General features: G+C 42.4%; 2 protein-coding genes across 2 annotated transcripts in view; one reads left to right on the top strand and one right to left on the bottom strand.

The window, feature by feature from the left end:
- The first annotated feature begins 10,287 nt into the window (after positions 1-10,287).
- LOC311144917 (mothers against decapentaplegic homolog 4-like) lies at positions 10,288-21,624 on the top strand. Its single transcript, XM_084181096.1, has 11 exons — positions 10,288-10,480; positions 14,111-14,603; positions 14,960-15,134; positions 15,229-15,258; positions 15,363-15,584; positions 16,035-16,142; positions 16,301-16,351; positions 16,463-16,646; positions 16,791-16,959; positions 20,469-20,607; positions 20,961-21,624. Exons 2-11 carry the CDS (start codon positions 14,364-14,366, stop codon positions 21,170-21,172), a joined length of 1,530 nt encoding a protein of 509 aa, XP_084037222.1. The 5' UTR covers positions 10,288-10,480; positions 14,111-14,363; the 3' UTR covers positions 21,173-21,624.
- Positions 21,625-60,097: 38,473 nt separating this feature from the next.
- LOC311144531 (RNA-binding protein MEX3B-like) overlaps positions 60,098-63,434 on the bottom strand; it is a 5,430-nt gene continuing 2,093 nt past the window's right edge. The window contains exon 2 of the mRNA XM_084180557.1: positions 60,098-63,434. This exon is cut by the window's right edge and continues 362 nt beyond it. Coding sequence (XP_084036683.1) covers positions 62,517-63,434 — 918 coding nt within the window. The 3' untranslated portion in view covers positions 60,098-62,516.

Below are 63,434 nucleotides of genomic sequence, written 5' to 3'. Positions count from 1 at the left end.
ATGGACTGTCGTTTCTCTTTGCTTATTTGAGCTCTTCTTGCCATAAAATGGACTAGGTCTTTTACCAAATAGTGCTATATTTTGTATACCCCCCATACCTTGTCACAACACAACTAACGCATTAAGAAAGAAATAAATTCCACAACTTAACTTTTAAGTTAATTGAAATGCATTCCAGGTGACTACCTCATGAAGCTGGTTGTGAGAATGCCAAGAGTCTGCAAAGCTGTCATCAAGGCAAGTTATGAATCTCAAATATAAAATACATTTTGATTTGTTTAACACTTTTTTGGTTACTACATGACTCCATATGTGTTATTTCATAGTTTTGATGTAGTTAGAATGTAGAAAATCATAGAAATAAAGAACAATCCTTGAATGAGTAGGTGTTCTAAAACTTTTGACCGGTAGTGTATATTTCTTTACATCAATTTTAGAATAAGGCTATGACGTAACAAATTGTGGAAAAAGTGAATGGGTCTGAATAGTTTCCGAATGCACTTTATAGAGCCTAGTAGTCTAAGTGTCAGGTAGCTAAACCCCCTAGGGGCTCCAACCCCTAGGTCTACGACCAGTCGTATACACAGTGGTCCTACTTAATAAATCTAGGCATTCAATGTCCGTTTCCCATTATTTATATTCAGCCTCCGACCCTCATCTACCCAAGATGTCAGAATGAGTGGAAACGGGTATAGGAATTTTGCCTACCTCGTTTTGTGTGCCGGCTTCATGGTGAATCCTACCAACAACGCCAATTGTTAGGTTCTAAGTTCTTTTACAATGATCAGAGAAAACTCAAGCTAGATTTATTCACCACACTGGTTGTTGCAGCTGCCAAGACAACAATACAAAGTCACAAGCACATATAATTACAACTTTTCAGTCTCCTGAGGGGGAAAAGGTGTTGTCGTGCCCTCTTCACGACTGTCTCGGTGTGTTTGGACCATGATAGTTTGTTGGTGATGTGGACACCAAGGAACTTGAAACTCTCGACCCGCTACACTACAGCCCCGTCGATGTTAATGGGGGCCTGTTTGGCCCTCCTTTTCCTGTAGTCCGCGATCATCTCCTTTGTCTTTCTCACATTGAGGGAGAGGTTCCTGTCCTGGCACCACACTGCCAGGTCTGACCTCCTCCGTATAGGCTGTCTCATCGTTGTCAGTGATCAGGCCTACCTCTGTTGTGTCGTCAGCAAACTTAATGATGGTGTTGGAGTCGTGCTTGGCCACACAGTCGTGGGTGAACAGGGAGTACAGGAGGGGACTAAGCTTGCATCCCTGAGGGGCCCCAGTGTTGAGGATCAGCGTTGCAGATGTGTTGTTGCCTACCCTTACCACCTGGGGGTGGCCTGTCAGGAAGTCCAAGATCCAGTTGCAGAGTGAGGTTTTTAGTCCCAGAGTCCTTAGCTTAGTGATGAGCTTTGTGGGCACTATGGTGTTGAACGCTGAGCTGTAGTCAATGAAAAGCATTCTCACATACAGTTGAAGTCGGAAGTTTACATACACCTTTGCCAAATACATTTAAACTCAGTTTTTCACAATTCCTGACATTTAATCCTAGTAAAAATTCCCTGTCTTATGTCAGTTAGGATCACCACTTTATTTTAAGAATGTGAAATGTCAGAATAATAGTAGAGAGAATGATTTATTTCAGCTTTTATTTATTTCATCATATTCCCAGTTGGTCAGAAGTTTACATACACTAAATTAGTATTTCGTAGCATTGCCTTTAAATTGTTTAACTTGGGTCAAACGTTTCGGGTAGCCTTCCACAAGCTTCCCACAATAAGTTGGGTGAATTTTGGCCCATTCTTCCTGACAGAGCTGGTGTAACTGAGTCAGGTTTGTAGGCCTCCTTGCTCGCACACGCTTTTTCAGTTCTGCCCATAAATGTTCTATAGGATTGAGGTCAGGGCTTTGTGATGGCCACTCCAATACCTTGACTTTGTTGTCCTTAAGCAATTTTGCCACAACTTTGGAAGTATGCTTGGGTTCATTGGATAAAAGCGTCTGCTAAATTGCTTATTATTATTATTATTATTATTATTATTATTATTATTATTATTATTATTATTATTATTTGGAAGACCCATTTGCGACCAAACTTTAACTTCCTTTCTGATGTCTTGAGATGTTGCTTCAATATATCCACATATATATATAGCACCAGTCCCTCCGGCAGCAAAACACCTCCACAGCATGATGCTGCCACCCCCGTGCTTCACGGTTGGGATAGTGTTCTTCGGCTTGCAAGCCTTCCCCTTTTTCCTCCAAACATAACGATGGTCATTATGGCCAAACAGTTCTATTTCTGTTTCATCAGACCAGAGGACATTTCTCCAAAAAGTACGATTTTTATCCCCATGTGCAGTTGCAAACCGTAGTCTGGCTTTTTTATGGCGGTTTTGGAGCACTGGCTTCTTCCTTGCTGAGCGGCCTTTCAAGTTATGTCGATATAGGACTCGTTTTACTGTAGATACTTTTGTACCTGTTTCTCCAGCATCTTCACAAGGTCATTTGCTGTTGTTCTGGGATAGATTTGCACTTTTCGCACCAAAGTACGTTAATCTCTAGGAGACAGAACACGTCTCCTTCCTGAGCGATATGACGGCTGCGTAGTCCCATGGTGTTTATACTTGCGTACTATTGTCTGCACGGATGAACGTGGTACCTTCAGGCATTTGGAAATTGCTCCCAAGGATGAACCAGACTTGTGGAGGTCTACAATTTTTTTCTGAGGTCTTGGCTGATTTATTTTGATTTTCCCATGATGTCAAGCAAAGAGGCACTGGGTTTGAAGGTAGGCCTTGAAATACATCCACAGGTACACCTTCAATTGACCCAAATTATGTCAATTAGCCTATTAGAAGCTTCTAAAGCCATGATATCATATTCTGGAATTTTCCAAGCTGTTTAAAGGCACAGTCAACTTCATTTATGTAAACTTCTGACTCTTGTGGTACAGTGTATTATAAGTGAAACAATCTGTCTGTAAACAATTGTTGGAAATATTAATTGTGTCATGCACAAAGTAGATGTACTAACCGACTTGCCAAAACTATAGTTTGTTAACAAGAAATTTGTGGAGTGGTTGAAAAACGAGTTTCAATGACTCCATCCTAAGTGTATGTAAACTTCCGACTTCAACTGTAGGTGTTCCTTTTGTCCAAGTGGGAAAGGGCAGTGTGGAGTGCGATTTAGATTGCGTCATCTGTGGATCTGTTGGGGCCGTATGCGAATTGGAGTGGGTCTATGGTTTCCGGGATGATGGTGTTGATGGTGTTGATGTCAGCCACGAGCAGCCTTTCAAAGCACCTCATGGCGGTTGTCATTTAGGCAGGTTACCTTCGCATTCTTGGGCACAGAGACTATGGTGGTCTGCTTGAAACGTGGGTATTACAGACTCGGTCAGGGAGAGGTTGAAAATGTCAGTGAAGACACTTGCCAGTTAGTCCGCGCATGCTCGGAGTACACACCCTGGTAATCCATCTGGCCCCTCTGCCTTTTTAAAGGTCTTGCTCACATCGGCTACGGAGAGCGTGATCACACAGTTGTCCGGAACAGCTGGTGCTCTCATGCATGCTTCAGTGTTGCTTGCCTCGAAGCGAGCATAAAAGGCATTTAGCTCGTCTGGTAGGCTCGCGTCATTGGGCAGCTCCCAGCTGGGTTTCCCCTTTTTGGTGCTATAGTGGATCCTTTTTGGTGCTATATAGCACATTTTTTTGAAGATTCTATAAAGAACCATGCTGATAAGGTTATAAATGGAACATGTATGGGCTGTAAAGAACCCTTTCCTAAGGTTCGATGAAGAACCATTTAAAAAAATGATATAGCACCAAAAAACAGTTCCGATATGGTTATAACTAGGGTTGCAAATGGAGGGTATATTACTGTAAACGTTCTAAGTTTACCTGTAAACCACCAGAATTTTGGCATCGTTCAAGGACTTCTCTCTTTATTTTACCCACAAACAAAATCATGTATAGTCTAGTATAGTCCAACGTAGCTCAGTTGGTAGAGCATGGTGCTTGCAAGGCCAGGGTTGTGGGTTCGATTCCCATGGGGGACAAGTATAAAAATAAAAGTGTGAAAATGTGTAATTGAGCAGTTTTGACATGCATCATCCAAACAGCGGCTGAAGGGCAAATGCGATCTAATGCCGACTTCTCGGCGACATCTTGCCAATATGTGAACGCTCTCCATACTACATCGGCCCGATGTATCATGTATACATCGGGCTGACGTCAGCGAGATGTGTGTTTGCTGTCTGGTGTGATGACATGCATGAGTGATTGATTGATATATATTGAAGTAGGCCTTTAGGCCAATATGTAAGTTATGTTAAGACAGCTACAGTAAACAGGACTCTTAGTCCTACAGCTCCATGTCATTTCAATAAAAACCTTGAACCCGCCTGTCCCTGAATTTAACTAAATATGTGTATTTTACACTCTAGCAGTAGGCCTACATTAAGATAAATATCATAAAAGACCAAAACTTACTGAGCATTTTATCCTCAAAGCACCATGAAGGTCTGCTGCATGGTAAACAAAATATTAATATATTTCTTTGTGATCGTGTATATTAAATTGATTTATTAAACTGACTGCTATTGGTAGGCTACTCGTTGTGTCCCGGCTATTCTACTGTAGAATAGCCGTGACTCAACGAGTAGCCTACCAATAGCAGCCAGTTTAATAAATCAATTTAATATACACAATCACAAAGAAATCCATTAATATTTTGTTTAGAAAGGTCATAAAAAAAACATGATACTATATTTCAATAGAACAGAATAGCATGTTTTAAGATGTATTTCTCTGTGCTATAGTAGCTGATGCTATGGTTGCTTCATGTCAACAAAATTAATGAACTTGTTATGCTCTTTCAGATAGGGTATAGCAATCAAAACGTCTGGCCTGCATGGATAGCTGTAGGATTATTTGGAAAGGTAAGCAGGCACCAACAAGCTTCATAAACATGCCCTCAAAGATGCCCTCTGGTGGTTTCAATGAGCATTAACAGCAACAATGGCTGACAGTAAAATACTATGACATCATGCACTGTAACATGCTATACCATACCGCAGCATCCTGCAAGCTGTGCTGCAGTATGATGCAACTTTTAAATGAGGACCCACTGTATACCTTGGCCACTGAGGAACATTCATCGTCTTCTTGGTAAGCAACTTGGCCTTGTATTGTATGTTATCGTCCTGCTCAAAGGTGAATTCCTCTCCCAGTCTCTGGTGTAAAGCATACTGAAGCAGGTTTTCCTCTAGGATTTTGTCTGTGTTTAGCTCCATCCCATTTCTTTTTATCCTGAAAAAATCCCCAGTATTTGCTGATGTCAAGCATACCCATTATGGGTGTGAACATTAAAACATTTAAACGAAGTTGGGATCCTTAACGTTGAGAAAAATCCTTAACCGAAAAACGTTTTATTTTGTGTGTTTTTTCTCTCACTTAATTAAAATCACAGTTCAGTTATCACAAAACATATTATTTTCCGTGCTATAGCCGATAGGCTATAAAACCAGAGGAAGAGGCTAACTTTAGGCTACTTGGTGAATTTATAAGGCACTCAAGACAAGACATTGCGAGATGCAGATTACCAAAACATATGAGCATGCTTCTGCCTTCTTCTGCCTCTCTCTCCCTCAAGCTGGCCTGCCTGCTCTGTCTCTTTGCTAATGATGCAGGTGTGTGTTCGGTCTTCGGTCTGTTGGGTGTAGAATATTCTAGCCTATTCATGGTACCAATGTTTTGCGAGCACAGGGTAGCCTACTCTTCGTTTTAGCCTCATAAGAAATTACAGTAGGCTACCAGTAGCCTGTATCGATTATGCTTTTCAGGCACAATGGAATGTGGCCCCTTGAAAGCGCCTCAGCTACATCATGTTTGTCTGTCTGTTAGGGTAGGCTATACTATGGCCAACACGAAACCTTCTCTGGTGATATGAATGGACATTTTACTTGTTTGTAAAGGAATGCCGCTTCTGAATTGGGACTAAAATCCATCACTAGACAACCAGAACTGTCAATCAAATAGTCGTGAGCTGCTGTGTGCAGCCTGCTGCCGTGAGTGCAGACCACTCTCTCCTAAAAAACGTGGTTATAACGGGATTTACCAAGACATTTAGTAGAAATAAAACATCTAGTTACCATACCATAAAAAATTGCATAAAAAAACAACACAGCAGCACATCACGTTTATTGTTGTCAGAGAAAAAATACAGAACATTTTACGCCGGAGCAGAATTCTACTGTCTGAAAAGGTACAGACCTGATGCAGCACTTTTTCAATTGTCTGAAAAGTTATCGATTAAGGCTAGCGACATGTTTCAGTAGCTGCGTTCTATGTTTGTAAAGGATTGAGGTAGATATAACTTAATTGCCCAGCAGCGGTCATACATACAGTGGGGAGAACAAATATTTGATTCACTGCCGATTTTGCAGGTTTTCCTATTTGACGCGTTCTGTCTCCTAGAGATGAACGTACTTTCGTGCGAAAAGTGCAAATCAATCCCAGAACAACAGCAAAGGACCTTGTGAAGATGCTGGAGGAAACAGGTACAAAAGTATCTACAGTGGGGAGAACAAGTATTTGATACTCTGCCGATTTTGCAGGTTTTCCTACTTACAAAAATCCAGAAAATCACATTGTATGATTTTTAAGTAATTAATTTGCATTTTATTGCATGACATAAGTATTTGATACATCAGAAAAGCAGAACTTAATATTTGGTACAGAAACCTTTGTTTGCAATTACAGAGATCATACGTTTCCTGTAGGTCTTGACCAGGTTTGCACACACTGCAGCAGGGATTTTGGCCCACTCCTCCATACAGACCTTCTCCAGATCCTTCAGGTTTCGGGGCTGTCGCTGGGCAATACGGACTTTCAGCTCCCTCCAAAGATGTTCTATTGGGTTCAGGTCTGGAGACTGGCAAGGCCACTCCAGGACCTTGAGATGCTTCTTACGGAGCCACTCCTTAGTTGCCCTGGCTGTGTGTTTCGGGTCGTTGTCATGCCGGAAGACCCAGCCACGAACCATCTTCAATGCTCTTACTGAGGGAAGGAGGTTGTTGGCCAAGATCTCGCGATACATGGCCCCATCCATCCTCCCCTCAATATGGTGCAGTCGTCCTGTCCCCTTTGCAGAAAAGCATCCCCAAAGAATGATGTTTCCACCTCCATGCTTCACGGTTGGGATGGTGTTCTTGGGGTTGTACTCATCCTTCTTCTTCCTCCAAACACGGCGAGTGGAGTTTAGACAAAAAAGCTATATTTTTGTCTCATCAGACCACATGACCTTCTCCCATTCCTCCTCTGGATCATCCAGATGGTCATTGGCAAACTTCAGACGGGCCTGGACATGCGCTGGCTTGAGCAGGGGGACCTTGCGTGCACTACAGGATTTTAATCCATGACGGCGTAGTGTGTTACTAATGGTTTTCTTTGAGACTGTGGTCCCAGCTCTCTTCAGGTCATTGACCAGGTCCTGCCGTGTAGTTCTGGGCTGATCCCTCACCTTCCTCATGATCATTGATGCCCCACGAGGTGAGATCTTGCATGGAGCCCCAGACCGAGGGTGATTGACCATCATCTTGAACTTCTTCCATGTTCTAAAAATTGCGCCAACAGTTGTTGCCTTCTCACCAAGCTGCTTGCCTATTGTCCTGTAGCCCATCCCAGCCTTGTGCAGGTCTACAATTTTATCCCTGATGTCCTTACACAGCTCTCTGGTCTTGGCCATTGTGGAGAGGTTGGAGTCTGTTTGATTGAGTGTGTGGACAGGTGTCTTTTATACAGGTAACGAGTTCAAACAGATGCAGTTAATGCAGGTAATGAATGGAGAACAGGAGGGCTTCTTAAAGAAAAACTAACAGGTTTGTGAGAGCCGGAATTCTTACTGGTTGGTAGGTGATCAAATACTTATGTCATGCAATAAAATGCAAATGAATTACTTAAAAATCCTACAATGTGATTTTCTGGATTTTTGTTTTAGATTCCATCTCTCACAGTTGAAGTGTACCTATGATAAAAATTACAGACCTCTAGATGCTTTGTAAGTAGGAAAACCTGCAAAATCGGCAGTGTATCAAATACTTGTTCTCCCCACTGTACATAATAGGACCTTATTTTCTGCATTGTAAATTGGATGTTTTTTTTCTTATAGTTTTAATGGAAAAAAACTGACCATTTAAACATTCAGCAAAATTGTCCATTTGTCACGTCCCCTACACCCATACCATGATGCCGCCGCCACCACCATGCTTGAAAATAAAGAGGCAGTTACTCCATGATGTGTTGTGTTGGATTTGCATTGTGTATTCCTTTGCTGTTTTTTTTGTTGTTGCAGTTTTACTTTAGTGCTTTGTTGCATACAAGATGCATGTTTTGGAATATTTTCTATTCTGTATATTTGCATTATTTTTTTCACTCTGTCATTATTGTGGAGTCACTACATTTACAATGTTGATCCATCCTCAGTTTTCTACCATCACCGTCATTGAACTCTGTAGCTGTTTTAAAATCACCAATGGCCTCATGGTAACATCCCTGACCAGTTTCATTCCTGTCCTGCAGCTCAGTTCAGAAGGACGACTATCTTTTATGTGTCTGGATGGTTTAATTTATAATCCACAGCATAATTATTAACTTGACCATGCTTAAAGAGAAATTCAAAGTGTGATTTGTTATTGTTACCCATCTACCAATCACTGCCCTTCTTTATGAGGCTTTCGAAAAGTTCCCTGGTCTTTGTAGTAGTATCTGTTCTTGAAATTCAATACTTGACTGAGGGACCAGATGTTGTATGTATGGGGGTTAAAGGAAATGTTAGTCATTCAAAAATCATGTCAACCCCTATTATTGACACAGAGTCCATATAACTTATTATGTGATTTGTTGAGCCAAATTTTACTCCTGCACTAATTTAGGCTTGCCTAAAGAAATGGGCGGATTACTTACGCAACGACTATATTTTAGTTATAAAAATTTTATTTATCTTTGTGTAGATTGTTGACAAAAAATGCTAATTTAGGAAAGGGCCAATTTTAGCTACCTGGCTAACTAGCCACCGTAGGACAACAACACAACGAGATGCAACAATTCAAAATGTTCTGTCAATGATGTATGCTCTCAATATGATTTGATAGGAGTGACGCCAAATCCAAACTGGCTTCCGTTTACACTTTTTTTTGGTGCGCCAGGACCATTCACAGTTGAACTCACTCAGTTTAGCTCAACGCTGATTGGCAATTTTTTTATACTTTTTTTGTCAAGGGAGGCCAGACGCTTTCTTGCTTCCCTTGCCTTCAATGCTACGGGCGGCAAAAATGTCATACTCGTTTGCACCAGACAGCATCAGATAGATGGCCTACACATAGAGAGACAGAGGGGGGCTGTTTCGCTCGCTCAGATGATTTCTCCTGTGAGATACATTCAGCCTCTTGCAAATTGAAGGACAATTATGAAACACAGAGAGACAAAATTATTATTATTATTTTTATTATTTTTTATTATTGGTCAATTTATTGGGGAAGCCTGGCTTCCCTTGGCATCCATAAATACACACCACTGCATGCTAGTGCATAAAATCTCTAGTTGTGTTTTTTTTGTATAGGAAAGGGGACTTACCCAACATCAAGCTTGTGAAGGGGGATACACATTTATGATAGCTAGTGACCGAGGATGATAAACCCGGTGACCACTAGATTTCCTCGTATACCCATATTAAGATCAAATGTACTTGAATTTTCATCAGTATTGTGTGAATGACAAGCCATTCAATTTATTTTGGGGTATCTATAGTAATCTTCAAATCATTTGTCTTCATTATTGGTTTCAAGTGAGCTTGGTTGCATCCCCCATCTTAAAGTGTAAGATGGCATTTGATATCACAAAGTATGCTGTATTTCCATTTCTCCTGGATTGCCATTTCTCATTTAGTTAGCCCCACCCCAGAAATGCAAATCAGTTGTCAAATCAGTTTACAGAGAAAATACATGTATGTATATGTCTAACAGATCCCATAAGTGTTCTCCAAAATGTCCCAGATATGTTCATATGCAAATCATATACAATAGTGACATTTTTCATCAGTGCAGCAAGCTAGAGGACTATCTATCAAGTACTGTTGAAAATCAATTTGATCTGTGGGTATACGACGACACTTAGTGGTCGTATGGTTGATTTCTCCCTAATCATCATTTCTATCTCCCTCTCGCTGTTCACTGTTTGTTGTGAGTACTATACTACATAATTTTGCCCATGCGCAAAGTGCCATTTTGGAGGAAATTGCTGGGAACGAGAAGCGCTGATACAAATCAGTGATTTGTTATCCAATTTACCTGATGTTTATCTACGTTTATTTTGAAATTATTTCCTTATGTTATTTTAAATGATTGAAAAAGAAGCACGGACGATCAGCACAATTCCAGCGCAAATGCAAGAGCAGAATACTGCGTTTTCAGGGTATGTGAATGAGGCCGGGACGGGAGGTTAGCGTAGTTTGGGAGGCTAGTACAGCCCGCTAGCTAGCCAGCGAAATAGCCTAATCGATGGGCTCAAGCTGCTTTTGATTAATATCCGGCATAATAACAGTGGATAGTTAGCTAGCTATGTTATCAAGACCATATCAACATTTGGACTGAGAATGACAGCTCATTTCTGTTGACATCTTCGTTTTGAGAAGCTAAAGCTAGTACGTTAGCTAACTGGTTGTAGCAACACTCTTGTGACCGACTACCAGATAATGTTTTGTGGAAAGCAGTGAGTTTTATTATTGTGCATTGGGTTATTTTAGTTACCGTAACTAGCTACTGTTAAAATAGCTGACTAAACTCCACTCCATGGTGAATGAAGTTTCCATCCGTTGCAGTTAATCAGAAACTTCCTTCACCGTGGAGTTTAGTCCGCTAATTTAGCTAATCTTAGACGTGTTTTGACCTATGTGATGCTAGCCACAATAAGGATTAGTCATTGAATTTGTGGTTCGCCTTCAAAATAAAAGTCCCCCATTTGAAATGGATACAAATAGTGGAACCGTTACTTATTTGATCTAGGAAATGTTAAACAAGTTTGGAATGTTGCCATATAAATTTAACAAAAGAGAATTACCTAATTTGACCAAAATAAATATATATTCAGTTGAAATCACACTGTGGCTGTATTAGACATCATAATTCCCTTACAAAAAAAGATTGCACTTGGAGTGCAGTATAACTGCAGTGTGTTGCAAATACTGCATCTTACATATCAACAAAAAAATACTGCCATCATTTTGACATGTAACTGCAGTTACAGTGCAGTATAACTGCAGTTATTCTGCAATTACTGTGTCCAAAATACCTGTAAGGGTTGAATTGAATATTTCACAGTACAGCCTTACCTATGGATTGTTGCTCCATGAAATGGGGAATGTCTACTCAATGACACCCACAGAACACAACTGTGAAGAGTTTACACAAATATTAGCATTGCAGTTCTTATTGCGGGACATTGACTACCCCATTTCATTGACACAATCCATAGGTGAGGCTGTACAGTGCAATATGAATGTCCAATACACATAGTAGGTTGACTGGCAATGATGTGGCTCATTTCACAGTGGTTTCAGAGTTTCGCAATATGAGTTACGATGCTAATATTTGTGTAAACTCTTCACAGTTGTGTTCTGTGGGTGTCACTGAGTAGACTTATACCCCATTTCATTGATCCACAATCGATAGGTAAGGCTGTACAGTGAAGTGATAATTCCAGAGAAGCCGATGTTTGGAGGATATATTGCCATGGGTGTTGTTTCGTCTCGGGTCGGCAAACTGTGCCAATATATCCGCCAAACACCGACTTCGAGGGCATTATCACTTTTATACAACGGGTTACCAACATTTTCAAATAATGATTTGCATATTTTCATTACATTTTCTATTTTGATGAATTTATTCATACTATTTCATCCTTCCACAAGATATAGTCCCGACACAAATCTAGGGTTGCTACCTAAGCTGGCTGGTCGTTTGTTCTATCGGTTCGGTTGCCAGAGACACGATCCAGTCGTTAAGTATTTTTGTTCTGTATCTATGGACGTGACCTAGTCGTTCGTTCTAAATGTTCTATTGCCATACTGGCTGGCAACGTTCTTATCCCTTGCTTGCTAGCTAGCCAACTACGGCTAATTTACAGTCACGTCAAACAGTGCAGCTAGAATAACAACAAAGTAGCTGCATTTGCATTTAGTTAAACTGTTTTCTAGTCACATTTATTTGGATATATTCAGAACAATGAGCTAATGAGGCGCGAGTTCACCTGGCTCTCTTGTCAGGACACTGTCGTTCAGAGGAGCTAGTCAACAACACAGGCTAACACAATCACTTAAAACTGAAGCTGGAAAGACTGCAAACTAGCTGCACTTCATTTTGTTTTAACTGTTTTCTATTGAAATTTCTATGTAAATATTCATAAAATTATGCAGACTCATGATTTCGACTGGCTGAGAAAAGCTGCCTGCCTGTGTCTCTTCCTGACTCCCGACCCCTACACGTTCATTATTATGGGACAGCTGGAGATCGAATTTCAATATTGAAACGGTGTTGCAAATGTCAGAGCCAGACTGCAAGTTTTTTATAAATTGTCTGGCTGGGCTGGATTGCGAAGTGAGATGGAACAGAGTAATTAGGCATTTCAATGTCATAGCTTTAGCCGGTGGTAACTTGTGGAATAGACACCAGCTGGAATGTGGTTTTAACCAGTCAGCGTCCAGGATTAGACCCAGCCGTTGTATAATTAAGTATAAGAATGCCCCCAATGCAATTCTGAAGTCTAAAACATCCACAGTGCGATTTCAAATTATTTGTAAAATTATAAATTTTTTCAATTTAACTAATTATTGTATTTTGTTGAATTGATTTAACAATATTCCAAACTTGTTTAGCATTATCTCGTCAAAATATGGCATGATTCAACTATTTGTATTCAACACACACACATCTAATGGCGCCGGAGAAGATGGCTGCCGTTTTACAGCCCTCTGACCAATTGTACTATTATGTGTGTTTTTCCGCGTTATTTGTAATTTATTCTGTACATAGTGTTTCTGCCATCGTCTCTTATGACCAAAAATAGCTTCTGGATATCAGGACAGCGATTACGCACCTCGTATTGGAGAAATATTTTTTCTTCAACAAGTCTGACGCAAAGGATATTCTACAGACACCCGACAAGGTCCAAATCCCGATCATTCGCATGAGAAAGAGATATCGTGGACGTAGGTCAGGGTGCCTTGTAAGGATCCGACGGCGAGCGAGTAAGCTGCCTCTTCCATCAATCCTATTTGCCAATGTTCAATCATTTGAAAATAAATTGGATGACCTAAGATCAAGGTTATCCTACCAACGGGACATTAAAAACTGTAATATCTTATGTTTCACCGAGTCGTGGCTGAACGACGACATGGATAACATACAGCTGGCGGGATATACGCTACATCGGCAGGATAGAACAGCTGACTCCAGTAAGACAAGGGGTGGTGGTCTGTGTATGTTTATAAACAACAGCTGGTGCATAAAATCTAATACTAAGGAAGTCTCAAAGTTTTGCTCGCCTGAGTTAGAGTATCTCATGATAAGTTGTAGACCACACTATTTACCAAGAGAGTTTTCATCTATATTTTTCGTAGCTGTCTATTTACCAGACGAGCTAAATTAATTCCTGAAGTCAGCATGCCAATTGCACGCTCCCTCAACTGGAGACATCTGTGGCATTGTGTTGTGTCACAAAACTGCACATTCTAGTGGCCTTTTATTGTCCCCAGCACAAGGTCCACCTGTGTAATGATCATTCTGTTTAATCTGCTTCTTGATATGCCACACCTATCAGGTGGATGGATTATCTTGGCAAAAGAGAAAAGCTCACTAACAGGGATGTAAGCAAATTTGTGCACAACATTTGAGAGAAATAAGCATTTTGTGCGTATGGAAAATTTCTGGGATCTTTTATTTCAGCTCATGGAACATGGGACCAACACTTTACATGTTGCGTTCATACTTTTGTTCAGTGTACGTACAGTGCCATAATAACCCACTCTTGTCATGTCCTCTCTTTCAGATCCCTTAATCCTTTGAAGTGGTCGGTTTTGTGGGCACAGCAAGTGTGACAATCCATTTAATTTTGTACTGGGATGCCTTGGACTTCAACTTGGACAACCTGAGTGACAGTGACTGGAGGGGAAACACCCTCTCATATCGATATCTTTCTTATGTGTTGCTCCATACTATAAACACGACAAAACAGCAACATTTATAGTTGGGACAAAGTATTTATTTCATATACGGAGTAGTATACTCTTGTGGTCCTCAGGATGTCTATCACCAACATGCCTACGAGTAACGACGCTTGCCTGAGCATTGTACACAGCTTGATGTGTCATAGGCAAGGGGCAGAGAGCGAGACCTTTGCCAAGCGAGCAATAGAAAGTCTGGTGAAAAAGCTAAAGGAGAAGAAGGATGAACTGGACTCCCTTATCACAGCCATCACCACCAATGGAGCTCACCCCAGCAAGTGCGTCACCATCCAGCGGACTCTGGATGGCCGCCTGCAGGTAGGGAGTACACCACTGTCTGGGGATCAGGGGTGTATTCACTAGTGCACACCGTAGCAAAACATGTAGTAACAGAAAATGTTTTGCAACAAAAACAAACCTTTGTCGTTGGACAATTTCAATTTAGTTCCTCCCCGTTTCGGCCCGTTTGCTTCTTTGGTTCCTAGTGAAAACACCCCTGAGATAAGCGGCCAGAGGTAAAAAGGGCGAGATGAGATGGCATTATGAGTGGGGATCTTGTAAAGGTGAAAAGTATAGGGTATGAGAACTATTAGCACTTTTGGGTGAAGAAAAAAGTATTTATTTAGTTAAATCAATGAGTTTAATCTTGTGTTCTCCAACCCTGTTCTTCTCAGGTAGCAGGGCGCAAAGGGTTCCCCCACGTGATCTACACTCGGTTGTGGAGATGGCCCGATCTGCATAAAAATGAACTGAAGCACGTCAAATACTGCCAGTTTGCGTTTGACCTGAAGTGTGACAACGTCTGCGTGAACCCCTACCACTATGACCGGGTGGTGTCTACGGGTATTGGTGAGTGCATTGATGCCTCTGGTGTAAGTTTATTTTTTTGTGTTTAACGCCTCTGAGTGATCGTTTTCAGCTTCTTTCCCGTTTTATTTCACAGACCTATCAAGCTTGACTCTTACCAGCACAGGTAAGTGACCTCCATTTTGATAGTTGTATACCTTATAACGGAATTATTTTCTGTTAATGTATGTTTTGTTTGTTGTTGACTTGTATCCTGACTGCTGCTCTCAGCTCCCAGCCTGGGACTGATGGTTAAAGATGAGTACGACTTTGACGGCCAGCCCCAGCTGCCCACCATGGATGGGAGTCACTCCCTCCAGACCATCCAGCATCCTCCCTCCAGCCGAGTTGGGCCCCCCCCGGAGCCCTTCAGCACTGCTGGCCTGCTGCCCCTCGCTGACGCCCGCACCGCCTCCACCTCCGCCTTCCCCAGCATCTCTGTTGGATCAGGAAGTGAGGGCCTACTCCTCCACTCTATCTCCCCTTATTTTATGGCTCTTTGTATCCTCCTCACCCAACTCATTAGAGGTCCTGAGTTATTCTTCTTTGGAATAATCCTGGAATGTTGTTTGTCATAGGCAAGGTTTGGGTGGTTTATTTGGCTACAGCTACTTGTGGCTTGTTGACCGAAGAGGACATAACCCCTAAATTGCATGCAAGAATCACCTCACAGTAATTTTCAAACTCATTCTGCGATGTAATGGCTTAGAAAAAGGAGCCTATTATGTTGCCCACCGGTGGTCACTTTCTCTTTTCCCGCTCATTGGCTATTATTAGCACCCCCCGACTCTCCCCTACCCTCTTTGAAATGTATAATAGCTCATTTACTGGCTGTATGGACAGTGACGAAGTGTGGCTCTCCCTACAATTCTCATCTGTAAGTATCCACCTATGCCCTTACAGATGCCACCTCCACCTGGATGAGAAATAGCAGCTTCACGCCCAACATGCCTCACCATCAGAATGGGCACCTGCAACACCACCCACCCATGCCTCATCCAGGGCACTACTGTGAGTCCATGCCACTCTCAGGATTACTGTATGTAGTAGTAGAACATGCATTTCACTTTTAGAACACTTAATACCCGCAACTCAGAACTCACTGATGTGGTAATTGAAGCAATTACGTTCCAACATTTAACATTGCTGCTTTCATGTCACCCTCGAAGGGCCTGTGCACAATGAGCATGACTTCCAGCCCCCCATATCCAACCATCCAGGTAAGTGAAGCACAATGCCTATATTCACCCGACAAGGTGTTCAGAGTGCCGTGAGTGGGTCTGGAGAGGAGAGGACTGAGTTTGGGGTGTTGTCGCTGCGGTCTGTTGCAGCGCCCGATTACTGGTGCTCCACCGCTTACTTTGAGATGGACGTCCAGGTGGGCGAGACCTTCAAGGTGCCCTCCACTTGCCCCGTCGTGACCGTGGACGGCTATGTGGACCCGTCGGGCGGAGACCGCTTCTGTCTGGGCCAGCTGAGCAACGTGCACCGGACAGAGGCCATCGAAAGAGCCAGGTATGGCGTCCCAGCCTCCTGCCCCCCTTACCGTTTAACTGTGTTGAGCTTCTGGCTCTGAATGGAGGTGAATTCATGACATTGCCCGGGAAGAGTATTTGGTCAACCCACTGATAATAACTGCTGTTCTTTTCACTTCCAAAGGCTCCACATCGGGAAGGGGATCCAGCTGGAGTGCAAAGGTGAAGGGGACGTGTGGGTGCGTTGCCTTAGCGACCACGCCGTATTTGTGCAGAGCTACTACCTGGACAGGGAAGCCGGCCGCGCCCCCGGCGACGCCGTGCACAAGATCTACCCCAGCGCCTACATCAAGGGAGGTCCCAACTCCTCCGTTTGCTTAGCATTACCAATGTGTTCATTGTGTTGTTATCCACCCCCTGGTGTCCAAGCTGTGAATTGCATGTAGCTGGTAGTAAATGTACACTACATGACCAAAAGTATGTGGACACCTGGGGGTGGAACATCTCATTCCAAAATCATTGGCATTAATATGGAGTTGGTCCCCCCTTTGCTGCTATAACAGCCTCCACTCTTCTGGGAAGGCTTTCCACTAGATGTTGGAACATTGCTGCTGGGACTTGCTTCCATTCAGCCACAAGAGCATTAGTGAGGTCGGGCACTGATGTTGGGCGATTAGGCCTAGCTCGCAGTCGGCATTCCAATTAATCCCAATGGTGTTCGATGGGGTTGAGGTCAGGGCACTGTGCAGGCCAGTCAAGTTCTTCCACACCGATCTCGACAAACCATTTCTTTATGGACCTCACTTTTCATGCTGAAACAGGAAAGGGCCTTCCCCAAACTGTTGCCACAAAGTTGGATTCACATAATGGTCTAGAACAGGGGTGTCAAACTCATTTTAGCTCAGGGGCCACCTGGAGGAAAATCTATTCCCAAGTGGGCCGGACCGGAAAAATCATGGTATATATAACTTAAAAACAACAACTTCAGATTGTTTTCTTTGTTTTAATACGATCAACATACAACATAAAGCTGGAGCCTGAGGACAGTGTGTCCAAAATAGTACAAGCACAACATCACTATTAATCATAAAACACGTCAAGTTTATTTGAAAATTCTAAAGAAAAAGAACACACAAACACACAATGCCTCAGTGATTAACAGAACTGTTTCACAGATCACAGAACTATATCAGGGTGTCATTTCTCAGGCAGAAATGTAGATAAAAATAATGAAATCCTGTTCCCCAAACAAGTGCAAGAACCACAGAGTCAAGAATAGGTTAAATATACAAATAAAATAAAAACATATAAACATAAATCTGAAAGCGTTGCTCAAACTCCCGTAACAGTCCCATTATTTTATCTTTGAACCGCTTCATGTCTGCCACATGTTGGGTCGCGCACACATTTTTCAGACAGGGGAAGTGAGCTGCATCACCACCGGCAAGTTGCGTCTCCCACAATGACAGCTTCAACTTGAAAGAACGTATGCTGTCATAATACTGCGTGACAACTTTGTTGCGCCCTTGCAGCTGTTTGTTCAAGTTATTCAGGTGCTCTGTAACATCCACCATAAATGCAAGGTCCTGCATCCATTCTGCGGAATGAAATTCTAACACTGGTTTGCCCTTTTCTTCCACGAACTGTTCAATTTCTTCTCGTAAATCAAAGAAACACCTCAGCACAGCACCTCGGCTTAACCATCTTACCTCAGTGTGGTATGGCAGGCCATAGATGTGGTCTTTCTCTCTGAGAAGGCTGTCAAACTGACGGTGATTCAGGCTTCTGGATCGGATGAAATTAACAGTTTGGATGACCACCTTCATGACGTTATCCATCTTTAATGACTTGCAACACAAAGCCTCCTGGTGCAAAATACAGTGAAAAGTCAAAAAATCACGTCCTCCATTTGCAGATTGCACTTTCTCTCTGAACTTTGTCACAACGCCTGCTTTTTTCCCGATCATTGAGGGCGCACCATCTGTAGCCAGGCTGACAGCGCGGGACCAGTCCACTCCGACCCTGTCCAGCGCGCCGACGAGTGCGGTAAAAATATCAGCTGCTGTCGTTGTATCTGTCATCGGCACCAACTCCACGAACTCCTCGGTGACGGTCAATGTGTCATCAACTCCGCGGATGAAAATGGCCAGTTGTGCAACATCTGTAATGTCCGTGCTTTCATCAATTGCAACCGAAAATGCAATAAATGACTTTACTTTTTGCTTCAACTGGCTGTCCAAATCCACTGAAAGATCGGAAATCCTGTCTGCAACTGTGTTTCTTGTCAGGCTGATATTTGCAAAAGCCTGCCGCTTTTCAGGGCACACAATCTCCGCTGCCTTCATCATGCATGTTTTTACAAATTCACCCTCACTAAATGGTTTTGAAGCCACTGCGATTTCATTAGCAATGAGGTAGCTAGCTTTCACTGCAGCGTCACTGATGTCTCGGCTGTGAGTAAACACAGACTGCTGTTTCTTCAGACCCGCCAACAGTTCATTCACCTTCTCTCTTCTCCGCTGTCCTTGAAAGTTGTCATATTTGTCGGCATGAAGACTCGCATAGTGGCGACGAAGGTTATATTCTTTCAGCACTGCAACATGCTCTGAACACACCAAACATACAGCTTTCCCATTCAATTCCGTGAATAAATAGGATGACCATTTTTCTTGGAACACTTTTCTCTTTTTTGACAGAGACATATTGGGGCAATGAGGGTGCCAAAGCACATAATGTTAAAAGTAGAAGCCGTAATAAATATTGCGGGCAAAACAAAGTAGCTCATTGGCTGCACGTGCTTGACCTACTTGCTCTGCCCCGGTATAAACAGTTTGCTTGCTTAACACAATTGCTATTGCGCCATCCAGTGGACGCAATTTGAACAGCAGTTTATTTTATTGAAAAATTGCAGCGCATTTTTATACTTTACTTTTTTTTTCTTTTTTTTTATCATCTCGCGGGCCGGATTAAACCCGTTTGCGGGCCTGATCCGGCCCGCGGGCCGTACGTTTGACACCCCTGGTCTAGAATATCATTGTATGCTGTAGCGTTAAGATTTCCCTTCACTGGAACTAAGGGACCTAGCTCGAACCATGTAAACCAGCCCCAGACCATTATTCATCCTCCACCAAACTTTATAGTTGGCACTATGCATTCGGGCAGGTAGTGTTCTCCTAGCATCCTTCAAACCCAGATTCGTCCGTCGGACTGCCAGATGGTGAAGAGTGATTCATCACTCCAGAGAACGCGTTTTCACTGCTTCTGAGTCCAATGGCGGCGAGCTTTACACCACTCTAGCCGACGCTTGGCATTGCGCGTGGTGGTCTTAGGCTTGTGTGCGGCTGCTTGGCCATGGAAACCCATTTCATGAAGTTCCCGACGAACAGTTATTGTGCTGACGTTGCTTTCAGAGGCAGTTTGGAACTCGGTAGTAAGTGTTACAACCGAGGACAGACGATTTTTACACGCTACACACTTCAGCGGTCACGTTCATTGAGCTTGTGTGGCCTACCACTTCGCGGCTGAGCCGTTGTTGCTCCTAGACGTTTCCACTTCGCAATAACAGCACTTACAGTTGACCGGTCCGGCTCTAGCAGGGCAGAAATTTGACGAACTGACATGTTGGAAAGGTGGCATCCTATGACGGTGCCACACTGAAAGTCACTGAGCTCTTCAGTAAGGCCATTCTACTGCCAATGTTTGTCTATGGAGATTGTATGGCTGTGTGCTCGATTTTATACACTTGTCAGCAACGTGTGTGGCTGAAATAGCCGAATCCACTCATTTGAAGGGGTGTCCACATACATCCACATTTTGCATACGTATATAGTGTATGTTGGTTTTTGTTTGTTCCCCTTCCCAGGTGTTTGACCTGCGTCAGTGCCACAGGCAAATGCAGCAGCAGGCAGCGACGGCGCAGGCGGCAGCCGCAGCTCAGGCTGCCTCTATTGCTGGGAACATCTCTGGGCCGGGCTCCGTGGGAGGCATCGCTCCCGCCATCAGTAAGCAGCACAACACTTCTCTCCTTTGAGCAAGACTCACATACTCCCACAGACAGGACACTTGGCTGCTATTGACTCGCACACAACTTCACACCTGTTACATCACTCACACGCCACTTATCTAATAGATAAATGCAATGCTCACATAGCCCATTATTCTAAAGTAGTTTACCAATTGTCTCATCAAATTGCAGCATCGGTCAGTCATTGACGATGCGTAGGAATGCATACCTGTTCTGTTGTTAAGAAACCTCATAATCAGTGTGGATGTATAATGTTGTTGAGACGAAGGGAGGAGGGCAGATATATCAATGTAATGGAACCCAACTCGGGCTCACTCTCTCCTCACCCAGGCCTTTCGGCAGCAGCCGGCATCGGCGTGGACGACCTGAGGAGACTGTGCATCCTGCGCATGAGCTTCGTCAAGGGCTGGGGTCCCGACTACCCCCGGACGAGCATCAAGGAGACCCCCTGCTGGATCGAGATCCACCTACACCGCGCCCTCCAGCTACTGGACGAGGTGCTGCACACCATGCCCATCGCTGACCCCCAACCCTTGGACTGAACCACCAGACGGACCCCCCCCCCCCCTCCGCTGTGAAACTTCAGTATGAGAGAACTTGGAATGAGGCAAGGTAGGGGACAGGAAGTAAACAAAGACATGGTAGGGGACAGGAAGTAAACAAAGACTTGTGTTTCTGTCTATGGGTCTTTCCTCTTCTCTTTGCCTTCATAGTGTCAAGTATGTCCAGATCAGGACAGCAACTCTGATGAAGAAAGGGGGCTACTCTCCTCAATCGCTCTGGTGCTCTCAGATTGGTCACTTTCACCAGTGATCCCATCTGGGTAACCTTCTATGCAGTGTTTTCCACAAGCACATGGAGTATCCAGACACATAGAAAAAGTAGCCAGCCAGGCTCCCCTGGATTTTTTTTTGCAGAACAAGCTCTATTTTGGTGGCCTCTGGTACATTCTAATGCCTTGATTCCATATGAAATAAACAGCAAAATTATTGAATACTGTGTTTACAAGTTTAATGACTGAAAATGTATGAATTCAGTGTATTGTTAGTTGTTTAAGATATCGATCATATGATCAGGACTATTTTCAAAGTAAGAACATTAAACCTTTTTTAACATTTAACCTGCCTTCTCTTGAGATTGAAGTATTTTACTGCAAGATATGAATTGCCACAATTGTTTGTTCTTCAGATTATGTATTTTATTAAAACAGAAAAATGAATTAAAGGTTAAATGTAAAATTAAACAAATTGTGTGTTGGGCACTTTTTCAAATGACAAAATGGGTCTCTAAAATAAACATAAAATGCTCAATAAAGTTCTGGGTCCATAGGTGTTGAGAGAAGAGAGAGACCGACATCAGATAAGTTACTGAAAGAATTTCAACAAGTGTTCAACTATCTTTGTGAATTGCGGTATGTCATTTATAATAAAACTAATAGTTCGCCTAATGTCAGTTTATGTGACAAGATAAGCTAGCATAGTGTATCATTGTGCTATCTAAACCGCTGTAAAATATAATTTCCTTAACCAAAAATATACAGTGAGGGGGGAAAAAGTATTTGATCCCCTGCTGATTTTGTACGTTTCCCACTGACAAAGAAATTATCAGTCTATAATTTTAATGGTAGGTTTATTTGAACAGTGAGAGACAGAATAACAACAAAAAAATCCAGAAAAACGCATGTCAAAAATGTTATAAATTGATTTGCATTTTAATGAGGGAAATAAGTATTTGACCCCCTCTCAATCAGAAAGATTTCTGGCTCCCAGGTGTCTTTTATACAGGTAACGAGCTGAGATTAGGAGCACACTCTTAAAGGGAGTGCTCCTAATCTCAGTTTGTTACCTGTATAAAAGACACCTGTCCACAGAAGCAATCAATCAGATTCCTAACTCTCCACCATGGATATCAGGGACAAGATTGTAGACCTACACAAGGCTGGAATGGGCTACAAGACCATCGCCAAGCAGCTTGGTGTGAAGGTGACAACAGTTGGTGCGATTATTCGCAAATGGAAGAAACACAAAAGAACTGTCAATCTCCCTCGGCCTGGGGCTCCATGCAAGATCTCACCTCGTGGAGTTGCAATGATCATGAGAACGGTGAGGAATCAAACGTCACCCTCGAAACCTTAATGACTTGGAGAAGATCTGCAAAGAGGAGTGGAACAAAATCCCTCCTGAGATGTGTGCAAACCTGGTGGCCAACTACAAGAAACGTCTGACCTCTGTGATTGCCAACAAGGGTTTTGCCACCAAGTACTGAATCATGTTTTGCAGAGGGGTCAAATACTTATTTCCCTCATTAAAATGCAAATCAATTTATAACATTTTTGACATGCGTTTTTCTGGATTTGTTTGTTGTTATTCTGTCTCTCACTGTTCAAATAAACCTACCATTAAAATTATAGACTGATCATGTCTTTGTCAGTGGGCAAACGTACAAAATCAGCAGGGGATCAAATACTTTTTTCCCTCACTGTAGTAATTTCATCTGTTTGAAGCTGGAAAAGATACAAAAACAAAACTGAAAAATGGGAAGCATCTCACGCTTCTTAGAGTTTTTAATTTTATTTTTAGTTAACCCCCCCTTCGGAGCATGTGCAAAGCTATCATCAAGGTGAGGGGTGACTACTTTGAAGAATCTCAAATAGAAAATATATTTTGATTTGTTTAACTTTTTTGGTTACTACATGATTACATATGTGTTATGTCATAGTTTTGAGAGTTACCTCTGCTGCAGAGGATAAGTTCATTAGAGTTTCCAGCCTCAGAAATTGCAGCCCAAATAAATGCTTCACAGAGTTCAAGTAACAGACACATCTCAACATCAACTGTTCAGAGGAGACTGTGTGAATCAGGCCTTCATGGTCGAATTGCTGCAAAGAAACCACTACTAAATGACACCAATAAGAAGAAGAGACTTGCTTGGGCCAAGAAACACGAGCAATGGACATTAGACCGGTGGAAATGTGTCCTTTGGTCTGGAGTCTAAATTCAAGATTTTTGGTTCCAACAGCCGTGTCTTTGTGAGACGCGGTGTGGGTGAACGGATTATCTCTGCATGTGTATTTCCCACTGTAAAGCATGGAGGAGGAGGTGTTATGGTGTGAGGGTGCTGTGCTGGTGACACTGTCTGCGATTTATTTAGAATTCAAGGCACACTTAACCAGCATGGCTTGTTTGGGCTTAGTGGGACTATCATTTGTTTTTCAACAGGACAATGACCCACCACACCTCCAGGCTGTTTAAGGGCTATTTTACCAAGAAGGAGAGTGCTGATGTAGTGCTGCATCAGATGACCTGGCCTCCACAATCCCCCGACCTCAACCCAATTGAGATGATTTGGGATGAGTCGGACCGCAGTGAAGGAAAAGCAGCCAAAAAATGCTCAGCATATGTGGGAACTCCTTCAAGACTGTTAGAAAAGCATTCCAGGTGAAGCTGGTTGAGAGAATACCAAGAGTGTGCAAAGCTGTCATCAAGGCAAAGGGTGACTACTTTGAAAAATCTCAAATAGAAAATATATTTTGATTTAACTTTTTTGGTTACTACATGATTCCATATGTGTTATTTCATATTTTTGATGTCTTCACTGTTATTATACAATGTAAAAAATAGTAAAAATAAAGAAAAACCCTCGAATGAATAGGTGTGTCCAAACTTTTGACTGGTAGTGTATATACAGTAGCATTCTGTTGGTGTCAAGAATTTTGTATAATTTAACTCGAAGTGTTGAATCAAGTGTTGTTTTTTTGTATCAGTTTATAAACCATGTGCCATGGAATCGGTACATAGAAAATCTCTTCTAATTTATTTTGCAACCTGTATGGCGCAGCTGGCAACATTTTTGTCCTCAAATGAAATTGGTACAGTGGGGGAAAAAAAGTATTTAGTCAGCCACCAATTGTGCAAGTTCTCCCACTTAAAAAGATGAGAGGCCTGTAATTTTCATCATAGGTACACGTCAACTATGACAGACAAGATGAGATTTTTTTTCTCCAGAAAATCACATTGTAGGATTTTTAATGAATTTATTTGCAAATTATGGTGGAAAATAAGTATTTGGTCAATAACAAAAGTTTCTCAATACTTTGTTATATACCCTTTGTTGGCAATGACACAGGTCAAACGTTTTCTGTAAGTCTTCACAAGATTTTCACACACTGTTGCTGGTATTTTGGCCCATTCCTCCATGCAGATTTCCTCTAGAGCAGTGATGTTTTGGGGCTGTCGCTGGGCAACACGGACTTTCAACTCCCTCCAAAGATTTTCTATGGGGTTGAGATCTGGAGACTGGCTAGGCCACTCCAGGACCTTGAAATGCTTCTTACGATGCCACTCCTTCATTGCCCGGGCGGTGTGTTTGGGATCATTGTCATGCTGAAAGACCCAGCCACATTTCATCTTCAATGCCCTTGCTGATGGAAGGAGGTTTTCACTCAAAATCTCACGATACATGGCCCCATTCATTCTTTCCTTTACACGGATCAGTCGTCCTGGTCCCTTTGCAGAAAAACAGCCCCAAAGCATGATGTTTCCACCCCCATGCTTCACAGTAGGTATGGTGTTCTTTGGATGCAACTCAGCATTCTTTGTCCTCCAAACACGACGAGTTGAGTTTTTACCAAAAAGTTATATTTTGGTTTCATCTGACCATATGACATTCTTCCAATCCTCTTCTGGATCATCCAAATGCACTCTAGCAAACTTCAGACGGGCCTGGACATGTACTGGCTTAAGCAGGGGGACACGTCTGGCACTGCAGGATTTGAGTCCCTGGCGGCGTAGTGTGTTACTGATGGTAGGCTTTGTTACTTTGGTCCCAGCTCTCTGCAGGTCATTCACTAGGTCCCCCCGTGTGGTTCTGGGATTTTTGCTCACCGTTCTTGTGATCATTTTGACCCCACGGGGTGAGATCTTGCGTGGAGCCCCAGATCGAGGGAGATTATCAGTGGTCTTGTATGTCTTCCATTTCCTAATAATTGCTCCCACAGTTGATTTCTTCAAACCAAGCTGCTTACCTATTGCAGATTCAGTCTTCCCAGCCTGGTGCAGGTCTACAATTTTGTTTCTGGTGTCCCTTGACAGCTCTTTGGTCTTGGCCATAGTGGAGTTTGGAGTGTGACTGTTTGTGGTTGTGGACAGTTGTCTTTTATACTGTTAACAAGTTCAAACAGGTGCCATTAATACAGGTAACGAGTGGAGGACAGAGGAAGAAGAAGTTACAGGTCTGTGAGAGCCAGAAATCTTGCTTGTTTGTAGGTGACCAAATACTTATTTTCCACCATAATTTGCAAATAAATTCATAAAAAATCCTACAATGTGATTTTCTGGATTTCTTTTTCTCAATTTGTCTGTCATAGTTGACGTGTACCTATGATGAAAATTACAGGCCTCTCTCATCTTTTTAAGTGGGAGAACTTGCACAATTGGTGGCTGGCTAAATACTTTTTTCCCCCACTGTATATTTGTGTATTTATGCCAATCCTTTTCAGCCAATTTGTATCTTTAATATATGGCAGACAAACAAGTTCCCTACCTTTTCCCTCTTCCATTTGCCTCCTCCATTTTTGTGGTAATGCTGCAATAAGTTGGTTGTAAGTTTGGATTGAGCAGACATTCCCATATATTTTCCATAGCTGCAAATGTGACATAACTCTACCCCGTTTCTATTCATAATATTATTAATAAATATAATACCATAAAAATAAATCCATAAATAATGTGTTTTTTATCAATCAGTATATAATATTTATTGTAATATTTGTTATATATTTTCTGGAGGATAAAACTGATTGTAAGCTGCTTTGTATGGCTTGTTTAAGAAAGGGCAATACGTTAAACAAGGTTTCATTTTCAGTTAGTTGGAAATGAGAAGTTGAGATCTTCAATGAGACTGTGCAGGGATCCAGATTGCGGACTTCAGAAAAATCTTGAGTCATTGAGACTTTTGTTTTTATCCCCTTGATATCTAACCACTTGATGTTCTTGTTGGATCTAATTTTAATAGCTAGCATTTTGATGGCCATAATAAACAGATATGGAGACAATGGATAGCCTTGTTTTACTCCTCTTAAAAGTTCAATACTTTCCATTATTTCCTATTTTACACCTGGGGTTGCTGTACAAGTGTATATGAGATTCACCAAAATTAAAGTAATCCAGGCATTTATATATAAATTCTAGTCGTACTTTATCAAACGCCTTTAAAAAATCTGCTATGACGACCAATTGTTTCAAGTAATTGTTGTATATTATCGCCAATATATCGTCCATTTAAAAAACCTGTATGATCAGGATGAACAATATCTGGTAAAAACTTTTTTATTTTATGTGCTATGCATTTCGGCAGGATTTCCGCATCACAACATTGAAGTGTAAGAGGCCTCCAGTTTTTAAATGGACTGGATCTTTATACTTACCACCTGGGTCCTGTTTCAGTAGTAATGAAATCAGACCTTCTTGTTGAGTACCTGATAGTCTACCATTTTTATAGGAGTAATTAAAACATGCTAATAATGGATATTTTGAGTACGTAAAAAAGTCTGATGGAAAGTATTCGGATCCCTTCCCTTTTTCCACATTTTGTTATGTTACAGTCGAATTCTAAAATGGATATCAATCAACAATCTACACACAATACCGCATAATGACAAACCAAAAACAGGTTTTTAGAAATGTTTGCAAATGTAAAAAACAACTGAAACAGAAATACCTTATTTTCATTAGTATTCAGACCCTTTTGCTATGAGGTTCTAAATTGAGCTCAGCTGCATCCTGTTTCCATTGATCATCCTTGAGATGTTTCTACAACTTGATTGGAGTCCACCTGTGGTAAATTCAATTGATTGGACATGATTTGGATAGGCACACACCTGTCTAAATAAGGTCCCACAGTTGTCAGTGCATGTCAGAGCAAAAACCAAGCCATTAGGTCAAATAAATTCTCAGTGGAGCTCCGAGACAGGTTTGTGTTGAGGCACAGATCTGGGGAAGTGTATTCTGCAGCATTGAAGGTCCCCAAGAACACAGTGGCCTCCATAATTCTTAAATGGAAGATGTTTGGAACCACCAAGACTCTTCCTAGAGCTGGCTGCCCGGCCAAACCTAGCAATCGGGGGAGAAGGGCCTTGGTCAGGGAGGTGACCAAGAACCCGATGGTCACTGACAGAGCTCCAGAGTTCCTCTGTGGAGATGGGAGAACCTTCCAGGACAATCATCTCTGCAGCACTCTACCAATCAGGCCTTTATGGTAGAGTGGCCAGATGGAAGCCACTCCTCAGTAAAAGGCACATGACAGCCCGGTTAGAGTTTGCCAAAAGGCAGGAAACCTGGCACCATCCCTACGGTGAAGCATGGTGGTGGCAGCATCATGCTGTGGGGATGTTTTTCAGCGGCAGAGCCTAGGAGACTAGTCAGGACCAAGGGAAAGATGAACGGGGCAATGCACAGAGAGATCCTTGATGAAAACCTGGTAGAGTGGCCAGACAGATGCCACTCACTCCTCAGTAAACGGCACATGACACCCCGCTTGGAGTTTGCCAAAAAGGCACCTAAAGACTCTCAGACTATGAGGAACAACATTCTCTGGTCTGATGAAACCAAGATTGAACTCTTTGGCCTGAATGCCAAGCGTCACGTCTGGAGGAAACCTGGCACCATCCCTACAGTGAAGCATGGTGGTGGCAGCATCATGCTGTGGGGATGTTTTTCAGGTGCAGGGACTGGGAGACTAGTCAGAATCGAGGCAAAGATGAACAGAGCAAATTACAGAGAGATCCTTGATGAAAACCTGCTCCAGGGCACTCAGGACCTCAGACTGTGGCGAAGGTTCACCTTCCAACAGGATAACGACTCTAAGCACACAGCCAAGACATCGCAGGAGTGGTTTCGGGACAAGTCCCTGAATGTCCTTGAGTGGCCCAGCCAGAGTCCGGACTTGAACCCGATCGAACTTCTCTGTGGAGACCTGAAAATAGCTGTACCGCGACGCTCCCCATCCAACCTGACAGTGCTTGAGAGGATCTGCAGAGAAGAATGGGAGAAACTCCCCAAATACAGGTGTGCCAAGCTTGTAGCATCATACCCAAGAAGACTCAAGGCTGTAATCGCTGCCAATGGTGCTTCAAGAAAGTACTGAGTAAAGGGTCTGAATACTTATGTAAATGTCATATTTCCGTTTTAGATTCTTAATACGTTTGCAAAAAATGATAACCTGTTTTAGCTTTGTCATTATGGGGTATTGTGTGTAGATTGAAAATTTGATACATTTTAGAATAAGGCTGTAACATAACAAAATGTGGGAAAAAGTCAAGGGGTCTGAATACTTTCCAAATGCACTGTATACATTTTTATTTTTTATTCTGCGTCTCTGCCCAGCCTGGCAAGAGTGGCCAAAATGGTGTTTAGCATCCCCAGTGGATCTGCAAATGTGGAGAGGATATTCTCTGTTGCTGGCCAAACTCCTGTTTCTAAAAATGAATTCAAAGGCACTAATAAGTATATGGACACCTGCTCGTCGAACATCTCATTCCAAAATCATGGGCATTAATATGGAGTTGGTCCCCCCTTTGCTATAACAGCCTCCACTCTTCTGGGAAGGCTTTCCACTAGATGTTGGAACATTGCTGTGGAGACTTGCTTCCATTAAACCATGAGCATTAGCTGTGAAAACCAACCTGGTGATATTTTTTTGGTTCAGGTGTGTCATTAATTTTCACAGATTTTTTGTACACTCACATGGCAATCAGACTGAAACACTGAATTTTGGTGTGCGGAATAGAGAGGAGGTGAGTGCTGTGTGGTTGGGAGGTTCTGCCTGTCACTTGTTCTGAACAGGCAGCCAGTCTCGGAAGGGGCACTTGAAGAGAGACTGTGAAGTCCAGGTGCTGCTGCTCTCTTTGTTCTGAGTGTTTGCAGTGCTGGTGTTTTTAGATGATCTGTGTATCTTACATATTATGTGCCCAGTATGATAGAGCAAGAAAACTTTCTTAGCAGAGAATGACAACATGACAATAACAGTAGCTGTAGATTGAGAAGTTGAAGGGTGGTTGGTGATGGAGGACATCAGGTGGATCCACGTCTGGGTGTTGGGCAGAACCCCTAGGTCCTGGAGAACAGGAGCAGAGTTAAAGGGAACAGGGTAGGAGACAGAGACATAAACAAGCAAACACAAGATGTTACAGGTAGAAATACAGTTATTGAATTATTTAATTTAAATTAAATGTTTGATTACACATGCAATAATGTTAATGGCAGACAGAAAAGAAAGGATACCTGTCTGTAATTTTTTACGTCAGCGGGGTTGATGAGGGAGGTAAGGGATGGTCCCTGGAAATGATTAAAGAAAGATGAGTTTTGAGAGAAACTCTGGGGTGGTGTCATGACCACTGGAGTCATACACCTTAACAGTACCTACCTGGCAGCAGAGGTTACTTGACCCAGTGTTTGGCTATCTGGACAAACCCCTGGGCCAGTGTTGGTACTGCTGACAGCATGGCGATGCCACCCACCACCAGTCCCACACAAGCCACCTGTGAGAAAATGTGATGGATTAGTGTAGTGTTATAAATGGGAGATATGTACTTTTCAACACTTTTTGAAGGTATAGCCTACCTCAAGCTGGTCCCCCTCCGACTCTGAGCACAGAGAATCAGACTGATCCGATCTCACTGGCTCTGGTGGATGGGATACCTCCTGGGTGGCTCGGGCAGTCGATGGTCCTAAAGTCATTTGGAGAGGTAAATTGAAGAGGTACATTTTTATAAGCTCAGCATAACTACAATTTTTTGCTTTCTCAAATGTCAACCAAAGTTTAACATACTTTGTATATTGGGCTTCACCGAAGTGTAGGGCGTCAGTGCTTTCAGTGGTTGACCGTCCAACTGCTCCAACTGGAGAAGATTGTTGGCTTCCACCGAGGTAACCCTAGGAAGACAAAGAGAAAAATATCAGTGTTCGGGAAACTAAAACTATCTTCAGGTTATTTTGTGTGCAAATGCAAATAGTTATTATCTGAGATGTTTTATTTTCACCTTAACGGATGGTGACCCCAGCTAGGAGTGAAAGAGCAGCGAGGTTTCCCAGGTCTCGCCTTCCTTTCGTCCTTCTTCCAAACCAAGTAATTCGCCCGGATGTCGAAGAACTTGGTCCCCTTCTTGATTCTCCTCTGGTAGCTCTCGTGTATATTTCATATTATTACAAATACATCTCTTACATATCTCTTGGCGGGCCAGAAAATAAATCGACAGCGGATAATAATTTTTACCTGGTCAAGAACCTCCACATCCTTCTCAGTCCGTGCCAGAAGGTGGTCCTCAAAGACGTTCTAATCTGGTTCGACAACTTCCAGAACATCAGGTGGAGTTTCAGTGATCGGAAAGTATATTATACAAAAATGGCAATAGAAAACAACAACACTAAGTCAATCACAAATTTGAATTACAGTATATGCAATAATTGTATATACAATTGCATTGTTTACCTTACTCAACAGCTGCGGCTCCCATCTGTACAGCAGGCGATAGGGTGAGTACTCAGTGGAGGTCTGGACGCTGCTGTTGTGTGCAAAGAGAATTACCTTCAGGTTATCCTCCCACCGTTCCTAGTACCCGTCAAGGGACTTTGCCCATGGCAGTCTTCAGGGTCTGTTTGGTCCGTTCATCCAAACCTGGAGGAGGGGGTAGGAAATGGATATCTATTGACAATGTAAGATATTGAAATATGTCTGATTTATGTAACATGGAAAAACTAAAACAAATTGTAAAACAAAAACAACAAAAAACATTGGTGACAGAATATAACCTATAACATCCGTACCTTGTTCCAGAGTTCACAACCTCGATCACTCAAGATTATCTCAGAAGAACTGTGGGTTTTGAAGATGTCCATCATCGCCTTGGAGGTGGCCTCACCAGTCTTGTCCTTGATGGGTATCATACAAAACAAAAATACATTTTTGGTTCCAGACACCCTTTTTAATGGGTTACAGAAGGGAATTTAGAGTTAAGCACATTCTCTTCCTTTACTGACCTTAATTGGTATTGCCTCCACCCACTTGGTAAAGTAATCAGTCGCCGCCAGACATCAGCTGTTGCCATTCCTGGATTTCGTGAAGGGTCCGATTAGGTCCACCCCTAACATTTAAAGTGTTAGAGAGAAGATTACTTAATTCTTACCCATACTGTATGACCTTATCTGTCATGCAGAATTTCATATTTGTAAGAATACTGACACACACACGTTCTATAATATTGAACTCTGCTGTGGTCAAATAAAGCAACCATTACAAAACAACTTATCAGGGCAAAATTTGAATTGTGACACTTACCGATCATGTGCCATGGTGAAACAACTTTGATGGGCTTCAACTCCGGCTCCACAATCTTCACTTTCTCAAACTTCTGGCAGACTAGACAGGTACTGACCTTTAAGCACAAAGTGACAAATTGAAACAATGTGTGCTCTCTGATATGACATTCATTGAAATCATAATAATTTCAGATATAATAGAATGTGATTGACAAAGAAAAGGTTATTTCACTTGCCCAGCTGTCCACATCCTTGACAATCTCATGGCAGAAGTGTAGGTTGAATTTGGCCATCATTCACTTCACTCCGAAATGGTCAGCAAGGCCTCCTTCTCCTCAACAACTCCTGTGTGGCTGGTCATCCTTCCTCTGTAGGTACATGTGATTGCTTAAGAAGTGGAAAGACAAGAGTTGTTGAAATACTCAAGTTTAAGTAAATTTGCACCGCTGTCTTTCTCTCTCTGTTTCTCACTGTTTCTCTCTGTTTCTCTCTCTGTCTGTCACTCTCTCCCCACCTCTCTCTCTCTCTCTCCCTCTCACTTTCATCCTTACTTTCTCACTCCCCCTCCCTCTCTCTCTCTCTCTCTCTCTCTCTCTCTCTGTCTGTGTCTGTCTGTCTAGCGAAAACACCTAGTTAAAGGCAGTTGGAATTACCATAATTGCTTACACCTATCTATTTGATTGATCAGGGTTAACTTATAGCTAGATACCGAATGACAGACATGTAACTACATTTTAGAGCTAGCAACATGTAGATGACCAACTAGCTAGATGGAAAATGGTTGTTGAAAAATGGTTGTACATAGCTAAATCCTACTTGGAGGGTCATTCAAGTGAAACTTCCCAGTCGGAACTAGGTATTTCCGACAACTCTGATAGCACCCTGAACGCGACATTAGTATGTGTGATCGACAACAGTAGGGTCTGGGCACGAGTGAGTGTCAGTAGTCTACTATATGTCCTTGCTATGTGAAGTAAGTATGGTGATTATTATTAAGGTTCTGGTCGTCTGAGATACCAACAAGTAAGGCTATACAACATACAATATCAATAAATATATATTTTTTTCTATTAGTGTATTTGAGTTTGTTCTGTCGTTTCTGGATGATTAAATTGAAATTGCAACCAACTTTCGATGGCTTGTTTTAGATATGGTGATATTTGAGAGATGATTTCATTTCAAATAACTGAAAGTAAGATGTTGTAATCTGAATTAAGGGGTAAAATGCCATTATTGAACATGTGGTGATTAGAACACAAGACTTTGGCGACTATTACTGCGCATAAAGGGCCGGCAGTGTACTGTTGCGGGCACAGTGTGCTTTTGCCTGTGCGCAGTGTGCAGTTGCGTCCGCGCAGTGTACTATTGGCCTCGTTTGCCATAGCAAACTAGCATTAGATTAGAACATAAGATTTCACTCTTGACTTTGGCGACTATTATTGCGCGTAAAGGCCGGCAGTGTACTATTCTATGCGCGCGCAGTGTACTATTGTTTTGGGCGCGCAGTGTACTATTGTTTTGGGCGCGCAGTGTGTTATTTTGGGCACGCAGTGTACTGTTTTGGGCGCGCTGTCCTAAAAAAAAGAAGCAAAGCATCCCTTCCGAATGCCGACAGAGGAGGCCTCCGCAACGGGCCAATTGGGGTGGTGGGAAGATGGTGTCCAATCAGCAGATGCCACTGCCGGCTTAATACATTTCACATGGGCATTTCGAGGCTATACTCCGACTGTCTAAGAAGGAAGCTAGCGCCATGGCCAGAACCAAGCAATCCGCTCGCAAATCCACCGGTGGCAAAGCCTACAGGATGCAGCTCGCCGCCAAGGCTGCGCGTAGGATCGCCTCCCCATTACAGGCCCGACACCGTGTCTCAGAGAGATCCGTCGTTACCAAAGGTCCACTGAGATGCTCATCCGCAATGTGCCCTTCCAGGGCCTGGGGAGAAAAATCAACCAGTTCTTCAAGACCGACCTGCGCTTCCAGAGCTCCGCCGTGATGGCCCTGCAGGAGGCTAGCGAGGCTTACCTGGTCGGTCTGTTCGAGGACACCAAACTGTGTGCCATCCACGCAAAGAGGGTGACCATCGTGCCCTAGGACATCCAGCTGACCCGCCGTATTCGCAGAGAGCGCACAAAAATTATGACCTGATCTCCAAAATCCCACCTCCATATTTCCATCAAAAAGGCACAATTGATCTATTTATACGTGGTCCTCTGTAGCTCAATTGGTAGAGCATGGCGCTTGTAACACCAGGGTAGTGGGTTCGATCCCCGGGACCACCCATACGTAAAAATGTATGCACACATGACTGTACAGTGAGGGGAAAAAGTATTTGATCCCCTGCTGATTTTGTACGTTTGCCCACTGACAAAGACATGATCAGTCTATAATTTTAATGGTAGGTTTATTTGAACAGTGAGAGACAGAATAACAACAAAAAAATCCAGAAAAAAGCATGTCAAAAATGTTATAAATTGATTTGCATTTTAATGAGGGAAATAAGTATTTGACCCCTCTGCAAAACATGACTTAGTACTTGGTGGCAAAACCCTTGTTGGCAATCACAGAGGTCAGACGTTTCTTGTAGTTGGCCACCAGGTTTGCACACATCTCAGGAGGGATTCTGTCCCACTCCTCTTTGCAGATCTTCTCCAAGTCATTAAGGTTTCGAGGCTGACGTTTGGCAACTCGAACCTTCAGCTCCCTCCACAGATTTTTTATGGGATTAAGGTCTGGAGACTGGCTAGGCCACTCCAGGACCTTAATGTGCCTCTTCTAGAGCCACTCCTTTGTTGCCTTGGCTGTGTTTTTTGGGTCATTGTCATGCTGGAATACCCATCCATGACCCATTTTCAATGCCCTGGCTGAGGGAAGGAGGTTCTCACCCAAGATTTGACGGTACATCGTCCCTTTGATGCAGTGAAGTTGTCCTGTCCCCTTAGCAGAAAGAGATCTTGCATGGAGCCCCAGGCCGAGGGAGATAGACAGTTTCTTCAGTTTTGCGAATAATTGCACCAACTGTTGTCACCTTCTCACCAAGCTGCTTGGCGATGGTCATGTAGCCCATTCCAGCCTTGTGTAGGTCTACAATCTTGTCCCTGACATCCTTGGAGAGCTCTTTGGTCTTGGCCATGGTGGAGAGTTTGGAATCTGATTGATTGATTGCTTCTGTGGACAGGTGTCTTTTATACATGTAACAAACTGAGATTAGGAGCACTCCCTTTAAGAGTGTGCTCCTAATCTCAGCTCGTTACCTGTATAAAAGACACCTGGGAGCCAGAAATCTTTCTGATTGAGAGGGGATCAAATACTTATTTCCCTCATTAAAATGCAAATCAATTTATAACATTTTTGACATGCGTTTTTCTGGATTTCTTTGTTGTTATTCTGTCTCTCACTGTTCAAATAAACCTACCATAAAAATTATAGACTGATAATTTCTTTGACAGTGGGCAAACGTACAAAATCAGAAGGGGATCAAATACTTTTTTCCCTCACTGTAAGTCGCTTTTGGATAAAAGCGTCCGCTAAATGGCATATTATTATTATATTATCTCTGTCCATGAAACCTCTTGCATGTGCGGTGAGCATTTTAGAACAAATTGCATTTTGGAACAATTGCACATAGGTATACCACTTTGTGCACATTGCTGTGCTTAAAATCTTAAGAAATAATAGTTTATCAACATTCGGATATGTTCCATCAGCTTTACTAAAAAAATGGGTCAAACAAACAACAAATAACACAAAAAAACTGAACTTGAGCGTACATAACTATTCACGCCCCCCAAAGTCAATACTTTGTAGAGCCACCTTTTGCAGCAATTACAGCTGCAAGTCTCTTGGGGTATGTCTCTATAAGCTTGGCACATCTAGCCACTGGGATTTTTGCCCATTCTTCAAGGCAAAACTGCTCCAGCTCCTTCAAGTTGGATGGGTTCCGCTGGTGTACAGCAATCTTTAAGTCATACCACAGATTCTCAATTGGATTGAGGTCTGGGCTTTGACTAGGCCATTCCAAGACATTTAAATGTTTCCCCTTAAACCACTCGAGTGTTGCTTTAGCAGTATGCTTAGGGTCATTGTCCTGCTGGAAGGTGAACCTCCGTCCCAGTCTCAAATCTCTGGAAGACTGAAACACGTTCCCCTCAAGAATTTCCCAGTATTTAGCACCATCCATCATTCCTTCAATTCTGACCAGTTTCCCAGTCCCTGCCGATGGAAAAACATCCCCACAGCATGATGCTGCCACCACCACGCTTCACTGTGGAGATGGTGTTCTCGGGGCGATGAGAGGAGTTGGGTTGCACCAGACATAGCGTTTTCCTTGATGGCCAAAAAGTTCAATTTTAGTATCATCAGACCAGAGTACCTTCTTCCAGATGTTTGGGGAGTCTCCCACATGGCTTTTGGCGAACACCAAACGTGTTTGCTTATTTTTTTCTTTAAGCAATGGCTTTTTTCTGGCCACTCTTCCGTAAAGCCCAGCTCTGTGGAGTGTATGGCTTAAAGTGGTCCTATGGACAGATACTCAAATGTCTGCTGTGGAGCTTTGCAGCTCCTTCAGGGTTCTTTGGTCTATTTGTTGCCTCTCTGATTAATGCCCTCCTTGCCTGGTCTGTGAGTTTTGGTGGGGGGCCCTCTCTTGGCAGGTTTGTTGTGGTGCCATATTCTTTCCATTTTTAAAAATAATGTATTTAATGGTGCTCCGTGGGATGTTAAAAGTTTTGGATATGTTTTTATAACCCAACCCTGATCTGTACTTCTCCACAACTTTGTCTCTGACCTGTTTGGAGAGCTCCTTGGTCTTCATGGTGCCGCTTGCTTGGTGGTGCCCCTTGCTTAGTGGTGTTGCAGACTCTGGGGCCTTTCAGAAAATGTGTATATATACTGAGATCATGTGACACTTAGACTGCACACAGGTGGACTTTATTTAACTAATTAAGTAATTTTTTTCATTTCACTTCACCAATTTGGACTATTTTGTGTATGTCCATTACATAAAATCCAAATAAAAATCCATTTAAATTTCAGGTTGTAATGCAACAAAATAGGAAAAAAGCCAAGGGGATGAATACTTTTGCAAGGCACTGTAGATGTATCAATAATGGCTGTTGACTACGAAAAGGCTTTCGACTGTCTTGAATGGCCTTTTCTATTCAAAACTTTTGAAGTTTTAAACTTTACAGCTGAAATAATAAATGTAATTAAAATATTATATGAATGTCCTAAAGCAATAAATGTACACAAATAATACATTATCGGCTGAAATTGCTTTAGAAAGGGGCACAAGACAGGGATGTTCTCTCTCCCCCTCCTGTTTGCACTGGCAATTGAACCACTTGCAGAAAGAATAAGACAGAACCCAAACAGGTATCAGTATTGAAATATGAACTGAGTCTGCAAATAAGTTATCTCCTGATATACCTGACCAATACTGAACACAATGCCCCCCCTGCTAAAAATATTTATGAATACTCTCAGGATCTCAGGATATAAAATTAACTTAATAATGATTATGTGGTCCTCTGTAGCTCAGCTGGTAGAGCACGGCGCTTGTAACGCCAAGGTAGTGGGTTCGATCCCCGGGACCACCCATACACAAAAATGTATGCACGCACGACTGTAAGTCGCTTTGGATAAAAGCGTCTGCTAAATGGCATATTATTATTATTATTATAGGAAAAATAAAAATATTAATTCATGATCTACAGCAATCCTTTAAGTGGACTGCAAAAAATATCAAATACTTAGGATGCTTAATAAGTGACATTAAAGCAGACCTAATTAAATAGATACATCTTCCCATGAATCTAACAGGTTGAATAAACCTCTTCAGAATGGCATGGCTCCTAAAGTTTATTACTTATTCTTGGTAATACCAATTACCCCACCGAAGACATTCTTTAAAAAAGTGTACTCGGTCATACCAGACTTTATATGGGCAAATAAAACTCATAGAATAAAAAGGGAGGTTTTACATATTTTTAAGTTTGAGGGTGGTTTTAACCTTCCAGACTTGGAATTGTATCAACTCGCCACCCAAGGCTTTTACTCGGGACATATGTGACTAGTTTCAGGAAACACTACTTCACAGGAGAGCCATTTTAACGTAAACTTTTTTTTAAAATCAAAATGCGCTTTTTGGCAGAAATGCCTTCTGGAACATGTGAACTTTCATGTGCCTTAATAACAAACTTGTATGCCATCTGTAAATATGAATAAAATTGTTAAATTACGAGCCTAGTTGGTTTAGTCACAAAAAAAGACAGCAACCTTCCCGCTAGCCATGATTGGCTGAGATAATGAGTGGGCTGGACATGCTGAGAGATGAGTTTGGATTGGTCTGCCATATAGCACGCTTCTGTCTATTTGAGCTGGTCAGTATGTGTAGGTAATCCTGTCTAACGCTGCTTTTTTTTATGTATCACGTAGTTAAACTGCATAAGTGTTGCTCTCCACTTTCTGGAGGACCAAGTTTTTAAATCAGTGGAATTAGAATATGATAGCTAAGGAGATGGAGAAAACACCTGTCTCCCGATTACATCTTCAAACTAAGGGAGACGCGTTCATCCATGATGTATACGTGTAAAATAGTCTAGCTAAATACATTTTCAGATATTATGGTTCATTGCTACATATCTTAACAAAAGACTCCACTGTGCAAGTATCCATTTCAATAGAATGTCACTGTGACAACTGTTGATAGACGAAGCTGGTAAATTCGCTCTGGCTATCTACTCCGATTTCAGAGCATGGGTGAGATAGTCTAGCTAGCTACATTTTCAGATATTACACGTTTCTAATTTTGACAGAAAGTCGTTTCATTTCAAGTTAAAGTGCACTGTTAGCTAGCTAACGTTAGCTGGCTGGCTCGCTAGCTAACATTACATGTACAGTGGGGAAAAAAAGTATTCAGTCAGCCACCAATTGTGCAAGTTCTCCCACTTAAAAAGATGAGAGAGGCCTGTAATTTTCAGCATGGGTACACGTCAACTATGACAGACAAAATGAGATATTTTTTTCCAGAAAATCACATTGTAGGATTTTTTATGAATTTATTTGCAAATTATGGTGGAAAATAAGTATTTGGTCAATAACAAACGTTTCTCAATACTTTGTTATATACCCTTTGTTGGCAATGACACAGGTCAAATGTTTTCTGTAAGTCTTCACAAGGTTTTCACACACTGTTTCTGGTATTTTGGCCCATTCCTCCATGCAGATCTCCTCTAGAGCAGTGATGTTTTGGGGCTGTCGCTGGGCAACACAGACTTTCAACTCCCTCCAAAGATTTTCTATGAGGTTGAGATCTGGAGACTGGCTAGGCCACTCCAGGACCTTGAAATGCTTCTTACGAAGCCACTCCTTCGTTGCCCGGGCGGTGTGTTTGGGATCATTGTCATGCTGAAAGACCCAGCCACGTTTCATCTTCAATGCCCTTGCTGATGGAAGGAGGTTTTCACTCAAAATCTCACGATACATGGCCCCATTCATTCTTTCCTTTACACGGATCAGTCGTCCTGGTCCCTTTGCAGAAAAACAGCCCCAAAGCATGATGTTTCCACCCCCATGCTTCACAGTAGGTATGGTGTTCTTTGGATGCAACTCAGCATTCTTTGTCCTCCAAACACGACGAGTTGAGTTTTTACCAAAAAGTTCTATTTTGGTTTCATCTGACCATATGACATTCTCCCAATCCTCTTCTGGATCATCCAAATGCACTCTAGCAAACTTCAGACGGGAATTGACATGTACTGGCTTAAGCAGGGGGACACGTCTGGCACTGCAGGATTTGAGTCCCTGGCGGCGTAGTGTGTTACTGATGGTAGGCTTTGTTACTTTGGTCCCAGCTCTCTGCAGGTCATTCACTAGGTCCCCCCGTGTGGTTCTGGGATTTTTGCTCACCGTTCTTGTGATCATTTTGACCCCACGGGGTGAGATCTTGCGTGGAGCCCCAGATCGAGGGAGATTATCAGTGGTCTTGTATGTCTTCCATTTCCTAATAATTGCTCCCACAGTTGATTTCTTCAAACCAAGCTGCTTACCTATTGCAGATTCAGTCTTCCCAGCCTGGTGCAGGTCTACAATTTTGTTTCTGGTGTCCTTTGACAGCTCTTTGGTCTTGGCCATAGTGGAGTTTGGAGTGTGACTGTTTGAGGTTGTGGACAGGTGTCTTTTATACTGATAACAAGTTCAAACAGGTGCCATTAATACAGGTATCGAGTGGAGGACAGGGGAGCCTCTTAAAGAAGTTACAGGTCTGTGAGAGCCAGAAATCTTGCTTGTTTGTAGGTGACCAAATACTTATTTTCCACCATAATTTGCAAATAAATTCATTAAAAATCCTACAATATGATTTTCAGGAGAAAAAAAAATTCAATTTGTCTGTCATAGTTGACGTGTACCTATGATGAAAATTACAGGCCTCTCATCTTTTTAAGTGGGAGAACTTGCACAATTGGTGGCTGACTAAATACTTTTTCTCCCCACTGTACCATTTTCCAGCTCTGTCTCTCTGCTTTTATCCAATGTCAAAAACACAATTTCAAATGTTGCTACATAAGACCGAATCAAGGGGGTGGGTCACATTTAGTTAAATGCACTAAAGAGGAACAATTGGTACATATTGAAGATGCGCATGCTCTTCCCCAGAATATTTTCATGTGTCCATTTTCAAAGGATAAAGCTAAGAACATTAATAACTTCATAGTTAAGAACACTATATCAACATGGAAGAAAATGAAACGTATTCTATAAGAACCAGTATCACTCCCTAAAAACAAGTCTATGGAACAATCCTTGGATAGCTTTTTAAAATTCACTGATAAATTGGTCCACATAGAAACCGGAAATGACTTGGTAATAGGAAATAAATGTATTTCTAAAAAAGCATTAAAAAGCAATTTTGGGTTGACCAATGTAGACATTTTCAAATACATGCAACTTGAAATCTTTTGGACATCAGAGCTATCTTAAGTGAATCCTATTTGAGTCAGAAAAGGATATGTCAATCATCTTGAAAAAACGTATACTTAAAAACTGGAAATCCACCAATCCTCCGTCGTTAACACAATGGAAAGGTAAAATGCTTTATTATGTAAATGTTGAAAGTGCGTGGGCGATGTAGAGAAACAAAATGGTGCAGTTTGAGGCCATGTGGCGGAGAGTGATGCGGGCACTAGAGATTGGGGTGTGAGCATGTTGGTCTGGGCAGGTGTGATGTAGTTGATGTTTGTATGTATATGTTTTGTATTTTTTTTAAATTTAATTTATAAAATCGAACAAAAAAGACATGCTAACCTCTCACTATTACAATAACAGGGGAGATTAGCATTTTGGGGGGAGGTGCGATATTTATGCCTCTGTAACTTTCTCACTCAACATTATTAACGATTCATTCAGGGTTATCCGTAAAGTGTTTCGAAAAATATTATATTCTCACTCCAAAATGACACAATACATTATTTACCATTCATTTCTATTGGGCACAAAACAATCTGAAACACAACCAAAACAAACAAGCTTGATACAGTCATTGCGTGCTATTAATAAGGGACAAAATACTTTTTACTATTTTAATACACATATAAGTACATTTTGGTCCCCTATAATGTGGGACTATGTACGATTCACCCGATATGGATGAAAATACCCTCAAATAAAGCTGACAGTCTGCACTTTAAGCTCCTAGTCATTGTGTCATTTCATATCCAAAGTGCTGGAGTACAGAGCCAAAACACTGTCACAATACTTTTGGAGCTCACTGTTTTTCAATGCATCTGTGCCATCTAGATTTTCAAGCAAACACAGCCAGTGGGACACTTATGAAGAAATTACCTTGATTGAGATTGTTGATTTTACAGATTTGATGACATTGTGTGCATTCAATTTCCTTTTTGTTATCAAATTTGCATTGCATGCCGACATATGATTTACAGACGGAGCGGTAAAAGTTAAATTTTGTAAGCTCTGATGACTTGCTGAATACTTTGTTGAACAGATACTGGGTGGTAGTCACCAATGTCTGAACACACTATCAAGCTAATGTGACATTTTCACAATTATAATTTCTTGTGCAAATAATATACTTGCTTTTTTATATCTATCCCTGTTTAGAAATGGAACTCTGTCTCAAAGCCGGTGCGCACTGCTTTGGCCTCACCCTTAGCATCACAACCATCTCCAGTGAAAATGCCAGCGAATGATAGCATTTTCAAATACATTAATGGAAAGGTGAGGTGGCATTTCTGTAATTGGACTATAGAGGAGTAGGGAGTGGGTGTTGGGTTGAGTTCATCATGAAGGTTCCATGTTTTTAAATGTTGATTACATTATTGTTCGTTTGAGAAAGAAAGTAAAAGAATGTAAAGAATTTTTGTGATTTTGTCTTCAGGTCTTCATAGGGGGTGACATTTGGCTACAAGAATCCTAGTGGTACTGGGTGTCAGGTGCCAAGAAGGAATCCCTTTTCTGTAAAGATTTGGCAGTGGCAGTTTGGGGCACAAACACCCTTAACTAAATCTGTTGAGGGCAAAATCTGCAACAGATTTAAAAGCACTGGAGCTGTGGCCAAACCACCCGACACCACCCAAATATCAAGCAGTGAAGAGTAAGCTTTCACGATTATGCTGTATTGAAAGTATGCCAGAATCTGTTTAAAAAGTATTGCATTTCTAATGTATGGGAGCACTAAATATCATTTTTTTTCTTAATGGCTGTAGTTTAATTGTTTGCAATTAGCAATGCATTACCTCTGATTGCCTCACTACACCTACAGTGCCACCGGAAAGTATTCAGACACCTTGACTTATTCCAACATTTTTTACGTTACAGCCTTATTCTAAAATGGATTAAATGAATAAAAAATCATCAGCAATCTACACACAATACCCCAGAATGACAAAGCGAACACATTTTGTAGACATTTTTGCAAATGTATTAAAAGTAAAAACCTGAAATACCTTATTTACATAAGTATTCAGACCCTTTGCTATGAGACTTGAAATTGAGCTCAGGTGCATCCTGTTTACATTGATCACCCTTGAGATGTTTCTACAACTTGATTGGAGTCCACCTGTGGTAAATTCAATTGATTGGACATGATTTGGAAAGGCACACACCTGTCTATATAAGGTCCCACAGTTGACAGTCAGAGCAAAAACCAAGCCATGAGGTTGAAGGAATTGTCCGTAGAGCTCCAAGACAGGATTGTGTCGAGGCACAGATCTGGGGAAGGGTATCAAAAAATGTCTGCCTCATTGAAAGTCCCCAAGAACACAGTGGCCTCCACCATTCCTAAATGGAAGAAGTTTGGAACCACCAAGACTCTTCCTAGAGCTGGCCGCCCGGCCAAACTGAGCAATCAGGGGAGAAGGGCCTTGATCAGGGAGGTGACCAAGAAACCGATGGTCACTCTGTCAGAGCTCTAGAGTTCCTCTGTGGAGATGGGAGAACCTTCCAGAAGGACAACCATCTCTGCAGCACTCCACTAATCAGGCCTTTATGGTAGAGTGGCCAGACGGAAGACACTCCTCAGTAAAAGGCACATGACAGCCCGCTTGGAGTTTGCCAAAAGGCACCTAAAGACTCTCAGACCATGAGAAACAAGATTCTCTGGTCTGATGAAACCAAGATTGACCTCTTTGGCCTGAATGTCAAGCGTCATGTCTGGAGGAAACCTGGTACCATCCCTACGGTGAAGCATGGTGGTGGCAGCATCATGCTGTGGGGTTGTTTTTCAGCGGCAGGGACTGGGAGACTAGTCAGGATCGAGGGAAAGATTAACGGAGCAAAGTATAGAGAGATCCTTGATGAAAACATGCTCCAGAGCGCTCAGGACCTCAGACTGGGGCAAAGGTTCACCTTCCAACAGGACAAGGATCCTAAGCACACAGCCAAGACAATGCAGGAGTGGCTTCGGGACAAGTCTCTGAATGTCCTTGAGTGGCCCAGCCAGAGCCTGGACTTGAACCCGATCTAACATCTCTGGAGAGACCTGAAAATAGCTGTGCAGCGACGCTCCCCATCCAACCTGACAGAGCTTGAGAGGATCTGCAGAGAAGAATGGGAGAAACTCCCCAAATACAGTTGTGCCAAGCTTGTAGCCAAGAAGAATCAATGGCTGTAATCACTGCCAAAGGTGCTTCAACAAAGTACTAAGTAAAGGGTCTGAATACTTATGTAAATGTGATATTTCCGTTTTTTTATTTCTAAAAACCTGTTTTTGCTTTGTCATTATGGGGTATTGTGTGTAGATTGATGAGAGAAAAAAAACTGTAATCAATTTTAGAATAAAGCTGTAATGTGAACAATTTTGAAAAAAGTCAAGGGGTCTGAATACTTCCCTAAGGCACCGTATGTAAAATAAATAATTTGTCAATTTCAATATTTTGTCTTACATTATTATGTATTATCTCCTAATAGACTGCTTCAAAATGTGGTTGGAGAAGAAAGGGGCGGCATAATTGGACAGTACATCTCGGAGTAAATCATGGTCATCAATAGGGCATCCAAGAAATCGTTACAATCATAAATCAAATAAATGAGCATTGTTAGTTTGATTAATGTAACAAATGTATTATAATCTACTGTTTTGTCTGTAAATGTGATTCAGATATTGTAAAGTTATAAATAAAATGTGATCTGATATTGTAATTTGTGATTTCATTTTTAAAAAGAACATTGTTGGGTTTAATCTACTTTCATAATCTACTGTTTCTAATATTGTAATGTGTAGAATGTGATTCTGATAGATTAAAATGTGTTTTATTGATATTTTTTGACTTATTGTAATAAGTTAAGTTTTAATATGAACTTGTTTTTGCACCAAGTATATTAGTATAATATGATCTCTTTCTCTCTCGCTCTCTCTCTCTCTCTCTCTCGCTCTCTCTCTCTCTCTCTCTCTCTCTCTCTCTCTCTCTCATATGTTGCATGTAAAAATGAAATCTGCAATTCAATTTGAGGAATACCAGTAGTTGAACAGAGTAATACACACTCCATTTGACACCAGTTGCCTGACCAGTAGCCATATTCCCATTTGACACCAGTTGCCTGACCAGTTGAATATAATACAGTCCATAATACAGTGCATTCGGAAAGTATTCAGACCCCTTGACTTTTTCCACATTCTGTTACGTTACAGCCTTATTCTAAACTGGATTAAATAGTTTTTTCCTCTCATCAATCTACACACAATACCCCATAATGACAAAGCAAAACCAGTTTTATAGAATTTTTTGCAAATGTAGGAGACGTTGCCAGACACATGCCGGAACCAACCCTATGAACCATGTCTATGTAACGTGTCTGTAAGCAGTATATAAGGGATCTAAAGGGACTGCCCCAAAAGAAGCTCACTTCAGATACTTTATGCATCTAAGTTTGACTGTGTCCTCTCCAGCTTGCTGTTGATAAACAATTATTCATTTAAGATTGACTTCGAGTGTCCCTGTGTAGAATTTCAACGACAATTTGGCGTCACAAACAAGATGATTGATTCTGCCTGCGGAACTTTCCAGTGGGGGTCTGTGAGGAAAACCAGTGGCACATTTTATGAAGCGTGAGGGAAATTCCCGTCTGACCAAAAGACGACGAGATCCGCCCAAACCCTTACTGTGAGCTGCCCAGGAGGAGACACATCATCCGCGAACAATTGAGGGACATGTCTTCTGAATTTCAGTAAGTCAATTTAAATGAATTTGTATAAAATAAAATATATTTATGATAAAATCAATATAATTAAGGCGAATAACGCATAAAAAGGTACCCATAGTTTTATAGAGAGAAGGCTATTCACTAGTCTTATGGTGAGAAGACTAGAGCGAGGGCAAGTAACGGTACCATGGAAAGCCCCGCTGACAGCTGTCTGTATGCATTTATTGAAGAAGTGTCTACGTGGTCTGTAGCCACTGGTAATAGCACAAGGTGTTTTTGAGCACGGGGTGTTATTATACAGTATGTGAAAGATACATAAGGGAGATAACCGAGTGTGTTTGGGAATAGTACTAAGTGAATGTGGATGTGAGAGTTGTGTGAGTGTGGAAAGGACGTTAGGCTGATTGACATTTGGATATTAAGCTGATTGAAATTTTTATAATAAGAGGATTGAAATTTGGATAATAAGAGATATTATTACTATTAAGTATTGAGTGAATGAGAGCTGTCAGGGCACTGGCTCCGGTGTGAAAGAGGTAATATGGGAGATCACTGAGTGCGTGTCTGAATGGATACCCCAACCAGTTCTGTGAGCTGAGTTTTTCGATCTATAACATTATCTACGGTTATTATACATGTATAGAAAGTAGCGGCAAGCTAGTCTTAGAAAGCTAGAGTGAGGGCAGGAGAGGCCCCACAGACAATTGTCTGTAGGCATTTATAAGAGAAGTGTCTACGTGGTCTGAGAACCACTGGCTAGTCTTAGGAGAAGGCTAGAGTGAAGGCAGAGAGGTCCCACTGACAATTGTCTGTAGCCATTTATAAGAGAAGTATCTACGTGGACGGAGAACCACTGGGAACCATTGAAGATACATACAGTTGAAATCGGAAGTTTACATACACTTAGGTTGGAGTCATTAAAACTTGTTTTTCAACCACTCCACAAATTTATTTTTATCAAACTATAGTTTTGGCAAGTCGGTTAGGACATCTACTTTGTGCATGACACAAGTCATTTTTCCAATAATTGTGTATAGACAGATTATTTCAATTATAATTCACTGTATCACAATTCCAGTGGGTCAGAAGTTTACATACACTAAGTTGACTGTGCCTTTAAAAAGCTTGAAAAATTCCAGAAAATGATGTCAATGGCTTTAGAAGCTTCTGATAGGCTAATTAACATCATCTGTGTCAATTGGAGGTGTACCTGTGGATGTATTTCAAGGCCTACCTTCAAACTCAGTGCCTCTTTGCTTGACATCATGGGAAAATCTAAAGAAATCAGCCAAGACCTCAGAAGAAAATTGTACACCTCCACAAGTTTGGTTCATCCTTGGGAGCAATTTCCAAACGCCTGAAGGTACCACGTTCATCTGTACAAACAATAGTACGCAAGTATAAACACCATGGGACCACGCAACCGTCATACCGCTAGGGAAGGAGACGCATTCTGTCTCCTAGAGATGAACGTACTTTGGTGCGAAAAGTGCAAATCAATCCCAGAACAACAGCAAAGGACCTTGTGAAGGCGCTGGAGGAAACGGGTACAAAATTATCTATATCCATAGTAAAATGAGTCCTATATCGACATAACCCGAAAGGCCACTTAGCAAGGAAGAAGCAACTGCTCCAAAACCGCCATAAAAAAGCCAGACTACGGTTTGCAACTGCACATGGGGACAAAGATGGTACTTTTTGGAGAAATGTCCTCTGGTCTGATGAAACAAACGCCTGAAGGTACCATCATACCGCTCAGGAAGGAGACACATTCTGTCTCCTAGAGATGAACGTACTTTCGTGCGAAAAGTGCAAATCAATCCCAGAACAACAGCAAAGGACCTTGTGAAGATGCTGGAGGAAACCGGTACAAAAGTATCTATATCCACAGTAAAACGAGTCCTATATCAACATAACCTGAAAGGCCGCTCAGCAAGGAAGAAACCGCCATAAAAAAGCCAGACTACGGTTTGCAACTGCACATGGGGACAAAGATCGTACTTTTTGGAGAAATGTCCTCTGGTCTGATTAAATAAAAATAGAACTGTTTGGCCATAATGACCATCGTTATGTTTGGAGGAAAAAGGGGGTTGCTTGCAAGCCAAAGAACACCATCCCAACCATGAAGCACCGGGGTGGCAGCATCATGCTGTGGGGCTGCTTTGCTGCAGGAGGGACTGGTGCACTTCACAAAATAGATGGCATCAAGAGGAAGGAAAATGACGTGGATATATTGAAGCAACATCTCAAGACTTCAGTCAGGAAGTTAAAGCTTGGTCGCAAATGGGTCTTCCAAATGGACAATGACCCCAAGCATACTTCCAAAGTTGTGGCAAAATGGCTTAAGGACAACAAAGTCAAGGTATTGGAGTGGCCATCACAAAGCGCTGACCGCAATCCTATAGACAATTTGTGGGCAGAACTGAAAAAGCGTGTGCGAGCAAGGAGGCCTACCAACCTGACTCAGCTCTGTCAGGAGGAATGGGCCAAAATTCACCCAACTTATTGTGGGAAGCTTGTGGAAGGCTATCCGAAACGTTTGACCCAAGCTAAACAATTTAAAGGCAATGCTACCAAATACTAATTGAGTGTATGTAAACTTCTGACCTACTGGGAATATGATGAAAGAAATAAAAGCTTAAATAAATAATTCTCTCTACTTTTATTCTGACATTTCACATTCTTAAGATAAAGTGATGATCCTAACTGACCTAAGACAGGGAATTTTTACTAGGATTAAATTTCAGGAATTGTGAAAAACTGAGTTGAAATGTATTTGGCTAAGGTGTATGTAAACTTCCGACTTCAACTGTATTGTGAATACCTATGAAGTGTCTACGTGTGTCTGCAGCCACTGCAAATAGCACAAGGTGTTATTGAGCACGGGGTGTTTTATATGTATAGGAAGCAGCAAAAGAACCGTTGAAGATACATATGGTGCATAGGATGTAACGATAGTCTACGTGTTCTGAGAACCACTGATAATAGCACAATGTGTTTTTGTAGGCATTTAGAGTCATTGAGGATGCACATGAGCGGTGTGGATGTCTTTAGGCATTTATGTTGATCTGTAACGTTATATAGGGAATCTGTGTATGTGAGAGATATGAAGGCGAAAGTACTATTCGGGCTGGCTGCGCTGTGATCGTTGCTGGTGGTGTGGATGTGAATACCTAAGTTGATATAACGTTATATAGGGAATCTGTGTATGTGAAGAGATGAAAGGAGAGAGTACTATTACCAAATATGCTGTTAAATAGAACAAGTATACTGTGTTACTCGAGATTCTATAAAGTAACAATGGAGGAAAAAAAAAAAATATATACAACTTGCACACCCACACAGATGTACGGAAGTGCTGTAAAAAGTATTAAGAGAAATGAATAGTATAATGGGTTCCTAGATTTAATAAAGTAACAATGTATGAAAGTAAAATGGGTTACTAGAGTTTAACTTGCTAGGTAGAGACTTAGTATGGATAGAGCCCGCCATCTATAGGGGACTGATAGACAGTGCCAGCCCAGGTATTGTGAAAGTTGATCCTTGAAAGAGACTCTGTGCTCGAGAGCTACCTTAAAAAAGGAAGCTCCCTCCAGAGTTTATCTCTTCCCTTCCGAATTGGCCGATGTATTTTATAAAATCAGCGCATTACATGTTAGTCTTAAAATAATAGACATTTAATAAGTTTCAATATAAGGTCACATGACGAACAGAGGGATTGAGCATCGGGACTGATATTAAATTAGAGGCCGCCATCTGGTGTTTGGGTTAGAGATACGTTTCCTTTGGAACAATAGATAGCAGCCAGTACTAACTGAATTCAAACAGGCTGTAAGGGACACAGTGGGGAAATGTGGGACAGAGGTATGAATAATTGAATAAGACAAGTTTTTGACAAGTTCGAATTATTATTCAATTCTATAGTTTGGGTAGCACAAATAATTTAAGTAAGAATGTAATTTCATCTAAAACAATAATCTGTTTCCATTACATGGAACTGTGTCCAGAATTTAAGTAGATACAAGTAAGTGTTTTTAGTACCGCATATTGAGCGGATAAGCCAGCACCAACTTTTTGAAGGTCCTAGCAGATTTGTTAAACAACAGGTTTCATATTTTGACTACTTTATGTCCCAGTGACAGTTAATACAGAACTGTAGGTCAATGCAACAGGTAAAAAATATTACGATTACAAGAGAGGGGCTCTGGGATTGTTTACTTCAGAAGGTGCCTATTCAGCTTTACGGGACACCGTATCATCTGATGTGTCTGAAGTATAATTCTGTATACGCATGGTTTTATTAAGACTTCCTGCCCAAGATGCAATAAACTCAATTAAGATAAAGAATTTTTAATACTGATTAAGATGTGCAAACTAAGTACGTTTATTTTCTTTCTTCCAGTACTGATGGAATGTCCGCTACCAAGTTGTTTTGACGTTTGGAAAATGGCGCCGGAGAAGATGGCTGCCGTTTTACAGCCCTCTAACCAATTGTACTATTATGTGTGTTTTTCCGCGTTATTTGTAATTTATTCTGTACATAATGTTTCTGCCACCGACTCTCATAACCAAAAAGAGCTTCTGGATATCAGGACAGCGATTACTCACCTCGTATTGGACAAATAATTTTTCTTCAACGAGTCGGATGGGAAGGATATCCTACAGACACCCGAAAAGGCCCAAATCCCTGTCATTCGCATGAGAAAGAGACGGAGATATCGTGGACGTAGGTCGGGGTGCCTTGTAAGGATCCAATGGCGAGCGAGTAAACTGCCTCTTCCATCAGTCCTATTAGCCAATCTTCAATCATTTGAAAATAAATTGGACGACCTAAGATTAAAGGTTATCCTACCAACGGGACATTAAAAACTGTAATATCTTACGTTTCACCGAGTCGTGGCTGAACAACGACATGGACAGCATACAGCTGGCGGGATATGCGCTACATCGGCAGGATAGAACGGCTGACTCCGGTAAGACAAGGGGTGGCGGTCTGTGTACATATAAACAGCTGGTGCATAAAATCTAATATAAAGGAAGTCTCTAGGTTTTGTTCGCCTGAGATAGAGTATCTCATGATAAGCTGTAGACCACACTATTTACCAAGAGAGTTTTCATCTATATTTTTCGTAGCTGTCTATTTACCATCACAAACCGATGCTGGCACCGATGCTGGCACTAAGATTGCACTCAATGAGCTGTTTAAGACCATAAGTAAACAGGAAAACGCTGATCCAGAGGCAGCGCTCCTAGTGGCCGGGGACTTTAATGCAGGGAAACTTAAATTTGAAATGTTTTAAATTTTTAGTCATTTAGCAGACGCTCTTATCCAGAGCGACTTACAGTTAGTGAGTGCATACATTATTTTTTTTCATACTGGGCCCCCGTGGGAATCGAACCAACAACCCTGGCGTTGCAAATGCCATGCTCTACCAACTGAACTACATCCCTGCCGGCCATTCCCTCCCCTACCCTGGACGATGCTGGGCCAATTGTGCGCCGCCCCATGGGTCTCCCAGTCGCGGCCGGCTACGACAGAGCCTGGATTCGAACCAGGATCTGTAGTGGCACAGCTAGCACTGCGATGCTGCGCCACTCGGGAGGAGTTCTACCTAATTTCTACCAGCATGTTTAATGTGCAACCAGAGGAAAAAAACTCTAGACCACCTTTACTCCACACACAGAGATGCGTACAAAGCTCTCACTCGCCCTCCATTTGGCAAATCTGACCATAACTCTATCTTCCTGATTCCTGCTTGTAAGCTAAAACTAAAGCAGGAAGCACCAGTGACTCGGTTAATAAGGAAGTGGTCAGATGACGCAGATGCTAAGCTACAGGACTGTTTTGCTAGCACAGACTGCAATATGTTCCGGGATTCTTCCGATAGCATTGAGGAATACACCACATCAGTCACTGGCTTCATCGCTAAGTGCATCAATGACGTCGTCCCCACAGTGACCGTATGTACATACCCCAACCAGAAGCCATGGATTACAGGCAACATCCGCACTGAGCTAAAGGGTAGAGCTTCCGCTTTTAAGGAGCGGGACTCTAACCCGGATGCTTATAAGAAATCCCACTATGCCCTCCAACGAACCATCAAACAGGCAAAGAGTCAATACAGGACTAAGATTGATTCGTACTACACCGGCTCCGACGCTCGTCGGATGTGGCAGGGCTTGAAAACTATTACAGACTACAAAGAGAAGCAGAGCCGTGAGCTGCCCAGTGACACAAGCCTACCAGACGAGCAAAATTACTTATATGTTCGCTTCGAGGCAAGCAACACTGAAGCATGCATGAGAGAACCAGCTGTTCCGGATGACTCTGTGATCATGTTCTCCGTAGCCGATGTAAGACTTTTAAGCAGGTCAACATTCACAAGGCCGCAGGGCCAGACGGATTACCAGGACGTGTACTCCGAGCATGCGCTGACCAACTGGCAAGTGTCTTCACTGACATTTTCAACATGTCCCTGGCTGAGTCTGTAATACCAACATGTTTCAAGCAGACCACCATAGTCCCTGTGCCCAAGAACACTAAGATAACCTGCCTAAATGACTACCGACCCGTAGCACTCACGTCTGTAGCCATGAAGTGCTTTGAAAGGCTGGACATGGCTCACATCAACACCATTATCCCAAAAACCCTAGACCCACTCTAATATTTATACCACCCCAACAGATCCACAGATGATGCAATCTCTATTGCACTCCACACTGCCCTTTCCCAGCCGGACAAGAGGAACACCTACGTGAGAATGCTATTCATTGACTAAAGCTCAGCATTCAACACCATAGTGCCCTCAAATCTCATCACTAAGCTAAGGACCCTGGGACTAAACACCTCCCTCTGCAACTGGATCCTGGACTTCCTGACGGGCCGCCCCAAGGTGGTAAGGGTAGATAACAACACATCTGCCACGCTGATCCTCAACACGGGGGCCCCTCAAGGGTGCGTGCTCAGTCCCCTCCTGTACTCCCTGTTCACCCATGACTGCATGGCCAGGCACGACTCCAACAACATCATTAAGTTTGCCGACGACACAACAGCGGTAGGCCTTATCACCGTCAACGATGACACAGCCTATAGGGAGGAGGCCAGAGACCTGGCCATGTGGTGCCAGGATAACAACCGCTCCCTCAACGTGATCAAGACAAAGGAGATGATTGTGGACTACAGGAAAAAAAGAGGACTGAGCACGCCCCCATTCTCATCGACGGGGCTGTAGAGGAACAGGTTGAGAGCTTCAAGTTCCTTGATGTCCACATCACCAACAAACTATCATGGTCCAAACACACCAAGACAGTCATGAAGAGGTCACAACAAAGCATATTCACCCTCAGGAGACTGAAAAGATTTGGCATGGGTCCTCAGATCCTCAAAAAGTTATACAGCTGCACCATCGAGAGCATCCTGACTGGTTGCATCACCGCCTGGTATGGCAACTGCTCGGCCTCCGACCGCAAGGCACTACAGAGGGTAGTGCGTACGGCCCAGTACATAACTGGGGCCCAGCTTCCTGCCATCCAGGACCTCTATACCAGGCGGCCCTAAAAATTATCAAAGACTCCAGCCACCCTAGTCATAGACTATTATCTCTGCTACCGCATGGCAAGCGATACCGGAGTGCGAAGTCTAGGTCCAAAAGGCTTCTTAACAGCTTCTACCCTCAAGACGTAAGACTCCTGAACAGCTAATCATGGCTGTTTGCATTGCCCCGCACCCCACCCCACCCCACCCCAACCCCCTCTTTTACGCTGCTGCTACTCTGTTTATTATTTATGCATAGTCACTTTAACTCTACCCACATGTACATATTACCTCAATTACCTCGACTAACCGGTGCCCCCGCACATTGACTCTGTACCGGTACCCCCTGTATATAGCCACCCTACTTTTATTTTATTTGACTGCTGCTCCGTAATTACTTTAATTTTTTTCCTTATCTATTTTTTACTTAACACTTATTCTTTTCTTAAAAACTACATTGTTGGTTAAGTGCTTGTAAGTAAGCATTTCACTGTGATGTATACACTTGTTGTACTCGGCGCCTGTGGCAAATAAAATGTGATTTGTTTATCAATGATTCTGTATCTCTCCCTTTGAAATGCTTTCTGAGGCAGGTGCCTTGGTAGATAGATCCGGTTGTTAAGGGAGCTCCCAAATTAAGTAAGGCTTGGCCATTTTGTTTGCTTTTACCTGTTATGAATATTTGTTAGTGGTGTTTAATACTGATTTATTGTGTGGGGTCTTTTTATTTTGGTTTTAGTGGGTTTTTCACAGGTTAGAAAGGATGCACCTTAAAGGGCACACATGTAAATTCTCTTGATAAGAAATGTACTGAAAAACCCAAAGTAAACCTGATACACAAAATGTTTGAAATAGCTTTAAATAATGTCTGAGGTACAGGGAAAGAAACACTCACTTAATGATGGTTGAATGACCTCTGAGCTTTGTTCTGACTTTCTGGTGAGGCCTGATCACCCTCACTAGAAAGACTAGAGACATTGGGTGAGATTTAAATGGGCTATGTAAACACTAGATAATTAGCAAGAGGTTTATAATTTATAACAAGAGAACGAGAGAGAGAGCGCTGCCCCTGAATGAGGGACACCTGTCTCTAGTCTATTTCACCATTATCTTATGGGATACAATTAAGTTAAGATTGAGTCATCAATGGTTGTAATTCTAATTCAAATTGTATTTGTTATTTTGATTTAACAGGCAGTGTTGTTGTTTTGTTTGGACGCATGAATCACGATGTGAGTCATGTGTCCAAAGGGGAAATTACCAGTCCCCTGGGGCCCTTTAGTAAATATGTAAATTGATTTTCTTCACATGCCTGCCTGTAAAAGGAAAAATATATATGGTGTTAATGGTTGACAGTTACTCCAAATGGATTGAAGTTTTCCCCACCTCTAGTTTTATATGAAGAAGTGTATTGCTGTTGTTGTGTTGTTTGTTTCTTTTTGTCTTGCTTCAATACAAATCTCACCAGATTGGGTCTGCTGGATGGTCGGGATTTCTACCTAAGGATTAGCCCTCTGACTCCCTGACCCTGTAACTCTGCGGTGAGATCGCCAAGATGATAGGGGAGTGTAAGCCAATTTGGGGGGGAAAAATTGTTTCAACTGTGTTGTTATTCTCTTTGACTTAAACATTGTTACATTTAAGTCATTTAGCAGACACTCTTATCCAGAGCGACTTACAGGAGCAATTAGGGTTAAGCGCCTTGCTCAAGGGCACATCGACAGATTTTTCACCTAGTCGGCTCGGGGATTAGAACCAGCGGTAACCTTTCGGTTACTGGCACAACACTCTTAACCACTAAGCTACCTGCCACCCTAGACATTGGTATTAAGAATATTGGTAGTAGTAATAATTCGTCATAAAGTGAATAATTTGTCATTTGTCATACAGTGAATAATTTGTCTGGATTTCCTGAATCAGAAATGCCCTAAACTAAACTATTGATCTGGTCTGTCCTCTCTCGAGGTTATGGCGAAGGTGACCACAGATTGTATATACATTTACATTTACATTTACATTTTAGTCATTTAGCAGACGCTCTTATCCAGAGCGACTTACAGGAGCAATTAGGGTTAAGTGCCTTGCTCAAGGGCACATTTACGTCATTTAGCAGACGCTCTTATCCAGAGCGACTCACAAATTGGTGCGTTCACCCTATAGCCAGTGGGATAACCACTTTACAATTTTGGGAGGGGGGGGGGTAGAAGGAATATACATGCATGGAAGGGATAATTCGGCCGAGATTAGTGTGAACCTCACCCCCTCTAACCGGTTGAAGTAATGGCGACAATAGCGTTCACTATGGTCCTTCACCGCTTCTACCGTGAGAACCGAGTCTGAGCCAGCAACCTGTGCACAGCATCCAGTCGAAGCTATCAACTGCCTTTTCTCTCAGGAGTGCGACATCCACGTGGAGTGAGAATGGAGAGAGATCCCGTCCAAACTTCTCTCATGCTGCTGGTGTATTGGTAGGAAAGTGGACATGACATAATGGACCGTAAAGGACAGTGGCGGCTCAGGTGAGAGAAATCGGGACATTATCAAGGGCCATCTGCTTTGAACATGTGCCATTGGGAGGACGAAGTGTAAAGCTATCTGAAGACGAAAATGAAGAAACACCAGAAGGATGAGTGCTGTGGAGGGGGGTGGTCAACCGTGCCCGTAAATAATTTAGGCTTATCCCCCCCAAAATATTTGAGGTATCAGGTTGATTGTGGAGGTCTGCACACTGCTAAATGTATAGTACTTTAGACTAGAAAGGCATTGAGATACCAATCTCCATTAACATAACACTCGCAACAAAAGCTCCAGCTGAAATGTCATTGCCAGAATCCATAAATGAAATTGTGTAATGAAGCATATGTGTAACTGTATGAAGCGACGGTTTTGCAAGTTGGATGGTACAACCCAGAATGAAATGTTTGCAAGTGTCTGTGGTTTTATGCGTAGAAACCAATCTTGGTTTCATCAGACCAGAAAATCTTGTTTCTCATGGTCTGAGAGTCCTTTAAGTACTCCAAGCAGGCTGTCATGTGCCTTTTACTTAGGAGTGGCCTCCGTCTGGCCACTCTACCATAACGGCCTTCCAGAAGGACAACCATCTCTGCAACACTCCAACAATCAGGCGTTGGAGTGTTGCAGAGATGGTTGTCCTTCTGGAAGGTTCTCCCATCTCCACAGAGGAACTCCATCGGGTTCTTGGTCACCTCCCTGACCAAGGCTCTTCTCTCCCGATTGCTCAGTTTGGCAGGGCGGCCAGCTCTAGGAAGAGTCTTGGTGGTTCCAAACTTCTTCCATTTAAGAATGATGGAGCCGCTGTGTTCTTGGGGACCTTCAATGCTGCAGAAAGTTTGTGTTACCCTTCCCAAGATGTGCCTCGACACAATCCTGTCTCGGAGCTCTACGGACAAGTCCTTCGACCTCAAAGCTTGGTTTTTGCTCTGACATGCACTGTGGGACCTTATATAGACAGGTGTGTGCCTTTCTAAATCATGTCCAATCAATTGAATTTACCACAGGTGGATTCCAATCAAGTTGTGGAAACATCTCAAGGATGATAAATTAAAACAGGATGCACCTGAGCTTAATTTCGAGTCTCATAGCAAAGGGTCTGAATACTTTTTTTCTTTATAAATTAGCAAGAAAATCTAAAAAACAGTTTTTGCTTTGTCATTATGGGGTATTGTGTGTAAAATGTTATTTTTTATCCATTTTAGAATAAGGCTGTAACGTAACAAAATGTGGAAAAAGGGAAGGGGTCTGAACTTTCTGAACGCTCTCATAACATGGCATAGACTGGAAAAAGAATGGAAAAGGCATCAATGACATCACCCCATTGTTTCCTACGTGAAGATTCAGTGGCGCATTTGAAGATCAGGAAGTGTCATTGTAGCGTGTCGCCATCTTGCTTCATGGAGGAGTTTTTGGAAGCATTGAATGCGCAGTTTGAGCTACTCTAGGAAATTATGTTGCAGGTTAGCTCAATGCTGCCCCCTCTCATTGAGTATCTCAAGTTTAAGGCAGACCAGGGTACTGCAGGCTGCAACTTATCCTTCTGGGTGTGCAATTTAAAATAATCGGTTCAATGACATACATTGGTATCATGACTGTGTTCGGGAAATGTTTTTATATCCACGAATATTGACCACGAAAAACGCCATACTCCCATTGACTATAATGGGAGATCCTGCTTTCTGAAAACATTGCCTGCAGTACGCCGGTCAGCCTTGAACTTGAAATCCTCAAATGAGAGGGGTAGTCATTCTCCCCTGTAACATAGTTATGAAACATGTTATGGAAGCTCATGTGATGGAAAGAACATGAACAGCCCAGTTTGAGTGTTATATCTGCGTCCATTAATGAAGTTCTCTGTGACATAATGACTCATCTACTTAAACATTAACGGAACGCTCTGATCACATTGCTCTTTTTCACAAATCACATTTTGTGGAATTTCTGAAACATAATTAACCCTAAATGTAACCATTTACTTAGGTTACTTATAAACATTCACCAACTGTTCGAAAAATTTACCCTGTCAAACAAAAACAGTAAGAACATGGGACAGATAAAGGGCTTTCAATGAAACAGTCTTTATCAAGTAACTTTAATATCAGAAAAATAAAACTCTTAATTCTCTTTACAGCAAACACATATATATCAGTGCTTTGGACATAACTTAAAAAGGCCATTTATCATAAAATATAGTTTGCTTTAAACTTGACTCAATTTGTTGAATTTATATGCCATAAGACTTCCCTACATATACATAAATGTAGTAAAATTAGCAAATACTGTTGGTACAGTGTATATATGTATAGAGATATTTAAGATACATTTATTCCATTCTTAATTTGGTGCTATACAGACAGACGCAGCACACATTCGATCCTTGGCCTTTTAAAGTTGCATTGTACAATGCGGTACATTATGAAAACATGCGTATGTACACATTCCCTCAACTACAAGATGGCAGCTAATCGTATTTCAATACTGGTGAACTACACTACAAGCAAATAGCACTGACGATCTGCAGTACACCACAAGTCACCCTCCAAGTTCTTCTCATACTAGAGGAAAAAAATGTAATCTTCTTTATAAACATTTTAATATATAACACACACACAGTACCAGTCAAAAGTTGACACACCTACTCATTCCAAGGTTTTTCTTTATTTTTACTATTTTCTACATTGTAGAATAATAGTGAATAAGTCAAAACTATGAAATAACACATATGGAATCACGTAGTAATCAAAAAAGTGTTAAACAAATCAAAATATATTTTATTTTTTCGATTCTTCAAAGTTGCCACCCTTTGCCTTGGTGACAGCTTTGCACTCTTGGCATTCTCTCAAACAGCTTCACGAGGTAGTCACCTGGAATGCATTTCAATTAACAGGTGTGCATTGTTAAAAGTTAATTTGTGGAATTTATTTATTTCTTAATGCGTTTGAGCCAATCAGTTGTGTTGTGACAAGGTATTGGGGGGGGGGGGGGGGGGTGTAATACAGAATATGGTCTTTTACCAAATAGGGCTAAGTCCATATTATGGCAAGAACAGCTCAAATAAGCGAAGAGAAACGACAGTCCATCATTACTTTAAGTCAATCCAGAACATTTCAAGAACTAGCATTTCAGTGGTCTAGCTGTGCCACTAGAGATCCTGGTTCGAATCCAGGCTCTGTCGTAGCCGGCCGCGACCGGGAGACCCATGGGGCGGCGCACAATTGGCCCAGCGTCGTCCAGGGTAGGGGAGGGAATGGCCTGCAGGGATGTAGCTCAGTTGGTAGAGCATGGCGTTTGCAATGCCAAGGTTGTGGGTTCGCTTCCCACGGGGGGCCAGTATGTAAAATAACAGTCGCTCTGGATAAGAGCGTCTGCTAAATGACTAAAATGTATGTAAATGTAAATAAGTTCATTAGAGTTACCAGCCTCAGAAATTGCAGCCCAAATAAATATTTCCACCGAGTTCAAGTAAGACACATCTCTACATCAACTGTTCAGAGGAGACTGTGAATCAGGCCTTCATGGTCAAATTGCTGCAAAGAAACCACTACTAAAGGACACCAATAAGAAGAAGAGACTTGCTTGCGCCAAGAAACACGAGCAATGGACATCAGACCGGTGGAAATCTGTCCTTTGGTCTGATGAATCCAAATTTGAAACGTTTGGTTCCAACCGCCGTGTCTTTGTGAGACGCAGAGTAGGTGAACGGATTATCTCTGCATGTGTGGTTCCTACCGTGAAGCATGGAGGTGATGGTGCTTTGCTGGTGACACTAAGTGATTTATTTAGAATTCAAGGCACACTTAACCAGCATGGCTACCACAGCATTCTGCAGCGATAAGCCATCCCATCTGGTTTGTGCTTAGTGGGACTATCATTTGTTTTTCAACAGGACAATGACCCAACACACCTTCAGGCTGTGTAAGGGCTATTTGACAAAGAAGGAGAGTGATGGAGTGCTGCATCAGATTACCTGACACAATCACCCGACCTCAATCCAATTGAGATGGTTTGGGATGAGTCGGACCACAGACTGAAGGAAAAGCAGCCAACAAGTGCTCAGCATATGTGGGAAATCCATCAACTGTTGGAAAAGCATTCCAGGTGAAGCTGGTTAAGAGAATGCCAAGAGTGTGCAAAGCTGGCAAAGGCAGCTACTTTGAAGAATCTAAAAAATAAAATATATTTTGATTTGTTTAACACTTTTTTGGTTACTACATGATTCCATGTGTTATTTCATAGTTTGTCTTCACTATTATTCTACAATGTAGAAAATAGTAAAAATAATGAAAAACCCTTGAATGAGTAGGTGTGTCCAAACTTTTGACTGGTACTGTGTGTGTGTACACATACATACACAATGCATTCGGAAAGTATTCCGACCCCTTTACTTTTTCCACATTGTTATGTTACAGCCTTATTCTAAAATGGATTAAATCCCCCCCCCCCATCAAATCTACACACAATACCCCATAACGACAAAGCGAAAACTGGTTTTTAGAAATGTTTGCAAATGTATAAAAAAACAAGAACACAAATACCTTATTTACATAATTATTCAGACCCTTTGCTGTGAGACTCTAAATTAAGCTCAGGTGCATCCTGTTTCAATTAATCATCCTTGAGATGTTTCTACAACTTGATTGGAGTCCACCTGTGGTAAATTCAATTGATTGGACATGATTTGGAAAGGCAAACATCTGTCTATATAAGTTCCCACAGTTGACAGTGCATGTCAGAGCAAAAACCAAGCCATGAGGTCGAAGGAATTGTCTGTAGAGCTCAGAGACAGGATTGGTCAAGGCACTCTGGCAGAGCTCCAGAGTTCCTCTGTGGAGATGGGAGAACCTTCCAGAAGGACAACCATTTCTGCAGCACACCACCAATCAGGCCTTTATGGTAGAGTGGCCAGCCGGAAGCCACTCCTCATTTAAAAGCATATGACAGCCCGCTTGGAGTTTGCCGAAAGGCACCGAAAGGACTCTCAGACCATGAGAAACAAGATTCTCTGGTCTGATGAAACCGAGACTGAACTCTTTGGTCTGAATGCCAAGCATCACGTCTGGAGAAAACCTGGCACCATCTTAACGGTGAAGCATGGTGGTGGAAGCATCATGCTGTGGGGTTGTTTTTCAGCAGCAGGGACTGGGAGACTAGTCAGGATTGAGGGAAAGATGAAAGGAGCAAAGTACAGAGATCCTTGATGAAAACCTGCTCCAGAGCGCTCAGGACGAAGGTTCACCTTTCAACAGGACAACGACCCTAAGCACACAGCCAGGACAACGCAGGAGTGGCTTCGGGACAAGTCTCTGAATGTCCTTGAGTGGCCCAGCCAGAGCCTGGACTTGAACCCGATCTAACATCTCTGGAGAGACCTGAAAATAGCTGTGCAGCGACGCTCCCCATCCAACCTGACAGAGCTTGAGAGGATCTGCAGAGAAGAATAGGAGAAACAGGTGTGCCAAGCTTGTAGCGTCATACCCAAGAAGACTCGATGCTGTAATCGCTGCCAAAGGTGCTTCAACAATGCACTGAGTAAAGGGTCTGAATGCTTATGTGAATGTGATTTCAGTTTTTTGTATTGTTAATAAATTAGCTAACATTTCTAAAAACCTCTTTTTGCTTTGTCATTATGGGGTATTGTGTGTAGATTGACGAGGGGGAACAAACAATTTAAACAATTTTAGAATAAGGCAGAATGTGGAAAACGTCAAGGGGTCTGAGTACTTTCCGAATGCACTGTGTGTGAGAGGTTGAGGACTGATGTATTTCCCAGTGGTTAGATAGAATTCAACACATCTGAGCTGCATGTCTCTATGGCTGCGTTTACAGAGGCAGCCCAATTCTGAACTTTTGCCCAATTATTGGCAAAAGAGCTGCTCTGATTGGTCAAAAGACCAATTAGATGAAAAAGATCAGAATTGGGCTGCCTGTGCAAACGCAGACTATAGCGGATGGGAAAAGGGGTGAGAGGATGACAGCAGGGGGAATACTAGGTCTCATCTGTCAGCAGAGAAGCTAGGAGATGGGCTCTGTGCTTGGGCATTTGACAAACCTAAAACATGAGAAGGCAGCTCAAATAAAGAGGTTGTTTCACAGAGTCAGAGGAGGCCGTTAGTCCAATAATGCATTACGGAAGATGTAAGCTAGTTAAGTTCAATGTAGGTGACTGCTCTATGCACTTGTCTGTCTAACTCCCCATATGTGGGGCAAAGAATACTGGATAATATGGCTGGAATGTCAGGAGCCCAACCACCTACATAGGAGCATGAGTTGACCACATGACCACACCCCATTGGAAGATCAGGTCACTACCTGAATGCATCTATGACTTGTCCTTTGTCAGTCTGACCTCCTTAAGCATAAGTTCTGGGTCAAGTTATAGTGTTCAATAAAATACATGCTTTCTAAAAAGGCCATAGGCCTTTTCTATAGTTCTATGGTAACACTGTGTGCCCACAAAACCAGTTGTAAGTTTCGATTACTTAAGTGGAATTAGGCACGAGTTACTGTAAACAGATAATGTTTTTAAGTTGCAATGGAAAGCATGGCAGTACTGAAGTAGCACATCTTGGTACTTCCTGTCTGTAAGCACTGCTAATGACAGGCGAGGGCAAGAATTTAATTGTTTAAAAGCAGCTAAATAAAAGGGGTAAAACCTTTTATAATAAAATGTTACGGCCAACTTAAACCTTGAATCAAAGACAGTTGACCACCTCAGCTATTTTAACAGTCATCCCCCAAAATGTGATACATTAGATTAAAAAAAGGTAGGAAGATTATTAACATGTCAAAATAAAAACAATTTAAAGGAATCCTAATGCTACTTCGCGGGCTACTATCCCCCACCTCACCCAGTCATTGCTCAGGGCAGGCTCACATGTTGCGCAGCCGTATGGCCTGGGTGACTGGTGCCTGACACACAGGGCAGACAGCCTCTGGGCCCTGGCAGATTCGGTTGGCACATTCTATGCAGAAGAGGTTGTGTCCGCAGGGCACCAGGGCTGCGATAATCTCACTCTCCAGGCAGCGGATGCATACCTGGCGTCCGCGGCACGAGTCTGGCGGAGAGCTGGTACTGTCACTGGAGGTCGAGAAGGCGGGGCCGTAGACAGGAAACTTTTGAGACTCTGAGGCGCTGAAGGGAACCCTGTGGACCCGCTGGGCCATGGGGTGTTCCAAGGCTTCTTGGAAGGTAGGGGAGAGGCGAGGCGTGCCGGGCTGGCTGTCTCGGACAGGGGCCTGGCGGCCATCTAACAGCTGGACGCACTGTTCCAAGGTGCTCCACACCACCTGTGGCTGCGGTGCAGGAACGGCTGTAGTGACTGCCAGAGGGTCAAACCCAGGAGATCCCAGTGCTGCCAGCTCCTCAGCTGCCAGGGGGAGCAGAGTCTCCCCAAACCAGAAGCTGGCTCCACCATTGTTGTTGTTGTTACTGTTGGCGTTGAAGGGGCTGGTGGGGCTGAAGTCGGCCATGCGGTTCCCCCCTCCGCCGTGGTAGGAGTCAGTGGAGCCGCTGCCTAGAGAGCTGGAGCTGTCATTGCGGTAGTTGGCTGTCATGCGCACGCTGTTGTTACAATTGGTGGTGCGCTGGGCACCGGCAGGTGCAGCGGCGGTCGATTGCAGCCACGCCCCACAGCCACCCACCTCGAAGCTGACATCGGTGCCATTGTAGTGGAAGTCGTTCTCGTCTCCTGGAATCTCGACACAGTTGCCCGTGCGCATGGCGATGTGGGTCTCGATCTCCTCTCGCGCTCGGTCCACATTCTCGGGCATGCCCGTCACCTCAAACAC

This window comes from Coregonus lavaretus, assembly GCF_964263955.1.
Source record: "Coregonus lavaretus genome assembly, chromosome: 17".
NCBI classification, from domain to species: domain Eukaryota; kingdom Metazoa; phylum Chordata; class Actinopteri; order Salmoniformes; family Salmonidae; genus Coregonus; species Coregonus lavaretus.
This window is presented reverse-complemented; position numbering and strand designations above follow the sequence as displayed.

Excerpts from the sequence above, each read along its gene's own strand:
- LOC311144917 (XM_084181096.1), top strand. The coding sequence starts at position 14,364 with ATGTCTATCACCAACATGCCTACGAGTAACGACGCTTGCCTGAGCATT. Across the intron at positions 16,143-16,300 it reads GCCTCATCCAGGGCACTACT|GGCCTGTGCACAATGAGCAT; the intron begins GTGAGTCCATGC and ends TCACCCTCGAAG. Across the intron at positions 20,608-20,960 it reads AGGCATCGCTCCCGCCATCA|GCCTTTCGGCAGCAGCCGGC; the intron begins GTAAGCAGCACA and ends CTCCTCACCCAG.